General features: G+C 38.3%; 1 protein-coding gene and 2 pseudogenes across 4 annotated transcripts; 1 reads left to right on the top strand and 2 right to left on the bottom strand.

Annotated features, from left to right (window-relative positions):
• Positions 1 to 13,196: 13,196 nt before the first annotated feature.
• On the bottom strand, positions 13,197 to 38,165 carry SLC40A1 (solute carrier family 40 member 1). Of its 3 annotated transcripts, XM_022567238.2 has the most exons (8): positions 37,814 to 38,165; positions 37,256 to 37,323; positions 31,416 to 31,575; positions 29,072 to 29,187; positions 23,535 to 23,661; positions 17,005 to 17,247; positions 15,551 to 16,204; positions 13,197 to 14,393 (listed from the first exon to the last, which is right to left on the bottom strand). In XM_022567238.2, exons 1-8 carry the CDS (start codon positions 37,854 to 37,856, stop codon positions 14,080 to 14,082), a joined length of 1,725 nt encoding a protein of 574 aa, XP_022422946.1. In that variant the 5' UTR covers positions 37,857 to 38,165; the 3' UTR covers positions 13,197 to 14,079. The 3 variants fall into 3 exon arrangements, with proteins under 3 accessions (XP_022422946.1, XP_089772702.1, XP_089772703.1); XM_089916576.1 differs by lacking the exon at positions 31,416 to 31,575; XM_089916577.1 differs by lacking the exons at positions 29,072 to 29,187; positions 31,416 to 31,575.
• Positions 38,166 to 38,298: 133 nt separating this feature from the next.
• Positions 38,299 to 65,385, bottom strand: LOC111172032 (non-histone chromosomal protein HMG-14 pseudogene; annotated as a pseudogene). The gene is made up of 3 exons (XR_004022486.2): positions 65,266 to 65,385; positions 56,818 to 64,157; positions 38,299 to 54,378 (listed from the first exon to the last, which is right to left on the bottom strand). The product of XR_004022486.2 is annotated as a non-histone chromosomal protein HMG-14 pseudogene (transcript).
• A 355-nt stretch (positions 65,386 to 65,740) lies between these two features.
• On the top strand, positions 65,741 to 70,453 carry LOC149748548 (mitotic-spindle organizing protein 1 pseudogene; annotated as a pseudogene).
• Positions 70,454 to 72,089: the final 1,636 nt, after the last annotated feature.

Raw genomic sequence — 72,089 nt, 5'->3', positions numbered from 1 at the left:
GCTTGAACAGGGCACAGAATGTAAATACCTGAGCAGGAAATTAAACCCTAGTGATGGTATTCCAAGGCCATGCTTCTGAAGTTGAGGTGAGATGGGCTGAACATGAGATTAAATGGCAAATGAAGGAAAACTGGAACTACTTCACAAAATTGCCTAGTTCCTGCTCTGTTCAAAATACCCACAAACACACATCAATCCATATTCAAACTCCTTGGTTCATACACACAGATTGAAAGTATATTAGACTTTGGATTTTTTTAAGAGTGAATAGGTTCAGAAGAAGCTGAACACATATGTTGTTGCCAGACGGCAGAAGTTTCTTGGATTAGCTCAGGCAACAGCTGCATAAATATTTATGTTGGCTGCCTGCCCCATTCCACTTCTTTGCAGGAAAGAGCACATTTTTTTCCAGTTCGGTTTATTGCTTGTATCTTATGTGGGTTGACTGAAGAACATTATTTCTAAAACTAGAAGTGTTCCAAGCATAACTATGGCTTCTGGCAGCAAAAGAGTACCAACCAATTTTTCTCCGTTTCTGTCTGGCTATTCCTATTCATCCTTCAAGACTTAGCTCAGAATATTCAGTATCAAAAAATGAAAAGGACCTGTGTGAATAAAACTATAAGTCCTTATTAAATAACACAGAGAAACACTTGAATAAATAGAATGATATACCTATTTAATGGAAAGGAAAATTCAAAATTATGAAGAACTCGATTTTTCCTAATTGGATCTATTCTCTATAATGACAGCCAAAATCTCAGGAAGCTTGTTAGGAATTCTCAATATGACTCAAGTTCATCTAGGAAAAAAAGAAACGCTAGAAGAATCAGGAATATTCTGAAAAAGAATGAGAGAACTTGTCTACGCATAAGGTAAAGCTAGAATTGGTACTGCCCCATGAATTTCTAGACTCTCGTGAGTGTAACAGAATAGTCTAGAAATAATCCCACATAACATGTGAATTTGGTACCCAATAATAGCTACTATTTAGTGAGCTCTTATTATGTGCTATGTATTCTAAACCCTTTAATATACTAATTTGCAGTTCTGACAGCTCCAGGAGGTAAGTACTATTATTATACTCATTTTACATATGAGAAGTCAGGTTCACCCAGTAAGTAAACAGTGAAGCCAGAATTTGGACCCAGGCAGCCTAACTCCAAGACCTATTCTGTTAATCTCTATACTATGCAGTATTTTAAACCAACAAGGGAAAAAGATCATTCAACATAGGCAACTAACAGAAACCCTACTTTACTTTTGATATTACAGCTAATTCTAATTGTATTTGTTTGTTTGTTTGTTTTTGGCCATGCCACAAGGCTTGTGGGATCTCAGAGTTCCCCAACCAGGGATTGAACCCAGGCCACGGCAGTGAAAGCCCAGACTCCTAACCACTAGGCCACCAGAAAACTCCCTTTATAGCTGATTCTAGATGGCTTAAATATTTAAAAATATAAAAGTAACAGAGGAAAATTTGGGCTTTTACAAATGTCAGTGTGGAGAGGTCTTTTTACAGCCCCCACAAAAGTCAAAATCAAAATAGAAAAGATCGATAGACCTGACTCAAATATTTTAAAACCTTAATTAAAGTCAAACGAAGAAGTGAATTAAGGGGGTCAAAGGTAAAAAAAATAATAATAATAATGCCAGCCACAAAGGGTGAGAAAAAAAGAATGTGAATTGAATAAATGTATATATGTCTTTGGAACCTACATGCTTAACACTCTAATATACTGGGAAAAAATTAAGGGGGGGGGAAAGAGGAACTTAAAGTTAAAAAAAAGAAGTGAAATAATAATCATAGTATGCATGACAGGCAAACATTAACATTCCTAGCATACAAAGATCTTTTACAAATCAACTAAATGGTGATAAACATGCCAATGAAAAACATACACAAGTAATTCACAAAATAAGAAAAATAGGTAACAACGTAAAAAGATGTTTAAACTTATTAATGATTGAATAGGTGCACATTAAAAAGAATTTTTAATTTATCAGATTGGCAGAGACATAAGAGATAAAATTCAATGTTGACAAAAGCATAGGAAAACATGGAATTTGAATTGGTACAACTTTTCTGGAGAGGAGTTCAGCATTTGTGAATCAAAATTTCAAATGCGTATAACCTATGATCTAGCAATTCTTCCAGAGACCTATCTGTGGAGATCATTGCCCAAGTACCAAAGCTATATATACAATGGTGCTATGTTCAGCATTATTTAAAACAGCAAAAAGTTGAAAACAACTGTACTTTGATAAGCAACTAGCTAAATAAAGAAATAAAATATATGGAATACCATATAGCCATGAAAATTTGTGATGTAATTTTAAACTCATTGATCTGGAGTAATATGCAGGGCATATTATTGAATGAAAAACAAATAAAAATACTGATTAACAATTGGAATATGGCCACATTTATATAAAATTATGTCTATAAACACACACACACACACACCACATACACATCACACACACACATATATGCCTAGAAGGATACCCACCAAAATGTCAATGGTGATTATCTTACAGTGAAGAGATCTGAAGTGAGTTTTACTCCCTAGTCTATATTTTCATGTATTATTTGGATTTTTTTTTGAATTTTTAAACAAGCCAATAAATACCATTAATCAAAGAAACAGAAGAGACACAAATAAAGCACTACCTTTCCCAGGAAGACTCCAACCCAGGTTGGTCTCAGTGTTGCCCTCTGACCTCTCATAACACCCAATGCACATCTCAACCACAGAAAATCCACTTGACAATACAAAGATATTTATTGGTCTGTGTTACCCCTCCCCACTAAATCATCAGCTCTTGACTATCCCTGATATCCTATTTATGCTGTTCTTCCTGTATTAAGCTCAGAGGTTGGCAAGGGCAGGCACCCAGTTGCTCAACTATTTGGGAACTCAAACAAACACTTTGTAAAGTAATATATTGTTCAGGACAGTACTGTGAACTTTATGAGATTAAGATATGGCTTTTTCCTTTGGTTTTTATGAGATAAATAGATTGTGGAGAAATGCAAATAATGCCCTTTTTTAATGGATCTCTACCTTTGAGCAAGATACAGGGTCTCAATGAATTAACCAACATCCTTCAGAACCCTTCTTGTGAGTACTGCTGTTTAAGTTGTGACAATGCCTGACACTGATTTGCTACTGGGAACTTGTCTACTTTTCTGGAACTCTCGTGTTCTGCATCTGCAAACTGGAAAGGAGGATAATTCACCCAGCAACAGACATCTACCTCCAACGACTGTGGCGATGAGGAATTGCTAACAGTGTCTGCTCGAGGACCCTGCTTCGGGCATGCTTTATTTCAGCTCCAAATTTTCCAGTGAACTCTGTTGCTATTTTGACATTGAAAAACAATGTTTTGGCACTGAGCAACACTCAAAAAAGTTTCACAATAAGCTCCTCTTATCAGCTTGTTGACTTCGTCATGTGAGGTTTTCCTCTAGCCAGATTACAAATACATTCTGGGGTTAGTGCTTTTGAACTATAGTAACAGATATGAATTGCAGGTAGACATAGTCTCTAATAACTATTATCAGATATTAACATGACATTTTAAATACATGAAAAGGGGAGTAGATAACATATCAGATACCCCAAAGGAGCCCTCTAACTGGAATTAAAAACAGAGATTCAAAAAGTCCACATCTGGGCTTCCCTGGTGGCGCAGTGGTTGAGAGTCCGCCTGCCAATGCAGGGGACACGGGTTCGTGCCCCCGTCCGGGAAGATCCCACATGTCGCGGAGCGGCTGGGCCCGTGAGCCGTGGCCTCTGAGCCTGCGCGTCCGGAGCCTGTGCTCCACAACGGCAGAGGCCACAACAGTGAGCCCGCGTACAGCAAAAAAAAAAAAAAAAAAAAGTCCATATCAAAAGTGTTACTGTATTCATGAACATATTCTAGAGGACAGTGTTGGTTTTGGTGCTGATGGTGCTATTGTTGCTTTAAAAAGCAGCAGACAGGACAGAATGGAAGTAAGTAAAAAGTTACAGCTTTAGCCCTCAATACACCAACTAGAGACAATCACTTCACATTATTCTCAGGTGTTCAGGTAGTTACTTCATCATTGGGCTTGTTTTCCTGTGTTTAAGGTGGGTGTGATTTTCACACGCTCCTCCAGCCAATGAAAGTACCAGCTTTTAATGATCACATGAAAACTATGACTCTTATTTTATAAATTGTGACACTGAGGGGTGAGTCAAGGTCTTTCTTAGTGTTTGTTTACTTAATCTTTTGGATATTAAGCTTGGAATTTCAACAACGTGTTATGCACGTGTCATCATTTTAATCTTAATATATTACAGAAAAGTTTATGACTTATGCACTGCTAAGCCTTTATTTACTTAAAATCAATGGTCCAAAAGTTTTAAGAAATGTAAAACATTGGGGAATATGAATGATACACTTCCAGGAAAAAGAAAGAGAGAGGAAAAGTTAAAGAAAGGATGTTTAGAACTAAGAAGAGTGAAAAAGGAATTCACTTTGCTGTACAGGAGAAACTAACACAATATTGTAAAGCAACTATACTCCAAAATTGAAAATGAATGTAAAAAAAAAAGCGTGAAAAAGGAGTACCAGATACAAGTAAACTACAAGCCGTAGTCAACACAATTGTATATGATAATTTATAGCACATTATGGCACATATTTATAGTATAAATACTACAATTAACTTAGATATAGTTCTAAGGTCACACAGTCTTTTCCTTCCACTTTACACAAATATACTTTTCACTTTCAAAAGAAGGCAATCTGTTACATATTCAGTCAAGTCAATAAGCGTTAGCACATCACAACAATAAACTTTTGAAAAAGTCTGCTCATGCCTTCCTAAACTTGTATGTTCAACTCAACAAATTAGTCTCTCGAAAATTCAAACAACGGGCTCATTGGGAATTGTATTCGAGAAGAATGCGTTTATTAATAAATGTGTAGATAAAAGACTTAGGTAACTACTAGAATCTGCTAGAGAGGTTGATGGTAAGCCAGCTACACCTAATTCTCAATAGTGATATATCTCTATTTCTCGATTTCGCAACCTAAGACGCTAACTCTCAAAGACCCACTATGATGGATAAGTAATTCACCTCACATTACTCCCTGCTTTTTCCCTACCCCTTCTCCCAGCTTTTGTTGGTTACTCTGTACTTCTTAGCTCTTTTATTGGTTACATAATTCATATAATAGGAACTATTTTGTAATTTCATATAATTGCAAATAATATAATGCATATAATTTCAAATAATATGCTTAAATTCCCTTTATTGTTCCATTATTTTAGACAGTATCTTAATTCTCTTTCTGTATAATGGGGGAATAAGAACCCTACACTATCCTTTACCTCTTCTTTACCCCCATCTCCCAGCTTTGCCAACTACACCAAGGCTTTCCAATTATAGTATTTAGAGCATTTACATTTACAGCCACCCTGTCCTTGTTTTATAACTTGTATTTAAGATTCTGAGCTTTGTTTAGAGGTTAACTCTAAACATTAACAACCAACAGCCAATAGAACATTATTATTATGTCAATATTATTCATTTCAGAATCAAGTACTGTGTTTGAACCTCAGAAGAAAGAAATGTAAACCTTTGTAAGGAAAACTTTGCCATTCAAAGAAAATGATTGAAGAATCAAAGTAAAATTAATTCACTGGAATCATGCAGAGTTTACTTTGTTTCGTATATGGAAATGACTTTATTGCACAAGTTTTTTTCTGAGGTTTCTAGTTGCCTTTTCTTTCTATTAGATAAGAAACATATGAACCCTTCATCATATTATTAAAGTAATCCAGCTCCTTTTCCTTCTCCTCACTTCTCCTCTCCCATTCATCTCTTCCATTTTTCTGCTACTTCTTACTTGATTTCTTGATAGAAAGATATTTGACATCCTGGATTAATCTTTAAGGTCACCTGTTTTTCTCCCATTCTATATTTTTGTCTCATTGCTCTACTTTTAAATTCATCTTTTTATTGTATTTAGGGGGGCAATATTTTAAATTTCCAATCATTTTCTCCTGTTCTCTTTTTGCATACAACCTTGTACTTTCTTAATAGATATCATCCTTTTTTGAATCTCTCTGAGGATATTAACTAGAATTGAAAAAAATCATTTTCTTACCTGAATTATCACTCTAATTCTTTTTTGGTCCGTCACTTTCTTTATTCATCATTGTTCTATTTTTTGGTGCTGTTGCTTTCCCCCTTGTATCATCAGTGGTTATCTGTTCATACTTACAAAAGGAAGTCTAGGTTGACGAATTCAAGGAGCCTATGTGGATTCCCTTCACTGTTAGTAGGTTGTTTTTCCTCAAAAGATATCACTGACTGAAGATTTCAGGGCAAGTGGGCGTCATGTTGATGGGTAGGCTTCTTTAAGATACTTGGGCAAGAACAATCCAGGTAAGAGCAGGAGGTTTTTTCCTGGAGCCCACACCCCCACTAGGAGCTCTCTCCAGGGCTAATTAGCACTGCATACAAGCTCAGCATTGGTGGGAAGGAGCAGCTGTTTTATATACAATCCTCCTGGCCATTCCCCTCACTGGAAACCCAAGCTCTTCCAGGAAAGGTGGCTTGCACCTGTGCTGCAGCCTTTTGTGCTAGGGCTTATCTGTCAGTACGTTCTCATTTGCTTTCCTTATGTTGGAAATTTACCTTTGATCTGCTAATGATTCCAGCCTAGCCTGTTTTCAAAAGAACAAGCTGAAGTGTTTTGGTACTCTTTTCCTGTCATATCAGTGGTATTTGAGGAGGAAGAATGGATAAATATATGTACTATCCTGTTTACTATCTTTGACTAAAAACCTGTGCTGTGAATTCCTTCCCCACTCTCCCCGACACCCTTCATTCTTTCTCTCCATCCTTCTGTCCATTTTTCCTCTATCTTTTTCTTTTACAGGTAAAAGAAACTTTCCTAGACTTTCCTAGAAGTCTAGGAAATGATATTAGAATTTAAAACAATGATAAGATATATACCCAGGAGTGGAATTGCTGGATCATATGGTAGCTCTACTTTTAGTTTTTTGAGGAACCTCCATACTGTTCTCCATAACGGCTGCACCACTTTACACTCCCACCAACAGTGTATGAGGGTTCCCTTTTCTCCACATCATCACCAACATTTGTTATTTGCTGTCTTTTCGACACTAACCATTCTGACAGGTGTGAGGTGATATCTCATTGTGGTCTTGATTTGCATTTCCCTGATAATTAGCGATGTTATGTGCTTGTTTGGTCATGTGCTTGTTTGGTCATCTTTATGTCTTCTTTGCTTTCATGTGCTTGTTTGGTCATCTTTATGTCTTCTTTGGAAAAATGTCTATTCAGGTCTTCTGCTCATTTTTTAATCAGGTTGTTTGTTTTTTTGATGTTGACTTGTATGAGCTGTTTATGCTCTTGGGTATATATCTGAAGGAAAAGAAAACACTAATTTGAAAAGATACATGCACCCCAGTGTTCACAGCAGCATTATTTACAACAGCCAAGATAGGGAAGCAGCTTAAGGTCCATCAACAGGCGAATGGATAAAGAAGATGTGGTACATCTATACAATGGAATATTAGTCATAAAAAAGAATGGAATTTTGCCATTTGCCACAATGCAGATAGACCTGGAGGGTACTATGCTTAGTGAAATAAGTCAGATAGAGAAAGGCAAATACTGTATGTTTTCACTCACATGTGGAATCTAAAAAATAAAATAAATATATATATAACAAAACAGAAACAGACTCACGGATATAGAAAACAAACTAGTGCTTACCAATGAGGACAGGGATGAGGTGAGGGGCAAGATGGGGTAAAGAATTAAGAGGTACAAACCATTATGAATAAAATAAATAAGATATAAGGATGTATTGTACAACACAGAGAATATATCCGATACATTATAACAACTTTAAATGGAGTTTATTCTATAAAAAAAAATTGAATCACTATATTATATACCTGAAACTAATATTATATTGTAAACCAACTATACTTTAATAAAAATAAAAAGCAGTGATGGGAATTTTCCTTTTTTTTCATAGAGGTTCTTTATAATGTCCACAATAGAAACTTCAGCTATTTTCCAAAGAACTGAAACTAAACTTAATTCAGTGTTTGTTTTTTTTCTCCTAAACAGGTCTCTTTGTACACTCCTACTATCAAAGAGAATATGTCACATTTGAAGAAAAAAATTAACAGGTAAAATTAATTGGTATATTTAACTAAATAGTTCATCCAACATGACATATTTGTATAAGAATAATTCATGTAACAATAAATTATGTCGAAACAGAGAATATCCTTAATTATTCCTCATATGAATTTAAGAAACACTTTGTTTGGGACTATATATTAGGTACTGGGCTAAGAGTGCTAATCCCCTATAAGATAGGTATTAATATTCCCATTATGCAAATGAAGAACAGAAGTTCAGGGAAGTTTAAAAATTTGCCCAGAGCACAGAAGCTAGTAATTAGCAAGGCGAAAATTTGAACCCAGGTCTCACTGCAATTCGTACCCATTACCCTGTTTCACCTCATATAGGTACTAGGAAAGCCCCAAAGTATCGTAAGCGCTGCCAAAGGACCAACCAAGACATTTAAAACAGGTGTGGCAGCTGTGAATATTGGAAAAACTTTAGCTGTCTGTAAACAGAATCAGAAATTTTCATGTTCAGTCAGTCAGTTAACAGAGTTATACCCACTTCACTATGTAAGTTAAAATCTGTTTGCCATAAACAAATAGACCCCCTTAAGGATGTTAAGGATTTTCTGACCTTTCCCATTAGGAAAAAAAAAAAAAAGCTTGTGCTAGGGTTGTGTGGTATGGAGGAAAGAAGACAGCCTTTGGAGACAGACAGAAATGGTTCTAGATTCTATTCTGACACTTACTAGCTATGTAGGTGCATGACACATCCTAAGACTCAGTTTCCTCATCTATAAAACAGATAATAATATCTTCTTCACTGAGTTATGGTGAGGATTAAATGAATAAAACGCTGACAAATAACAGATGTTTAAATATTATTTCTTTTCATCATAGTGTCTTTCACTTAAATGCCTTAGAATTAATAAATAAGAAGATATGTATATATTTGGTCAAGACATAGTACTAAATAAAAAGTAAATCTATCATAGGACAACCCTTCTTTCTAGAATACATATGTACATTAAGCTCAAATATTCCTTTATGTATGATTTACTATGTGACTATGTTCTGTTTATTAGGGATCATTTATCATAAGGTCTATAGTTCTTCAAAACATATATTTCTCCTGAAGTGTTTTAGTCACTATGAAACATATTTATCCTCTTGCAACTTCAATCTGTTTAATTAGATTACTTTTGTATTATCATCACTACAACTGCATACATATTAAGGACAACCACTCTCTAAGACAATTTTGAAAATAACTACTTCAGGAACTTTGCAGTGCACTTTTATCCCAGTAAAATGCAATAAGGAAAATGTTCAAATAGGAGAATATGTAATAACTTACATAGAGCTCAGGGTGAAGAACCTGGAAAAAAGTACTTGAACTTTGATCTCTCATTTGCCCATTCTTTAGATAAAATACTTGCTCCCTTTTGGACTTGGAAAATGTAAACAAGTATCCATAAAAGGGTTAAAAGTCGTTTAACTTTCAAAGTGTGCCTAAATGCAGCCAGTTCAGACTTGTTTGTGATAAAAGTATATGTGTTGTCACAAGGTTCTTCTAACGTTTCAACTCTATTCTTGAATTGCTATCTTGTAAAACAAAAATGTTCTGGTAGCAAAGATTACTCTGAATGGTGGATCAAGAGAAGAAAAAGGAGACATTATAAAAGGAGAAGCAATGTTTAAATGAACTAATAAAGAGTTTCAAGTAAGTGTCATTTGGGGAGAAAAAGGTAAAACTCCGCGGTCTTTTGTCTTGGCTGAAAGAAATATCAGATAAATTTACTTCTCAATCACAATAAAATTAGACTGTAATTTGTATACCTATGTCACTGTTTTTAAAGTTTTTAATTACTATGTCAACAGCCTTAATGCAAACATGATTTTAATATAACCCTCTGAACTTGGGGGAAAAATATACATTGATTGATCAATCAACAGATATAGACAGATAATGATATAATCTTGGTGAACATACCAAATGATGATATAAGAAGGTATTTTTGAAAATTTCATTAAAAAATTATATGGAAGTATACACTAAACTGTTCACAGTGGGCACTGAGGATTTGGGGAGTGGGGTAGGAAGAGGGGACTTAAACAATTTAAAATTCTGTGCTTTTTCTTTTTTTAAAATAGGAGCACATTATGTTTATACTTCAGACAAACTTTAAGAGTGGCTTTTAATTAAATTGTCATTATCCTTTAACCCAACTGTATAAACAACACATGGAATAAGGAACTATGGGGCAGAATTCTCACTGACATCAATATGGCAGGTAATAAATGCATAGGTTATTTGATCTTAAATGATCAATAAAAGATGCCTAATCGCCTAATGTTTTTCACCATAAATGTTTGCTGAGTTCTCTCTTGTTCTCTGTACTCCGTCACTTTTGTATATACACCTCCTTTTATCTACACTTTTTCAAATACCATTTTCTTCCTCACAAACTATCCTCTTAGAGAAAAACTTTAAAAAATGGCAGCCCATGGGTGGCTTATAGGTAGACCACAGATGTACTTGGTTTGGCTAGAAAAATGTTTTCAGCATTTTTAAATTAGTTGCCAGTTTTGTGTGACGTCAATTTTGTCACACAAAATTCCAGATTCCCAGCTTCTCTTGAAAGATAAAAGATATGACAAGATAGACCCACATTCCAAGTTGCTTAGCTGTTCCTTTGGCCTGGGTGTGTGCTCTCCAGCTCGCATACCCTGTGACCTCCCCAACAGCACGTCCAGGGATTTGGCTCACCTCTTGCATTGTTTTTTCGTCTTATGGTGAACAGGAAAATTATTTCTTACTTATACCCTTCTTTTTCTTTTATTTTTTTAAGTTGGGGGGTGGGCAATGAAAGAAACATCAAGGAAGCCAGATGTTTCAAGGGAAAATGAAATGGGAGAAGGCATATTTCTTTATGGAAATGAATACAGCTTTAGGGCTTCCCTGGTGGCACAGCGGTTAAGAATCCACCTGCCAATGCAGGGGACACGGGTTCGAGCCCTGGTCCGGGAAGATCCCACATGCCGCGGAGCAACTAAGCCCGTGAGCCACAACCACCGAGCCTGCACTCTAGAGTCCGCGAGCCACAACTGCTGAGCCTGCATGCCACAATTACTGAAGCCCACGTGGCTAGAGCCCGTGCTCTACAACAAGAGAAGCCACCTTAATGAGAGGCCTGTGCACCACAACGAAGAGTAGCCCCCGCTCGCTGCAACTAAAAAGAAAGCTCGCATGCAGCAACGAAGACCCAACACAGCCAAAAAATTAATTATTTTTTAAAAAAAATGAATACAGCTTTTCCTGTGCAGACAAAGGATGTCTATGTGGAAAGAGTCAACTTTAATAACCACAAGAAACCTGCACAGGAATAGAGAAGAACACGAAAAAATGTAATAATTTGTTTTTAAGTGGGAAAAAATAAGTGATACTTTTGTGAAATGCAATTACACATTAAATGAAAGACTGTTTTCCTACATCTATTCACTTCACTCATTTGTTTTACCTATTGACCCTGTAGGTATTTGAGTTTGTTTCCCCATTTAGAAACACACCCAGACAGACGCACATCATCTACCCAGCCCTACGATGCCCTGGGGCAGTACACAGCAAAGGCTGTCCAGTCCAGCAGTGATTTTCCCCCCATCTCCCTCCTCCTCCTGCTCTGAACCGCACTTTGCAAAGATAAGGGGAGCGCCTGTAAAAATTTCTATTAACTAACTCCATTTTCTTTCCTTCCTTCCACACAGGGCCTCTCTCAGTAGCCCCCCAGTTTGGCAAAACATCCACATTAAGAGCTGAGACCTTCCTTTGCTAAGATGGTTCTACTCATTTTACAAGGTCACAGGCCTTCAATTATAGCTGCAAACACTCAGGGCAGATCTCCAACCCTAGCTCGACCCCTGTGGGAGGAAGCGGATGACCTGTTCAGGACAGCAGCCAGACCTAACAGAGGCACCTACTGTCTGCTCAAAAGTCAGCAGCAGTTAAGTAGCTACAGGGTGATGCCACAAGTTCTCAAGCTCTCACATTTGGGGGTAAAGAAAACGAGCCTCTGATCAACCGTGTTTGAGTCAAATCTGCATCCCCAAGACCAATCAGTTTGGGACACAGATCAAGTGTTCAGCAAACATTTGCTGAACACAGAATGTGGCTCTACTCTTTCTGGCCGATCATGAGGAACCTATCTTTAACTCCCTGTCATTAGTTAGATCCAACTTCTAGTAATACTACAACTTTGTCTTATAGCCCACAAAGTGCTTCTACAAGAATTATCTCACTTGACTCAATCAGGGAAGTTGGGAGGTAGGTAGGGTTGGTTTTATAATATCATCTCCAATTTACAGAAGAGAAAACAACTCAAGAGAGCTTAAAGTGACTTCTTCAAAGTCAAAGAATGAGTCCTGGGCCTCGTGTTTACTATACTTTTATCCAAGCCACCATAAACTAGACATATAAGCAGGGAGACAAATCTAAAACTGTGAATTATTATGAAACTGTAGGCCTTTAGAGAGAAACAGACGTTACCCAAAACAGATGTTCTGTAACAAAAGCAATATTAAACAAATGGGGAATGCAATTAAGGAAAAAGAAATCAAGATTTTTTAAAATGTTTTTATACAGAAATATTTTACAAAGATTTTACAACATAGCAAATCATTATGTCATACTATAGAAAGGAGAAAAAGATTAAACCTCAAGGATAAAGAAAGTGCTCAGAGCAACATATTGCAGTCTCCATGAAAGTGCATGAACAGTTAAGGCAAAGTACCCCACTGGTACTGGCATGTTGCAAAATGACTTGTAAAACAGTTTTTACTTGTAAAATATATATACAAAAGGGGTTTTTTTCCTCCATTTTTCTCAAAGATGTTTGAAAGGGATACATTTATGAACAGTCTTGCTCTACAACTAGGTAAAAATAACTCCTGGGTACAAAACAGTAAAAGTAAAAATGCTCTACCAAGCATGTTAAAAGTAAATCAAATGATTTATAAAACAAAACCTTTCCAAGTTTGGGCTTGCTTTCTACATTTAACTTGCCAGGCTGAAGGCTAATTCCCTCATATTCCACGACAGAGATCATTAAGGATAGCAACGTGAGTTAAATCCAGAACTTGCCCTTCGTGTGACTTTTAACTTCTAGTTTCTATGGCCGAACCACTGGCGTGTTTGAAGTCCTCATGCATTCACTGTGTTATAAATCTACTCTACAGCTTTGCTTCTATCTTCAGCTTACACAATAGCCATTTTATGAAGTGTTACATATGCTTAATACAATATTTTGCCCTAGCTGATAAGAAAAATACAAAGGTGGTCTCTAAAGTTAAACCATAAACCCTATTAGAGACTTCTAGTTAAGTATTTCATTTTTCCACATAGAGGTAAATCCCTTAACATCAATCGGATCAATAAGGATAATACTGGTTATCAAATTTTAATCTTCAACCTTGGAAGAGAATTTGTTTTTATAATATAACTGAGAATAAGATTTTTTTAAAAAGTAAATTAGCTAGACTTGAACAAGAGTGTTAGGGAAAACTGACATACCTGAATTCTAGGACAGATAATAAAAATCTGCCAAAGAATAACTTAATTCACATGACTAATCACTCTTTTATATAAAATTTTACCTACTCATGAGAAATAGGGAAAATCAGTGTTACTATTTTAGTCTCCATATTTAAACAGTTTTTCTTTCTCTATTTTTTTTCCACCCTTAAATATAAGGGAAATTAACCAGCTCATTTCTGCTGGCTCAAGTTTCCTAACTAGCTTTTAGCCCTCAAGGTATAGCTGTGGTAAAACCAGAGAGAGACACCGAGCCATTTATTGGAATTCTGAAGTACAAAATAGGCACATGTGCTCTACATAACCTAGTAACAGGGATAGCAACAGTTAAGCTGTCTTACACATCCGATGTATTAGTTTGATTTGCATCTGTAACTTCTTTATCACTATGACCACAGACAAAAAGTTGGGAGCCCAGACTTTTCTGGGCAAATCGGAAATACATGATGTGGCCCATTGCCACAAAGGAGACTGAAATCAATACGAGCAAGCCAAAAGCTTCAGGATTTGGAGCCAGGATGACCATGATGAAATGCAGAAGATCAAGAAGATAGTTCATGGAGTTCTGTACACCATTTATAATGCCTCTCTCAGATTCGACTACATTTTCTTGCAGCAACTGTGTCACAGTTAAATCAAAGGACCAAAGACCTATAATAAAAGATAGTTTTTAGAGACTTAATTTTAACTTATAGCTGTACATTTCAGATTTACAGATTAAAAATCTGTTGACATGTGCAAAATACATACTTAACCCTATTACCTTCAAGTCACCATATGTATATTTATCATAGCCTAGCCTTAGAGAATTATTTTTCATTAATAAACACTGAGTTAAATTGTTTCAAGAAATTGTTTTTACAGCCACAAGACAAAAATAAGTCTAATCTACAAACTTCTTAATTCTGTTTTTCTGTGATTATTCATACTATGAAAGCAAAACTCTGAAATCAGAGACATAATAAATCCTATTAAAATTACTAGTATTTTTAAAGTTTAAAATGAGTAGACCTAATATATTGTTATCGTTGAAGTGTAAGGAAACTTTAAACCATTAATACATTTACTGTTTGGGTTCTAAAGCCCCTACAATAAAGCTGTCTTGCTTAAATATTAATGTCTTTGATAAATTAATGAACTGCTTTGTATCACAGGAGAAATATGGTTTCATTTCAAGAACGATTTCAGGCAGAGATAATTCATCAGTACTCTATTAATGATTCCTTAAATTTTACTTTGTAAGAGGTCTTTACATTATGTTTCCTTCCAGAGCTATAAAATCCATTTGTTTGGCAAAGTACACAATAAACAAATGTCAGCTAGAGGAGACCTTTGAAGGATTTTTTTTTCCCTAACTACTGTCTTATTTGTTTTTTAATTTAAACCCCAACCCCTTTTTTTTACCTTGTCCCATTGACATATTTGTTAAATTACAGTCCTTTTGGTAAAGTTATAGCAATATAAAGACTCTAAATTACTAAAAGTATAATTATTATTGATAATATCTTTTGAAAAATTAAGTAAACTACATTAAAAGAGTAAGATATCCATTTAGTAAAAATTTTCAAGGCCTAACCATGTTTTAAGAAGGTATACATACATACACACACACACACACAAATATAGATTTTTTAAACTATAAAATAAAAATTTCATAATAAGTGACTGGATTATACATAAGGATAAATAGTGGATCTTGCTTAAATTAACATTCAGGGAATATTTTAGACCACTTACTGCTGAATTATCTGAAACCACACTGCAAAAAGACACTTTAGTTCATTAATATACAAAAAGAGATTTCTTACCGATTCTAGCAGCAATGACGCCTGCAAACAGCAGACTGACAGAGATTATAGGCACAGATTTAGGACTCATCTCTGGGACAATATTAGCAGGATCAGATCCGTTTGACATGTGCATATCAGTTGTAGAGATGATTTCAGATATTTTTGTAGGTGTAATTGAAAGTGGTTCTGTTTGAATGAACCTAGAACGGATATCTTCAAAAGGAGAAACAGACAAGTCCAAGGGGCTTCCAGGCATGAACACGGAGATCACACACAAGATCAAACAGGAAAGCTGTGCAAATCCTGAGATCAGACCAGTCTGAACCAGGCCACATTTGTGACGTAGCCATGTAAAAGCCACAGTTCCCATTATTCCAGTTACGGCTGACGCTCCCATCAAAATACTGAGGATGGACCCGCTCAGCCCCTGAGTGTAGGCGTACCCTGTAGTGATGCAATCAAAGCCCAGGACAGTCATATAGAGGAAAGCAAGACCCATGCCCGCCAGAAACACCGGCTGATTGTAATAGGAGACCCATCCATCTCGGAAGGTGCGGAAGGGCTCAGCCATCTGGGAGGCACAACTTAGCTCTTGCTCATGTTCAAGTTCATGGATGTCAGGGTCTTTCTCACCCATTAGATGAGTTCCCTCCAGGGATTTTGGCTCAGTTTCTGTTAATAAAAGACATTATTATTTGAGGGAGGGGACATGGGGGAAAAAGCCAACTATCTTAGTATTTTTTCTTCTCCCCTCTCCCTCACCCATGGAGGGTATCACCCTTGGATACTACAATATAAAATGTATTTTCTTTTACTCATCTAAGAATTCCAGCTGAGGAACAATCTACAAGTATTTATGTTAAAGAAACAAAATACTATTGATACTTCTCCCCTCCTCTCTTCCCCTCTCTCTCAGAAATTATAATCCCACCAAAGTAAACAGCAGGAAAACAGATCAGATAACATATAATAATTGTCTGGGGAAACACAGAATCTTATTTTCTGGGACCCTTTTAAGGTTACATTTGTTCAGAAGACCAACTTCCTCTTCTCTTCTTGAAAAATGCCCACCTCATGTCCTCACTCCCTTCCACTGTCTTACAAATGGCGTGTTAACTCCCTTCTTTATAGACTCCTAGGAATTCTCTTGTTCTCTTTCTCCCACTGTTCTTCCCATTCCTATGGCTCAATTTTGCCCAGCCCTCCCTGAATGAATTGCCCCTCTGTGTTTGCTGTTCCTGTTAAGGAAAAGGGTCAGGGGTCCCATTCCAACTCCTTGAGGTTCAACCCAGAGTTGCTCCTCGGACCCTCAAGAGCCTGGGTTCTGACTTACTACCACATTGATATATTTAACCTCATGCAGGCCTTCAGTGGCAACTAAACCTGATATAAATTCAAAATTATTTCGGCCTTAACCAACATTTAAGGTCTGAAAATAAGAATAAAGGGATTAAACATTTTGTTGAGTTTACCTTTGTATACATTCAGCTGTTTCAACTCAGTTTCCTCTTTAGGAGCAGCTTTCACAGCTAGAGCAGGGGTTTTCTGATAAACTTTCCAGAGGAGAAAGTACTCCACACACATGGATACCAAATTCCATCCCGAAATGAAACCACAGCCAATGACTGGGGAGCCAAATGTCATAATCTGGCCTACAGCCATGGGGGCCAAGATGTTGGTTAACTGGTCAATCCTTCGTATTGTAGCATTCATATCTACAGAGGTAGGCGAAAGGGGCAGATAAGTATGCAATTCTATCAAAGACAGACTGCCCACTTACATAATACAACTCATAAACTAAGAGTGTAGACTCCTAAGATGTAAACTTCTAAAAGCATTCTGCAAGCAAACCATTTTGTTAGAAAATCATTTGTTGTTTGGATCAAGTCATATTAAATTTGCCTCAAAAATCGTGATTCCCCTGGGATTATATAAATGAGCCTGACATCAGCTTTTAAGAAATGAATTCGATAGTAACTCTACATTCATTTATTTCAAAAAGCATTTATTAAATGCCTATTATGAGCTAGGCACCATTCCGGCACCATAACAAAAAACGAAGAATATCCTTCCCTGTCTTCATGAAGTTTACACTCCCAAGGGAAAACAAAAATAATAAATCAACAAGCATGTAAATATAGAGCATGTCAGATGTTCATGAAATACTGTAGTGAAAAATACAGCAGAAAAAAAAGGGCATAGAGAGTGCTCAGGGGAAGGGGGAAATTTCAGTTTTATATATGGCAAGGTCAGGGAAGAACTCACTGAAAAAAAAGAGAGCATCACAGCAGAGGCGTGAAGCAGCAGGAGGCAAAAGAGTGAGTCATCCGGATATCAGGGAAAAGACAATTCCAGACCAAGGGAAGTGCAAAAGTCCTGGGGCAGGAGGAGTTTGCCCAGAGGAACAGCGAGGAGGCCAGTAGGGCTGGAGCAGAGTGAGGGAGGGAGAGGATAGGAAGAGAGGCGGTCAGAGAGGAGAGAAGATTGGCCCAATCATGTAAGGTCTTAGTCTATTACTCAAACTTCAGTTTCTACACTGAATGACTCAGGAAGCCTTTGGAAGTTAAGGTACAGAGAGGTGGTATCACAGGACATATTTTTAAAGGTTTATTTTGGCTGCTGTGATGAGAAAACAGTGTAAAGTAAGTGTGTGGGGGGGTGTGTGTAGACAAGCACAGAGGCAGGGAGACAGGCGGGAGATGACGTGGCATGGAGCAGGACAGTAGCAATGGAAGTGGAGAAGTAGATACTGGATGTACTTTAAAGTAGAATCAAGAAGCCTTGAAAACAGATTAGGTATGCTATGTGACAGAAAGAGAAGTATTAAAGTTTTTACCCTGAGCAACTATTGGAAGGACAGAGTTTCCACTTACTGAGAAAGACAAGACTTCAGAAGAATCAGGTTTTGGACAAAAGAATAAGCATCTGGTTCTAGAGACGTTGATACATCTCTAGAGGCCCCGTCAAGCAGACAGTTAGTCGTACAGGTCTGGGGTCTAGGGAAGAAGCATGTGCCAGATTTGGGAGTCATCGGCAGCTTGAGTTTTGAAGCAATGACACTGGATGAGATCACCAGGGGAGTGAGGGTAGATGAGAAGAGACAAGGTCTGAGGACTGAGTCCTGGGCATGCCAATGTTCAGAGGTCAGGAAGATGAGGAGGAATCAGCAAAAGAGGAGAAAAAACAAGAGAGCAGGGTGTCCTAGAAGCCAAGAGGTAAGAGTGTTTCAAAGAGAGGGGAATAATCAACTGGCAAGTGACGCTGGTAAGTCAACGAAGATGAGCACTGACAATCAGCTCTAGATAGGTCACACGGAAGGTACTGAGGACCTCAAAAAGAATAGTTCTGGTGGAGCAGTAAGGGCAAATGCCTGATTGAAGTTGGTTTAAGAGATTGGTGCCAACTCCAGGGGACACCATTTCTATTATATTTTAAGTGAGTGGCACCCCCTGGATTCACAGTGTGAATGCTGCCCCCCTGGCATTATGGAAAGCAAGGCCCTGACCAAGCAAAGAATTTGGAAAGAGTGAGCACAGATATTTCTTTTTGTTAAGTTTTGTTCAAAAGAAGGACAAAGAAATGGGGTGACAGAGGGGTAAAGACAGGGATTTTTAAGATGAGAAAAGTTATAGCATGTTTATATGCTGATGCAAATGATACAGTAGATGAGAAGGGATGGAATCTGAATCTACTGCACAAGTGGCAGAGCTGTTCTTAGGAACGCAAGCAATTCAACAGTGTAGGTCACGTAAACGGTCTCAGGTACAAGTAGGAAGAGTGATGTGAAGGTGGGAGCACACGGAAGTTCTCTCCTCATTTTTCCATTTTCTCAGTAGAATACAAAGCAAGGTCATCAGTGAAAGTGAGGATGGGAGAGGAGGTACTGAATGTATGAGGAGAAAGGAGAAAGTGAGAAATAGTCCTTTAGGAAAGTGGGAGAAAGAAGGGACCAAAGAAAATAGTATGATCATCTGGCAGCATGAGAGGGCCAACTTGAACCCAATGGTCATGAGCTTTAAGAGAGAGCAAAGTTGTACGTTTTTTACCAGCCATGTGCTACTGTGGAGAGCTGGATTTAAGCAAGGTCTTATGAAAGGAAAGTGACAAAAGGAGAGGAGGCCAAGTGAGCTGAGGGTATACACTAGGAGGCATTCATATGGGTGGAACAACTGATCTTGGAATTTAAGCTGGGTAAGGAGGAGAGACAAGAAAGGTCATGAGCAGTAAAAAGGTAGTGGAATTAATGGCTTGTAGGTGCCAATCAGGTTGGAGCATGGCTGGGGTACCAGGAGGAGTGAGCTGGAAAGACAGGAGGTATAGCTCAAGTCTTGGATGCTGGAGATTGAGATTATGAAAAGGGAGGGTTTAGTGGTGATACCAAGGTCTAGGGTATGACCATGGGAATGTAGCTGAGTCAGAGTAGAGGACAAGATGAATAAAGGAGAGGAAGTCAAGAAAATAACCTACTTTCTCATTCTCTATCTCACGGAGTAGAGTGAAAATTATTGAGACAAGTTCTCATCAATCATGTGGGGCGCTTTAAGGGAAAAGCAGTATGTGACTAATAAGTACATTAATAGAAAACTGCCATTATTCTCTCTCTAGTTCTTCCTGGTCCTCAACTGCCTTCCAATTAGTCCTATGTGTGCAGAATGCTTATATGATAACAGGAGAACTTTGACATATTTCACCTTTCGCTTGAGAGGCAAAGGCGGTTTTCATTGATCTTACACACAGCCATTTTTTGCCATGGCCTCATTAACTTCCATCTGCCCCTACTAATAAGTTCCTAACAGGGAAGTGTAGAATTGATCCAAATAACTCAATAATCTGAATCCAAAAATCAAGTACTAATGAAAATATACTCTTGGATCTGAAGGCCCCAGAACAAAAACAAAATTTAGTTAAAATGATTTGTTAATCTTTCACTACCTCCATTTTCAAGTGCTCATGAACCTTCCTAATGCCACAAATTTCTATCTTTTATTTAGAATTTAGAAATTTCTATCTCAGGAAGCTAATAATGTTTAGATGTAATGTAGTGTCAGAAAACAGATTTTATTTTTCTGAAGCAGAATGAATGAAATAATAATTTTGAAAAAGAATCATTTTACTGTTAACAGGCTAGAGAAGAATTGGTCCTCTGAATGTGCAAACATATTCTTTTTGCAGGTTTGTATTTATTCTTACACAAACACACAAATCTGTGCTCATTTAATTCCAATTTAACTGTTTTCAGCTACAGCTGTGGCACAGAGCATGACATTCAGTAACTACTTACTATTATAAAAGGTATGTTACATCTCACAGAATAATAATAAAAAACAGATTTGCTGAGCAAATAGTAGCTAGCAGGTTTGTCTACCTCAAATATGAAATCAATTTTCAGTCAATAGAGTTCAAATAAGAAAGTTATCTTTCGTACTTGATCAAGCCAACCAGTAGATGTTTCATTAGAATGGTGGACAAGAAAAACCTCAGAAGCTATTAATAAAAAGTGATTAACAAAGGAAATGAAAAAGAAAATAAAACAACAGATGGAATAAAAACTCAGGCAAAGGAAATGAGTTTCAGAAAGGTTTGACAGGTTAAGGGTCATGGCTCCAAAGAATGTTTTAATAAAACACTAAATCAAGTACCTAGACAAATTAGTTAACAGATTAATTAACAGTATTCATGTAGGAAACGAGCATCTTTCCTGGAGCTGTTTAAATTAGATGGTAACAGCTATATTTTGACCTGATGCCACTGGAGTTATAAAACTTTTCAACCTTCCAGGGAAAATTTCTCTTGTTTTTTACCCTCGGTGATACAACTTCCAATTTTAAAAACTACTCTGAAATCAAGAAACATTGGGATGAGGAAATGGGGGCAATTAGCATCCAGCTCACAACCTTCCCTCTTTATGGGCACACCCCTCCCCCATCACACACACACACACACACACACACACACACACACACACGCACACACACACACGCACACCGGTTCAGCCAGCCCTGCCCCATCTCCTGCTTGGTTTCTAACAGTCTTTGCTGGCAACCTCAAAAATTTCTCTTCTACTTTTCCTTTACCCTCCTCCTTTTTTTCTGTTCTGTAACTCTGCCTTCTAGCAGGAATGGTACCAAAAACCCATGGTTAGAGCCTTGCTGACCCTCGGGATGGAAGAAGTTTCTGTTTCCTGTTTTGAAGCATGGTTTTTAATTAATTTTAAAACAAACATGGAGGTCAAAACCTGAGGAAAAACAACATGGAGGTTTTCCTTCATTAGGCTACTGACCCGTTCTAGGGGCTGGATTTGAAACAGCACCGCTTCCTAAGCTAATTCGCAGTGGACAAGAGTTCAACAGGCAGCTTACTTCCTTTCTTAAATTTGAGAAACTCCAGAAGGTTAGAAAATAGACTGGTTAGCCTTCATTTTTCCACTCTGTAATAATTCCTCAAATAAAGGACAGCTGAGAAATGGCCAGTCATATTTTTGTTATTTTTCTGGAATATCACTTTGTAGTCAGAAAGATCCCAGAAAGTTATGTGAGAAAGAAAATCATCTTAAAAGCCACTTTTCCCCCAAATACATTTCAACAGATATATATGTGATCTGTTTTCAAAATATATCTTTTTTGTGCCCTTCGAATTTTAAAACATGGACATGTATTACATCTGTAAAATTGCACACTAAAAGAGAACATAAATAACAGGGAAAAAACACCAAAAAAAAAAAAGGACAAAGTCTTATCTTTTAATTCCACGTGACAAAAAAGAGAGATGGAATTATTTCCTATTAGTAAATGATCACAGGAAGAAAAATCAGTGAGAATCACTACTTTAGCTCCAGAGAGAATTTCCTGCAATCCAGACTCACATGTGTTAATAAATTCATCTTCCACACTCACCATCCTCTAAAATCACTGTGGTATTTCTATCTGGAGCAGTATTATTACTGCTACCACAAAGTGACTACTTTTAAGCAAATCCTTCATTTTCTTCATTTAGACCTTCCACAGATTTTGTACCCTTTCTCTCAACCTCCTTTCTACCTTTCTTTTTTTTTTGGAAACCACGTGTCTAGTCAAAGTTGCTTGCTGACCCCCGTACTCAATCTTGCCTCTGTGTCCTGATAAGCCACTGAAGTCATCAGGAATGGTTTCCTTGTCAGTCAGGATGGTTGGGAAATGTGTTTGTGATACCCATTATCTCAATGACCAGCAGAGTTGACTCAGCTGACCTGATCGGTAGATAGGTGTAGCCTTCCTCCTTTACTCTGTGTAATTTCAATCCAAGTTGTGTCTGGGTGCTGTATTGGGGGGCAGGTGGGGAATATCGAGTGAGGTAGGTCATTCTGAGCCCAAGTAATCTTGAGGTAATGAACGTGTTGCTTTGTAAGCACTCTTCAGACTTTCTTTGCTCCTCTTGTATATGTTTCCAAGGGACAACTAAGATGCAAGCTTTGTAAGAACCCATGTTCTATCCTGTATTTCTTTAGTATTCATAATAGCAGTTACATAACACCATACATAATGTAACAAAAGTTACCAATTATGGCTTTAAAGTTGAAGGAATTAACTTCTAGAGTCTCTCCTAGAATTAAGTTGTTTCCATTTGTTTGGATAAACACAATATCCATAGTATAACCAGTAAGTACTGGTAATAATATCCACAGTATGACTGTTAAAATCACAAGTCAGATTTTCACTGTTCTAAGTATTAAGAAAACATTTAGAAACAGTTAACAGAATTTGAAAGAAAGAGCTCAAAAGAAATGTTCTCCTATTTGCCAGGTTTGCATAGAATAAAAGAGAAGGTCACTATCCTATAAATTAGCTTCATAACAGTGAGGTACATCTTTGCACTGAGACAGATAATGCTGTAAGAAAAAGACTATGACTTCAATTTATTATTCTTAAGAAATACTCGGAGAAAAAGGCTTAAGCTTCATTTACTACCACTGATTTAAAGGGAATCCTGATAAAACCCATTCGGTAGAAAGAGAAAAGCAAATTACCTGCTAGTTTGCTTCTGTCGTCTCCTGCAACAACAACAATCCAATCCCTTTGGATTGTGATTGCAGTAGCAGTACTGGCCAGGTTTGCAATATTTGCAATAGTGATGATCAGGATATAGCATGAAGTCTAAGGAATTACAGGAAAAAATTATTAAAATGTCAGTTTTACCATACTGTACCTACCTCACTGTACAATATAGTTTAAAATGGTCTTTGGTAACATAATAATAAAATTTCTATTTTAATTTCATTTCATAAAATCATAAGAAATCATTCTACTTTGTACGCATGAAACAATAAACACCAGTGGTCAAGTTAAAGGGCATAATGTCTTTCTAATCTGTATCATCTGTGGTACGCATAATACAAAAAATTTTAATAGTCATATGCACATTTATGTCACATAGTTATCATAAAGTGTTAACATAGGGGTGGTTTTTAATTTTCCCCACAAATATGTCCTTTGGAAAAAACAGTGACGGGGAAGTGAGAAGACTTGAATTTAAATCAGAGTTCTGACACTTTCCAGTTGCATGACAATGGGCAATCAGCTAACATCACTTTGTCTTACTTTTTTCATCAACAAAATGAAGGCAATAGACTAGAAGATTTCTTGTCCTACCTGGCTGTGAAACTCTACAATATCAATCCAGATATACCTAAGCAGATTAAATAGGAACATCAAATTCACTGCTTTCCACTACACCCATCTCTCTCCTCTTTTCCATCAAGCTATCATGAAATCAGAGTGTGGGAAGTTATCTAGTCCATGTCCTCAAACAGAAATACCACTTATTATTAGAAGAACACCATCATGCCTGATTTATATACCTATATATATACCATTTCTTAAATGGTGTGAAAAAATTACAGGTTAATACTACTGAGCTTAAAACTAGCAACTGATTTATGTAACAAACTTAGAACTGCCATTAAAAAACAAACAGGAAGGGGCTTCCCTGGTGGCTCAGTGGTTAAGAAACTGCCTGCCAATGCAGGGGACATGGGTTCAAGCTCTGGTCCGGAAAGATCCCACATGCCGCAGAGCAACTAAGCCCATGCGCCACAACTACTGAGCCTGCGCTCTAGAGCCCATGAACGACAACTACTGAGCCCATGTGCCACAGCTACTGAGCCTGCGCTCTAGAGCCTATACTCTGCAACAAGAGAAGCCACCGCAATGAGAAGCCCGCGCACCACAACAAACAGTAGCCCCCGCTCTCCGCAACTAGAGAAAGCCCACACACAGCAACAAAGACCCAATGCAGCCAAAAATAAATAAAAAAATAAAACAAAACAAACAGGAAAACAACCAATAGAATGAAATTTAAATTCAAACAATACTTAATGAAAGCCTGTTAAGGGCCAAAAGACAAAAATAGTAGGGGATATTAAAATAGACACAGAGATCAAAATTAACAGGCCCTAATTCTTAGAAAGGTATAACCTTACAAGACTGAACCAGGAAGAAACAGAAAATATGAACAGACCAATCACAAGTAATGAAATTGAAACTGTGCTTAAAGATCTTCCAACAAACAAAATCCAGGACCAGGTGGCTTCACCAGACAGGTGAATTCTATCAAACATTTAGAGACGAGCTAACACCTATCCTTCCCAAACTCTTCCAAAAAACTGCCGAAGAAGGAACACTCCCAAACTCATTCTCTGAGGCCACCATCACCCTGATACCAAAACCAGACAAAGATACTACAAAAAAAGAAAATTACAGACCAATATCACTGATGAATATAGATTCAAAACTCCTCAACAAAATACTAACAAACAGAATCCAACAACACATTAAAAGGATCATACACCATGATCAAGTAGGATTTATCCCAGGGATGCAAGGATTCTTAAATATATGCAAATCAATCAATGTGATACAACATATTAACATATTGAAGAAGAAAAAGCATATGAACATCTCAATAGATGAAGAAAAAGCTTTTGACAAAATTCAACATCCATTTATGATAAAAACTCTCCAGAAAGTGGGCATAGAGGGAACCTACCTCAACATAATAAAGGCCATATACGACAAACCCACAGCAAACATCATTCTCAATGGTGAAAAACTGAAAGCATTTCCTCTAAGATCAGGAAAAAGACAAGGATGTCCACCCTCACCACTATTATTCAACATAGTTTTGAAAGTCGTAGTCACAGCAATCAGAGAAGAAAAAGAAATAAAAGGAATACAAATTGGAAAAGAAGTAAAACTGTCACTGTTTGCAGATGACATGATACTATACACAGAGAATCCTAAAGATGCTAACAGAAAACTACTAGAGCTAATCAATGAATTTGGTAAAGTTGCAGGATACAAAATTAATGCACAGAAATCTCTTGCATTCCTATACACTAATGATGAAAAATCTGAAAGGGAAATTAAGGAAACACTCCCATTTACCATTGCAACAAAAAGAATAAAATACCTAGGAATAAACCTACCTAGGGAGACAAAAGACCTGTATGCAGAAACCTATAAGACACTGATGAAAGAAATTAAAGATGATACCAACAGATGGAGAGATATTCCATGTTCTTGGATTGGAAGAATCAATACTGTGAAAATGACTACACTACCCAAAGCAATCTACAGATTCAATGCAATCCCTATCAAATTACCAGTGGCATTTTTTACAGAACTATAACAAAAAAATCTTAAAATTTGTATGGAAACACTAAAGACCCCAAATAGCCAAAGCGGTCTTGAGGGAAAAAAACAGAGCTGGAGGAATCAGATTCCCTGACTTCAGACTATACTACAAAGCTACAGTAATCAAGACAATATGGTACTGGCACAAAAACAGAAATATAGATCAATGGAACAAGATAGAAAGCCCAGAGATAAACCCACGTACCTATGGTCAACTAATCTATGACAAAGGAGGCAAGGATATACAATGAAGAAAAGATAGTCTCTTCAATAAGTGTTGCTGGAAAAACTGGACAGCTACATGTAAAAGAATGAAATTAGAACACTCCCTAACACCATACACAAAAATAAACTCAAAATGCATTAGAGACCTAAATGTAAGACCAGACACTATAAAAGTCTTAGAGGAAAACTTAGGAAGAACACTCTTTGACATAAATCACAGCAAGATCTTTTTTGATCCACCTCCCAGAGTAATGAAAATAAAAACAAAAATAAACAAATGGGACCTAATGAAACTTACAAGCTTTTGCAAAGCAAAGGAAACTACAAACAAGGCAAAAACACAACCCTCAGAATGGGAGAAAGTATTTGCAAACGAATCAACGGACAAAGGATTAATCTCCAAAATATATAAACAGCTCATGCAGCTCAATATTAAAGAAACAAACAACCCAATCCAAAAATGGGCAGAACACCTAAATAGACATTTCTCCAAAGAAGACATACAGATGGCAAAGAAGCACATGAAAAGCTGCTCAACATCACTAATTATTAGAGAAATGCAAATCAAAACTACAATGAGGGGCTTCCCTGGTGGCGCAGTGGTTGAGAGTCTGCCTGCCAATGCAGGGGACACGGGGTCATGCCCCGGTCCAGGAAGATCCCACATGCCGCGGAGCGGCTGGGCCCGTGAGCCATGGCCGCTGAGCCTGTGCGTCCGGAGCCTGTGCTCCGCAACGGGAGAGGCCACAACAGTGAGAGCCCCACGTACCAAAAAAAAAAAAAAAAAACTACAATGAGGTATCACCTCACACCAGTTAGAATGGGCATCATCAGAAAATCTACAAGCAACAAATGCTGGAGAGGGTGTGGAGAAAAGCGAACCCTCTTGCACTGTTGGTGGGAATGTAAATTGATACAGCTACTATGGAGAGCAGTACGGAGGTTCCTTAGAAAACTAAAAACATAATTGCCATATGACCCAGCAATCCCACTACTGGGCATATACCCAGAGAAAACCATAAATCAAACAGTGCATTGCAGCACTATTTACAATAGCCAGGTCATGGAAGCAACTTAAATGTTCATCGACAAACGAATGGATAAAGAAGATGTGGTACATATATACAATGGAATATTACTCAGCCATAAAAAGGAATGAAATTGGGTCATTTGTAGAGACATGGATGAATCTAGAGACTGTCATACAGAGTGAAGTAAGTCAGAAAGAGAAAAACAAATATCATATATTAATACAGATATGTGGAACCTAGAAAATGGTACAGATGAACCGGTTTGCAGGGCGGAAACTGAGACACAGATGTAGAGAACAAATGTGGACACCAAGGAGGGAAAGCGGTGGCGGCAGGGGTTGGTGGTTGTGGTGTGATGAATTGGGAGATTGGGATTGACATGTATACACTAATATGTATAAAATGGATAACTAATAAGAACCTGCTGTTAGAAAAAAAAAAAGAACAAACCAAGCAAAAATCTAAACATCTTATAAATGTATACTAGTTGCATTAAGTCAATTATGTAATCTGTTCCCTGCATTACCAAATTCTGTATATCAGTTTTAAATCAAGTGCAGCACATTGTCTTTACGCTGCATTCCATGCTCTATTTTACACATGAACATGTTTCTGAGAAATTGCATTTAAAAAATGAAAAATGTAATACTATTTTCATAATTTCTTATATTACAAAAACAAACATACACTCTCATAGAGAAACTTGGTCTATAGCACAATATTATTTTCATAATGTATATAAAGTCCAAGTTCAGTCTGACAATAGAAACTCTCCTTCCTACACTTTTCAAACCTTCTCTGTGTGTTGCATACATCCATCACTCAGAGAAACTGTGCTTCCCCTATTTTCATGCCTTTATGAATGCCAGTCCATCATTCCAAAAATAAATTTTAAAAACGAAGAGGGATTGATGGGAAGATGGATGTGCCAATGGATAAATATATGATAAAGCAAGTATAATAAAATGGCAGAAGTAGAAACTAAGTGGTACGTATATGGGTGTTCAGTGGAGAATTCGTCTAACTTTGCTGAATGTTTGAAATATTTCATAATGAAATCTTGGGAGAATAACATCCTATTTTCAAGGCCCACCTAAATGGCCAACCCAGAACTCCATTTTTCTCGAAGGCACTTAATCATGCTACCATGTATCATAGTTATTATGTATCACATCTAATCTCCCTACAGGATCCACACTTGAATCATTTTTCTATCATTCAAATGCATCTAATACAACTTACACACAATAATCATTCAACAAAGGGGAAGGAAATACTTTGACTACAGACTGAAAATAATCACTGTTCTTTAGTAATACTACTAATAAAATTATCTTCAAATATTACAAAAAAAAAAGAAGTATCCTACTGGTTTTGACATGCTATGTTTAAATTTTAAAAATTATCTTTCCATTCTGAATATGTTCTAATTTCCATGCTGGTTTTTTCTCTGACGTCCATGTATTTCTGGTATCTTTAAATTTGTAAATATACAGTTATTAAAAAAAAAATTAACAGGCCCTATTTGTGAAAAGACACTCCCTTAAAGAGTTTTCATCTTTTACCAATAACAGACATTCAATTTTCTACCATCAAGAATCTTGTTGAGAACTTACAAGAACCCATCCATGGTACATGGTCAGAAGGTCTTTTTTATGTAAGAAAACCATCATCAGGATGATTCCACACAGGATGACCGAAACATTCTGGATCACCAGTGAAGTCTGGGCCACTATACAGAGAGAGAAACAAAGTGTTCATACACCAAAACATCTCAAAGGAGATGTTTTTATCCATACATCACTGTTCTACTGTATTAATGCATATGCAAATTACTACAAGAAATAAAAATATTCCTGAAGTAAATTCTGCCTCAACTATTTCCAGTAGGGCCCAGCATACCACATCAGACCAGTAAAACTTGCAGACAGAATAAAGAACTACCCCTCATTTTTCCTGTTAGTTGAAGCCATTCATAATGACCACATTTTCATTTTCACAGTTTATTCACTTTAAAGTTTACTGTCATAAACAGAACTATATTAACTACATAAAAAAGATCCACCTTTCGGGGCTTTGTAGCTTAGGCAAAAATAAGAACATGTAGGAGGTTATGGAGGAGGTTAAGTAAGAGGTCATGGAATCCATAACCTAGATGGCAGGCTGAACTTGGTAAGATCGTATGGATAAACAGGAAGGACATATAAAAAATTGCCAAGAATAAAGCAGCAGTGTGTTCCTTTTACTAAAGTTATTTGCATTGTTATGAAATTCTAAACTACACCTTTTCTCACAGAAAATGCCAACTTTCTGAGACTGAGGCACCCATGTAGATAAAGGACTGGCATAAGGACAGGTTAGGATACCAGGTAAGGACACCTTGTAGTCTTTTCTCTGCCACTAACGAGGGAAGATGATCTAGGGAAGAATACTTAATATCTCTTATGTCTGCGTCTATAAGGCGAGGATATAATACATACCTGCCTTCCTTACTTTACGGGGTCATTTTGATGCTCAAATAAAATACTTTGAAAGCACTTTGAAAAATACAGAGGGTTGTATATGTAAGGTATAATTACAGCTCTTGCCTTTAAGGACAGTAAAGCTCATTCTGGCTTGGAACATTATATCAAAGCCTTGAGACAAAACAAACTGCTTTCTGAAATTAATTTGAAATAAAATCCCAACATATAACTCATTCATTCATTGCACAAGGCTATTAAATATCAACTGAATGAGGTTCTTGGCTTTCAGGACCCCACAGACCAGAGGAAAGGTAGACATGTGAAAGGATAATTATAAGTGCATAAGTGCAATAGCAGAGGTATTAACAAAGCTTCATGGGAGTGCAGGAAAAAAAAGTGTCTCTGGTTAACTCAGCCTAGAGACATCAAAGAAGATTTTCATGGAGGTTGTCACGTGAGTTGATTACATAGGATAAGTGCAAGATTGCTATCCCACCACACTCTTCTTCATCCAACTCAACATTCTATCCTAAACTACAATTTCAGTGCTCAACAGTCATAAGGTTAAAGGTCTCTATGTATAACATTCCCACGTTCCTATGTATAATGATGTAAAGAAGTAGAAATTGTTTTTCCAGGATACAAAACCTTTTTCTATATGTGTTTTGGTCTATCGATTCTCAAAATAGAAAAATGTCCATCTTGGCCATTTTACTAATAGCATCCAGTCCTGGAATTTGATAATCCAGTTGCTCTCTATCCGGGGGCAGTTATCCTGCACTGAAAGAAACAGATACCTCAGTCTTTCCCCAGTGTCTAGGATAGACATGGCCAGGTCTTAGCATTATCAACTGAGGAACTAAGGAAAATTTTGCCCTGAATTATTATCCAAATTGCCCTTATATTCTGAATAATTAAACTGTTCATTCACTTTCTCTCTTTCCTATACAATACTTAATGATTTCAGTATTAATGCTCTAGAATAAATGTTAATATATTATCACTTCTTTTTTCTTCAAAAATGTATAATTCAGCTCTCTGTGATCCAGACTCAGGTATTCTTTTCTGAATCCATTGTTTTCACTTCCCCTACATACCTGCCTATATAAAACACAGTAACCCAGAGGATAGATGTTAAAGCTGTCCCAGGAACGTCACATTAAACGAACTCCAGTGCAAGTCATGGTTAAAGGATGCCAGAGTTAGGTAAACTCTTAATGTTTAACATGGTTCGCAGAAAAGTGCCACAGTGTTAATCATTAACATTTGTAATTTACGAACAGCCAAAAAAGATACCCCACAAAATCTATAAACTCAGTATCCTGGCATCCCAACTTTGGGCAGGAGCCCCAGGACCCTCCATGCAGAGGTGCTGCCACTGAGCACCCCATCACTCAGGTGGCGGCTGCAGACGCAAAGTGGGTTAGTCACAGAGGTTTCTCTCTAGCTCAGGCACTAGTCCCACAAACACAAAGGCTTTTATAACACCACTCACCTTTAAGTCTGGCATTCTTATCCACCCAATCACCAATGATGGCTCCTAGGACCAGAACAGACCCTGCCACCACCAGCCCGTAGACTGCAGTCAAGAGAAGGCTGTTTCCATAGAGCTCTACCAGAAACACAGACACTGCAAAGTGCCACATCCGATCCCCCTTGAATAAGAGAAGATAAAAGGTTCTGATAAAATGTTGTACGTTGCTAGTCAATTATACTCAAGAAGTTGCTTCCTTAACAAAAGGGCACTTTCTAGCTACATTACAAGATTCTCAAAGTCAACAATTCCTCTATGGATTGAATGTAGTCAGGTGTTAAAACTGTTTGTCCTGGCACAATGGAAAATATTCTTGCCCAGATACTAAGTAAACCCGAAAAAAGCATGATGTTAATGAAACAAACGTACTCCCTATCATTCTAGAAAAAAATACAGTTTCCAAGCCCAAGGAGGTTTTTTTGAGATAAAACCTGTTCCTTTTTGTATCAGGTTTCTAGCCAGGCCTGGGATTTACCTATCCTGATTTGAAAGGCATAAAGGAGTTTGCTATTGAACCAGAATGAAACAAGTATAGTTTACAAATATCAGTTATGCCTTGAATGTCAAGAAAGAGCCAGTTTCCCAATTTGTAAAATGGTAAGAATGGACTATATGACCTCTCAAGTTTCTTTTATCTCTAACATTCTAAAATCTATGTTCTATTTTCATAAATAAATTTCAAAGTCATAAAACAGCAGAACAATCAGAAAGATGAAGTTAATATGTGCAAATTCTGGCACCATATGAATGAAGATGTTAGAAATCAATACGTAAGTAGTTATTTAGTTATTTTCGACGCAGTAGTTATTTTCGACACAGACGAGTTTTGAAAGGGGAAAAAAAACTATTTCTTCACTCCAGAGTATATAGGGAATTTTGGAATTCATTGCTGCAAAATGTGGAATAACAGAAGCTTTTAAATGAGTCAGGCAAATTAATGTGTGAGAAATCTATAATGGACCTTGCTATGAGCTTTTAGGCTCCATCCCTGACTTGTTAGGTTAACCTAAAACAGGACAACAATGTTCTATCATAACCTATCCCTAAGAAATCACTACAGGAAACTAAATTCCCAGGCTAGGCTCCTTATGGATTGGAAGAAGTACTACACTCCTATTTCTTTCCAATGTCTCTTAACATCCTCCTGAAAAATTTAATGTATAAGGAGCAAAGTATTATCCTAGTATGGCAAATGCTTTTAAGCATTTAATAAAGGCAAGACAACAATCTCATGCATCCAAAGTTAAACTGATGCGCATATTCTGTAGCAATCATTTACAATAAACTTCATGTACACCAGTATTTCTCAAGTGGGGGGTGATTTTACCCTCTAGGGATCACTAAGCAATGTCTGGCGCTATTTTGGGTTGTCACATCTGCGAGGATAGATTTACTACTGGCATCTACAGTCCCCCACAACAAAAAATTATCCAACCCAAGATGTCAATAGTGCCAAGGTACAGAAACTTTGGTGTAGAGGATTATGAACATTGTTTAGAACCACAATTTAAAATTAACATAAGATTAGGGCCTTGAGGGATAGGGTGAACATGGCCAAGTAAACGTTAAAACAGACACTGGAAGCCAGTGGAAATACCATACTTGAAAGACTGATTCTCACTCGATGGTCTGGAATGTGAGCTCTAGAACCTTCTGCGCTCTCAACCCTCAGCACAGTGCACAGCCCAGAGTAGAAACACAACAAATAACTGCGGAATCAACAAAGGAGTGGATATGCAGTGGATCCCGGCTGTAAATGAGTACAGAATAAGACTTATCTATGAACTATATTGTTCTGCTACGTTAGATTTGCTCCATGAATGTTCAAGAAGTTTGACGCTTAATCAGTACCATAATTCATATTTCTGGGACAGTTTTTTAAAGTTTGCTTTGAAAATAGAAATCTTTTCCATTTACGTTGGAATTACATTTCAAATACCCTTGTACTAAATGACTAAAAATATATTTACACATACAATTTGTAACCAACAAAAAGACAAGTTCACACATTAAGATAAAAATGTCAATAAGAATTGGGGCTTCCCTGGTGGCGCAGTGGTTGACAGTCCGCCTGCCAATGCAGGGGACAAGGGTTCGTGCCCCGGTCTGGGAAGATCCCACGTGCCGCGGAGCGGCTGGGCCCGTGAGCCATGGCCGCTGAGCCTGCGCGTCCGGAGCCTGTGCTCCGCAACGGGAGAGGCCACAACAGTGAGAGGCCCACGTACCGCAAAAAAAAAAAAAAAAAATGTCAGTAAGAATAACAAATTAAGCTATTTTCTTAATCTTTAACATGAGAAACAAATTTAGATTTGATTAGAATAAAATAGCATGAGGTGAGGGGAGGTACTTTATCCTAATCTCTATTCCTCTGAAAAGACAAAAACATATGAATGCCTCAAATGATAGGTTGCCTCCCTGAGTGAATTTCCTCTTTCTTAACATAAAGAATAAGAAATATTATCCCACTACTATTGCTTCTTCCTTTTTGAAAAAAATTTATTTTTATTGAAGTATAGTTGATTTACAATGTTGTGTTAGTTTCTGGTGTACAGCAAAGTGATACAGTTATGTGCTCTTTTCCATATTCTTTTCCATTATGGTTTATCACAGGATATTGAATATAGTTCCCTGTGCTATACAGTAGGTGCTTCTTTCTTTCTTTGTTGTTTTGTTTTTTCGCTTTAAAGCAGGACTTGAAACAAGTGCTACGAAATGAAAGTTTTCTCTCTTGCTTATGCCTGTATGGCATGCCTCCTCCTTGATGGACAGGAATAAAACTGCTCCACTTGGGACTTCCCTGGTGGCTCAGTGGTTAAGAATCCAACTGCCAATGCAGGGGACAGAGGTTTGAGCCCTGGTCCGGGAAGATCCCACATGCCACAGAGCAACTAAGCCTGTGTTCCCACAAGCCACTACTACTGAGTCCACGTGCCACAACTACTGAAGCCTGCGCACCTAGAGCCTGTGTTCTGCAACAAGAGAAGCCACTGCAATGAGAAGCCTGAGCATCGCTACAAAGAGTAGCCCCCCCTCGCCGCAACTAGAGAAAGCCCGTGCACAGCAACAAAGACCCAGTGCAGCCAAAAATAAAATAAATTAATTAAAAAACAAACAAACAAAAACTGCTCCACTTGCCCCAATTTCCAAAGTGTTTAGGCTTTAAGAAGTAACAGACTCTACACTCACAAAGCCCAAGAATCAGGTAAACTCTCTGTAAAGGTTGACTAAGTGCAATCTCAGGCCCACCCAGCCATTCCTTCCTAACATCCATTTCCTGCCCACCCACAAGCTCTCATCATACTTTGAAGATTTGTTTACATGTTCATCTACCTCCAGTGCACTGAGAGCCAAAGGCCAAATGAATGTCTGTGAATGAATGATCACAGTCATTAATGCACTGAATACTTTTTGAGAGGCTACTATGTACTCAACAATACTGCAGGCACTAGAGATTCAGCAGTGCGCAAAAATCAAGATTCATGCTTTCATGCTGCTTGCATCCCAGTGAACAGAGACCCAGTGAAAACAAATCTAGAATAGGTCAGGTGGTATAAATGCTATGAGGAAAAATGCAGTAGGGTGGGGCAGGAAGGTGGCATTTTGCATGAAGTAGTTAAAGACCTATGAGAGAAACCCAAGGAAGTAAGATCTGGCACCATGCAGACATATGGCATATAAATGGAGACAGTCCATAGCATAACGCATAAGATATCAGCACTGGCCACCCTTTTTCACTGCCTTACACTGTTAGTTATTCTTTTGTAATTAGATATATTTTTTTAAAGCCCAACCTGAATTATATTATAAGCTCCTTGATGACAGGATCCACTTCTTACCATACTTTGTATTCCAGTAGTATAGAGTAAAATATATTGATCCACTGGCAGAAAGAAATGAAGTCAGAAATAAAAAGTATTCAACCTCACACAAACCTAATGCAATATAACCTTCTACCCTAACACCTCTATACTCAAGTGTATAGGAAACCATGGATCGGCAGAGTCAGTAGGGTAATGCATAGATAGGCATGCATATGTATGTATATACATATATAATAAATAAGCAGACATCTTTTGTTGTAATAAAATCAGGCAAAGTGTCAAACAGGAGACAAAACTCAAAAGATTGAATTAGAGAGCATTCCTCTTTTACACTCCTCTACAATAACTGAAAATCCACTACAACTTACACGACTACAATTGCTGTGTTTTGTTTTGTTTTGTTTTAATCCAAGTTTCCCACAAGAACTCCTTTTGCTCAATTTACTGTAAGACTGGAGTAAGCATCTGTCACTTTTCTTGTGTTTTCCATTCATGACAAAAAAGATCCTCCTGGAGCAACCACAGTTCCACTCCTTTGGCAAATCTGACCTGCCAACCTAATAACAAAAGGTCGCATAAACCTTAAACTTAGTCAGTGTTTGGAAGTTAGGCACCTTCTTCCCCTAAGAGATAGGTCCAGACCACAAGGTGAGAATTTCAGATACTATCTCCATCACTTACTGGGTTTTTTAAAATACTTAATACTTACTGAATTAAATTGGAAGAACAATTTAATTGGATTTAAATTAATTAAGGGTAGTTTCACTCAATTTCTATTCAGAATCATCAGTTATTGGAAATGAAACTCACGCCAAGTCCACATTGTTTACATGTATTTGCAGAGTCATCCCTGTCTAAGCCTCTGGGGAGAAAGAAGCTGGCCTTTCTAAAAAAGCCATCTTTGAACTGCTATTTCTTAAAGAGCTGATAACTTAGCTTAATAATTTCCCAAGGGCATGGGTACAGGTTTCCTCATACAATAGTTTGCATTCATGTCTTAAGAACGATCCAAAAGAAGTTTCCAGTTTAAAAAGAAAATAACATTCACAAAATTTACTCTCAAAATTCTTTCCCCTTACTTACGGTTCTTTTAAATTAAATATCACACATGAGGCATGAATAGAATTTACACAGGTTTATTGCTTTTAAACAGTAAGACCAATTGTTTAATTTAAAAGATTCTAATCATCATTAATTAAATACACATCTAGCATCCCTTGGGGATTATTCTTTTGGGTTGAGGAGTGTTGATGGAGGAATCCAGGCCCACAGAAACACTGGGACTCTTCCAAGACCATGGAAGAAGTCAGAGGGAGACTTATGAGTCAGTTGCTGATTTTCGTTGGATGATGGTTTTTAAGATAGACTGAGATGCCCCACACATATCTAGCTACAGATAACATTTTAAAAGACCAGAATTTTCACCACTCAGATATTTGTTCTTGGGGTCAATTATATTTAAATTAACCTTAGAATGCTATTTTTAGCCTAACTCAGTCACTCCACTATTCTACTGTATTTTCATAGCGCAGTTGGCTGGAACTTATAATTTTAACAAAAGAAGAAAACAGAGAAATATCTTAAAATGTGAAAAAATAGAAGGTCCATGAGACATCCATCCATTCTTAGTAGCAGATATTACCATTTATTAACCCTTGTAATGCAAAATACAATTTACAAACAATGCAAATAGTCCTGTCCTTGTTAATCCTGTTTTTGGATAGCTGCCAGTCTACATAAAGTATGATAGCTCAATAATTAATAGTAAATTAAATAGTAAATAGTAAATTAATTTACTAACACCTATGGGAAAATATCTTTGGTGAAAATAACTTTTTTGTTAGAGCATGTATGTTTGGTTGATTTATTTCTTTAGCTGCATGACAAAACTGCAAGATGGCTTAATACAACTGGCCCAAACGAGAGGCAACAAGAAATTGTGCAAGCATGTTGTAAGAATTACTGTAGATTTTCACTTACCCATGTAGATAGAGAATGACCAAGGTAGAGAAGGAATTTTGCAGAGATCAGGTAGTTTGCTAAGGATCCTGCAAAGACACACAGTAGGCAGATAAAAAGCGTATTTAGTCACCTGAGTGAGCTGAGATTGGAATGCTTACTCATTTGTCCTTATTCGACATAATTATTAAAAACTACTTTGTGGGGCAAACCATGTACATTTCATCAAGTCATCTAGAAATTGATGGGTCGATGAAAAATTCAGCACGACCTCTTGGTCAATAACTGCATAACTTCACATACAGTGAAAAAAGCTCTTGTTTCAACATTCTTTAACTCCATTTTATTTTTGACAAGATAATCCAAACTACCCAGTCTACTTCTCCATCCTTGCCTGTGTGCACGCCCCTTTTCCCATACCTTGAAATGCCTTTCTTCCTTAACCCCCAACAAAATATGAGTCGAACGAGCTACTAATCACACTGGTTAACAGCTGAGCCACATTCCTCCAAAACCTGCGTGGAGGTGCCGGTCTCCACTGCGCAACCTGTTTCTACCACATGCGTTCGGTCCACTCACCACAGCATCTTCCCAGGCGGTTTTGCTCTCTTGCCCTGGTCATGACACCAGGCGCCCCCCGCTTGCTCTTCTGCTGCTACGGCTGCCGCTCCTGCTGAGGTGCTTGTTAAGAGGAGTGCAAGGAACTGAAGAGAGCACCGTTGAAAACACAACAGCTCTGTGCAAAAAGCCTCCGACGACGACTATACCAAAAAAACACAAAAAAAACAAAAGGAAAACGGCCCGGGGGTCTTCTTTTGGTCTTCCTTCCAAACTTAGCCAACACTGTAGCTGAAGTTGGAAAGGCAAAGCCTTATGGAAGCGGGTGGGAAGGCTCAACAGGCCGGCCGAGCTGCGTCGGGTGCCCTGTGTGTGCTGCCGCCGCCGCCGCAGGCCCGGCTCAGGCCGGCCCTTATACGAGGCCTGGGGCGGAGCTCCGGCCGCCGCCGCTCGGGCCGCCCCTCCTTCTCAGGGCCATCTGGGCGTCCCCGCAGCGCGAGGCCAGGGGCCCTGCCGCCCTCCACGCCCTTGCCAGGAGTCGCCGCCCGCCCGCGGCGCAAGGGTCCGACTGGCCGCGAGCAACCCGCGAGCCTGCGGGGACCGTCGCCGGACGAACTCTGCTCGCCGGGTTTTCCGCCCTCCGGGAGGCCGCGAGAAGAGATCGGGGAGGTCGGGCGGCCGGGAAGGGCAGGACCGCGCGCCCAGCCGGCGGGGCGGCGGGGAGAGGCGAGCGGCAAGGCCGGGGCCGAGCCGCGCTTCTTTGCACCAGCTGCCTGGCCAGTCGGGGAGAGGGCGGCTGCCAACGGTCGTCGTGCAAAGCGCCAGCCCAGGCTTGGGGGTGGGGGAACATCCTTTTTTTTGTTTTGTTAACGAAAATCATTTTTAATATAGGTATCTAAATAAATATAATCCGTGTCACAGTGGCCTCTTTCCTGGCCTTCCCATTCCGGCCCACCTGCGGCAGAGAATGTCTTTTCTTCCCAGGACTGCATAGCGGGGCTTCCCTCAAAGAGCCAGAATCAAAGGGCAGGAAGGGGCGCAAAGATCAGAGTACAGCCCTCTTCAGAGGAGTAAACGGAGCCTTGGAAAGGTTAAGTCCCGCAGCGACTCAGGCACCCAGCTCTAGCCCAGAGCTAGGGTCTCCAAATCCTTCCTGAAGATGCAACCAGGAGGAAGCAGCCCAAGCGGTTCCTTTACCAACCTTCCTTCTCTCTCAGCGCCCTCTGGCCCTCGCCCGCACCCACGCGTCCCTTCCCCACCTCTCCTCCAAGTGGCTTAGTATAGCACAGGCAGTTACCAGGAATACCGGTTATCCCAGTTGTGTCCCTGTCCAGATAAAGCCATTCGGTGGCCTCCTGGAGGGGCCAGTGAATGACTCTGAAGAGCACCAGACTTGAACCTTCCTTGACTCTTCCACCTCCACCCCTACCACCTCTGTGCCAGAACCCCTGGAGTCCCTATAGCCCCCTGGTTACCTTACCCTTCTCAATCTCCTCAAAACCGGGGGACTGGATCCTACACATTGAAACTCCAACGAGATTCCACACCCTGAGCACAGGCCGGACTGACACCCAGTAGTGAAAGGAGACACACGGGAATATATGCCCTGTTATCTAGACTGGCAATTAGGAGCCGCAGAGTTCGAGGGGTGGGGTGCAGCTGGATTCAGTTGGGATGTGGTCTGGAGGTCAGAGATAGGGGATTTACAGTTTAGGTACTGCTGTTAACTGCCTTTGTCCTTTTCAAGCCTTCTTTTTTTTTCCTTTCTTTCAAAACACTTTCAAGTCCTTTCTCTTCTCTCCTGGAGAAGTTTGGTTTGTTGTCTGAAGTTGGAGAACAGGGTCATATATCCACAAGTCCTTGAGAAGTAAACCAAGGCACACTCATATGAGCCACCTGCAGAAGGAGGGAACAGAGGAATCAAACCCCTCCACATTATGGCAACCTCTTACTGGAGATGAATTTTGTGGACAGGTCCTCAAGCAAGGCACAAAAGATAATATTTGCCACAGAATATCTCAGCAACAAGGACCTCCAAGTGCTTTACATTAATTTTTACTTGCCATAAGGGGAGTGCTGTGCTGCCCCCAACTTCCAGGTAGCTTAAAGGAGATTCAGTTCGTTAAAAAAAAATTTCTTCCGGTCCACACTGTCTGAGAAATGTTTGTGGGAATAGTAGCTAAGTCATGTATATCTCGAAATGTACTGTGGAGACTCTGTTTTCCATTGTCACCAAGGAGTCCTCAGAAGCCAAAACTGAGAGAATGGCGGCAAAAAGAACAGGTGGCAGACTATAGTGAAGCTTGTGGAAAAGAAAATTTGGAAAGAAAACAAGCAAGATCCATAACACCAAACCTAGTAATGTGTTTGTGCTTTGGCAGGGGAATCCTAAGTCCTTATTAATGGGAAAAGTCAAGATATATTAGTTGGGGCTTATAAAATGGAAAGGAATTGAAAATGAAAATGGAATAAAAAATCCTCAAAATACACACAAAATGCAAAATGACAGTAATCTCCTGGCCTTGACAGTCGAGATTACAAAGCACCACTTAAATCACAAGACCCAACTGGCTATTCCTCCTTCTGAGGAATGACTTGGCTGGCTGAAAATTAAGATTACTTTCAAAAGTCATATGTATTTTTTCCAGAACTCAGACAACACAACCTTCCCGTCAATGTAATCATAACTAAGGAAGCCATGCAAGTTTTAAATCAGTTTACAAAAAAAAAACAGATGCCCTAAAAACCATTTTCTAGTTCATTCTCCAAGTTTTTAAGTTAAATAGGTTAACTAACTTTTTAAAAATTACAGCCAGAATAAAATGTGCATTTTAATTTAAAATTAATAAGTATTTATGGTTGCAAAATAAAAGAGGTTTACTATTTCATTTTTAAGTTGCTTTTTCACTTACCCATCAGGCATCCTAAGTTTCCTCTGCTGTATCTGATGTGCTCACCAGGACAAATAAATGCGGATTAAGCAATGGGCACCACTACACTGCTCTAAAGAAAAATAATAGGGTTATCATCAGCTATTACAGGAAGAGCTCAGATCCAGGACAGAGCTTCTGTTGGGTCTGAAACTTTTTAGCCTAACATAGGAGTGATAAAGCCACGTTGCCATTCAAAAGCCTTTCTCAATGCTGCAGGCATATCTCAAGAACTGTTTGACGATTCTCCAACCTGTAATTTACTGGATCCTTGAGAAATTTACCTTCAGACATCTAATTTAAGTTATGGACATCTAATTGAAAAATAAGTATCCTTCTACGTTTGCATTTTGTTTGAATATTTCAAATAGATTTGACCTTGCAAAGGTTCTCATGAATGCTGACCTCTCATCTCTCTCTCCGTCTCTCTCCCTTTCTCTCCATTTCCCTCTCTCTCTCTGTCTCTCTCATACACACACAGAGATACACTCAGTAGTCTGCAGCCTCTAGTTGTAAAATTAAATGCAGAATTCAGAAGATTCCAAAAGAAATATATTCCTAAGGCAAATCCATAGAGACAGAAAGCATGAGTGGTTGTCAGGCGCTGGGGTTTGGGGAAGAGGAGAATGGGTAGAGACTGCTTAATGGGTGTGGGGTTTCCTTCTGGTGTGATGAAAATGTTCTGGAACTAGGTAGTGGTGATGGTTGTACAACATTGTGCATGTACTAAAAATTACTGAAATGTATACTTTCAAATGGTGAATTTTATGTTATGTGAAGTTTACCTCAATTTCTTAAAAAAATAAATGTATTCATATATGGAAAGTTTGCCATTTTTCAGTAGTAGTATTCATTGGGATAAATGTATATAGAAAATCTTAAAAAAAAGAAAGGATTTGGAAAGAGGAAAAGAGATATCTTGTCCATCACACTCATTGAAAACTCAAAAATCATGGCACAAAATTTACTGTTTAGTTTCTCCACGTGCAGCCAGAAAATACCAACAAATTTCATTTAATAAATGTTTCAGTCTCTCAACTTTTGCCATATGTAGTTTCTTTTGCTGTCTAATCTAATTCTCTCATGTTACAATGTAAGGCCCATTCTCTTGTATGCTGTCTTTAGAAACAGAAGGCGACACTTAGCATCACCACAATATTACCTTCACATTCTCCAAACCTTGATTGGCCTTACCCAGCCTTGCCTTCCTCAGGCTAAAAAAACAGGGATGGATTTATCAAGATTTTACTTGATCTTCTTGGAGCCCGTTTCCATTGCACCATTTGCTTGCAAGCCCCTCACAGCACAGAGGGCCTCACCCATCTGAGCAGAGTTCCCGGGTCACACACGCTCATATCCTTAATCATCTGTGTCAGACACTCCACACTGCATCCCTGTTTCTAAGCAGCACCTTGAAGATGATTCCCACTAAGCTGGCCATACACTTATGCATGACGCTTGCATTCTGGACTCTTAGCAAAAATTTCAGAGTTCCTGAATGTTCCCTTTGTGACACAGTCCATGTGTCCAGTGCAAGAGTCCCTGTTTTCCAGCCCCCTCCTCACTCCAATCTTTTACTGATGTGATCGTTGTCCTGCTCTTCTATTTTGTTTGTTTGTTTTTGTTTCAGCAAATACTACTTCCATGCTGTTAATTTGTTCCTTAAGAGTTTCGTAAGATGCCCAATTGTTAGAACATGTCAATTATGAGTGCAGCATAGTAAAAGATAATGGTGTCTCACAGCCATAAAATCCTGACTAATGGTATCCCTCATCTTGGGTCCCTTGAATTTGTGCACACACAGACCCCGTAATAAGGAAGACCCTAATATGATAAAGAAGACCTTTATCATGCGCCCTGGACACAGCCCTCTTCTTTGATGCAATTAGAAAATACTGACTAGAGTTATTATTTCATCATTTAAGGATAATTTAAAATACAGGGGCTTCCCCGGTGGCGCAGTGGTTGAGAGTCCGCCTGCCGATGCAGGGGACACGGGTTCGAGCCCTGGTCTGGGAAGATCCCACATGCCACGGAGCAACTAAGCCCATGTGCCACAACTACTGAGCCTGTGTTCTAGAGCCCGCGAGCCACAACTACTGAGCCCACGTGCCACAACTACTGAAGCCCGTGTGCCTAGAGCCCGTGCTCTGCAACAAGAGAAGCCACCACAATGAGAAGCCCGTGCACCGCAACAAAGAGTAGCCTCTGCTTGCCACAACTAGAGAAAGCCCGCGCACAGCCGCGAAGACCCAACACAGCCAAAAATAAATAAAATAAATTTATTTTTAAAAATAAATAAATAAATAAAAAATAAAATACAATAAGAAGGTCCTCCCAAGGATGTCTGCCAGAAAAGTTTCACTGCGTTGTTATCTGCATTGAGCTGCATGTATAACAAAAGGCACCATGTATGTGGAGCACCATGGCAGATATTAAACAAGGGGCTTATGAGATATTATCTTGTCTCATCTTCACAACACCCCTATGAAGTAATACTATTGTTATTCCCATCGTACACATAAAGAAACTGGAGACTCGGAGAGGTTAAATAACTCACCTAAGGTCACTCAGTTAGAGAGGGGTAGAGCTAGGGTTCAAGCCTAGACTTGACTGATTGCAAAGCCCTTGCTCTTTCCACTTTGTTATTCTTCCTGTCACCCCCTAATAAGCTTGGGACAACACAGGTGATGCCAATAAGCATAAATAGGCCTTTTTCTTCCTGTTGGCTCCCTTAGAGATGATGGGGACTCAGGCACCAGTAGGGACTTAGAACTAAGCATTGATGGTGGAGGCCACTGTAAAACTGTGTGTGTGTGGGGGGGGTGGTGTGAATTGGGGGTAATTCCATCTCTTTGGTGGGGTGTGAACCGCCTAATACCAGGAGCTGTTGGATTCCTTTCGCATGGTGCCCACTGCCCAAGTCCAGCTGATAGTACAGCCCCCCTTTCAGAGCACTGTGTGGCTATAAGATGGATAAAATAACATTAAATAGGTTGGTGAAAAGCTCAGTTTTATACTTTTAGGTATGAAAAGGGGAGACTAAAATAAAAATAAAATATTTGGGGGGTTTCCGTTTTTATTTTTAGACTGCATACTGCTGAATTTTGTAATCAGTATTGAAAGTCAGGGCTTTATAAAAATGTTTTGTTATTTCAAAAATAGTCTAAAGGAGTTTCTTGGAACTGTAAAGGGAAATAGAATTTTAAAAGGGGGCTTAATCAGTATAGATTTTACATGATTAAAGAGGTTATTTTTAAGCTACTTGGAAAGCAACATAGATACAGATTCAGTATCAGGTATAGGAGATTGGGGTTTTTCTATAGTGTCAGAAGAAATGCATTTTTGAGAATAATTTTTCATATTTAGAAAATGTTCTACCTAGGAGAATAATAATTAATATTTGCATAGGTCTCTTTAGTCTACAATGTGCTTTAATGTTTTCTTACTTAATCCTCTAATAACTGCAGAAGGTTTTTGATCCCAGTGATCATGGACGTCATACATCAAGTCAATCCCAGAAGTCCATTGCCTATGTACACACACACACACACACACACACACACACACACTGTACATGTCCCTCTGGAAGTAGGAAAAGTTTTGAGTGATGGGGGCTTGTAATGAAGGATATCATGGGTTTGGAAAGGGGACTGGGTTAAGGAGAACTTAAGGGGCTGAAGATAAAAGTGAACAAAGGGAGGAAGAGAGTGGGCAGCATGGTACATCAGAAACAAGGTTCAGATTAGACATCAGAAGACAAAGTTGCTAATAAGCAGCTTTGTGTCCTCGGGCAACTTACTTTACCTCTATCTAAGGTCTGTTTTCTTATTTGTAAATGAGTGCTTTAATTGATCTCTGAGATCAAATTCATCAAAACTGTCTGTGATTCAGTAACAGTAGTTAGCTTTAGTGATTTTTATTTTCCTCTCAATAATTTTCCATATAATGAGCATGTAATTACTTACATACTTTTATAATGAGCATGTATTTCCTATATATCCAGAAACAAAAAGATTAAACTTTCTGTGGTTTAATTCCTTCAACCACAGGAAGGTTTCCTTTTATCAGTTTATGCCTCTTCAACCTTTGAACAGGACTAACTGTAAATTATCTTCAAGGACAATGATCCATAAAATACTAATTAACAAAGCTTTTAAAAACTCTTGAGTTGCAATAATGCATTTAAAATAAATCTCAATAAATTTTTCTGCCACATATATGGTATTATTCTTTAAGAGGAAAATGGATGATAGTTTTCCTTTTTTTTTTTTTTTGCGGTACGCGGGCCTCTCACTGTTGTGGCCTCTTCCGTTGTGGAGCACAGGCTCCTGACGCGCAGGCTCAGCGGCCATGGCTCACAGGCCCAGCCGCTCCGCGCCATGTGGGGTCTTCCCGGACCGGGCACGAACCGCGTCTCCTGCATCGGCAGGCGGACTCTCAACCACTGCGCCACCAGGGAAGCCCTAGTTTTCTATCTTTGATATTTCACTTGAATTGATTTCATTATCATACCTCTGGGGAATTTTGAGGTATTCATTAAAGGAACATATGATCCATGTTTATTTGTAGACTACTTTATTTATCTACTAGGTCCAAATATTCATAAGCTAGAAATAATATCAGCAAGTAAGAGACCTTAGTTTGGTAACTCTTTTGGTGCTCTTCACTTAATTAATTAATTTTTTTGAATTGTTTAGTCCATCAGCTATCTGAAATGTAACAATGGGTATTTGAAGTTTTGCTTCCTGGGGAACATTGCATTTACATGTGAAGATTGGTTTTCAAAAATATATAAAATATGCTGCTAGAACTGGTGGACAAAAATATTTTCAAGGCTATCACTCTCAAAGAATGTGTCCTTGAACTTTTAGTTTTCATTTGATTTTGGAAGTCCGGCTTAGGCTGACTTCAGCTTCTTCAAGGATTTTTTTCTTAGTTTCACCTGACCCTCCATCAACACTGACTGTGAGTCTTCCCTTTTCCATCCCCACCCTTTCCTTCTGATAGACATTAATGGCCAATTACTGTGCTGTGGCAAGCTCAGCATCCCATTTCTTGTGGTCACAAGGTACGTACTTTTAGTAATTTACTTTGTGTTCTTAGCATTAAGATGCATCCCTAAGAAGTCACATTAGAAGACATTAATGTTTTGACTAATTTGAAACTGCAAATGAAAAACACCTAGGCCACAATTATCAGTTTATGAGGATCTAGGTATCATTAAATGAGTTTAGTTGTTTCTTCTTAGTATCGATTACTTAGACATGCCTAATTTGTTTTTCTTTGTATGAGCAATCGATTGCCCTTTAAGGTAAAGTGGACTGATGTAGAATGATGATTAATTGTGTCAACTCTTCATAGGGTGGACCATCTACACTAAAGTCGAACAATAAGGATAAAATGGTTTAGGAAAGGTTCAAATTTGTGTCATAGGAATCTCTTCAGTCTACTGAAAAAAAAAGTCTCATTAAGTAGTTGACCAGCTCAAACAAGACTGTAATCATAGCAAATTAAGTGTATTCATTTACCTATTGTGAGCTTATACTAAGCTGATGAATAAATACTTAGGAACTAATTCCTCACTGAAATCTCATGAATTATATTACATTGGTATTTATCTTTATTTGATTGTGCTATATGGCCCCAGGGAAAATCTGGCATATTTTCTCTTTCAAACTGTTGACACTTTTTAAAGTAAAAGTATTGGGTGGGCCAAAAGGTTCATTTGTTTTTTTTCTGTAAGATGGATAAAGTAGCACTTAATTGTCGTTAACTTCATTCGAAACAATTTTGTTAGATTGTATGTGACAGCTGTCATATCAGTGTGCATTTTAAAAAAAGACTTATCAAAATTGGTGAATTTTTGTGTAGCCATTTTAATACTGAAGATGAAAGAAAAAAAGCAACATTTTCGGCATATTATGCTTTATTGTTTCAAGAAAGATAAAAACACAACTGAAATGCAAAAAAAGATTTGTGCAGTGTATGGAGAAGGTGCTGTGACTGACGGAATGTGTCAAAAGTGGTCTGTGAAGTTTCGTGCTGGAGATTTCTCGCTGGACGATGCTCCACAGTTGGGTAGACAAGCTGAAGTTGATAGCCATCAAATCGAGACATTAATTGAGAACAATCAATGTTATACCAACGGGAGATAGCTGACATACTCAGAACATCCAAATCAAGCTTTGAAAGTCATTTGCCCCAGCTTGGTTACGTGAATCGCTTTGATGTTTGGGTTCCACATAAGTTAAGCAAGAGAAAACTTCTTGACCGTATTTCCGCATGTGATTCTCTACTTAAACGTAATGAAAACATTCCATTTTAAAAACAAATTGTGATGGGAGATGAAAAGTGGATACTGTACAATAATGTGGAACGGAAGAGATCATGGGGCAAGCAAAATGAACCACCACCAACCACACCAAAGGCCGGTTTTCATCCTAAGAAGGTGATGTTGTGTATATGGTGGGATTGGACGGGAGTCCTTTATTATGGGCTCCTTCTGGAAAACGAAACGTTTAATTCCAACAAGTACTGCTCCCAATTAGACCAACTGAAAGTGGCACTCGATGAAAAGCAACCAGAATTACTCAACAGAAAACACATAATCTTCTATCAGGATAACACAACACCGCATGTTTCTTTGATGACCAGGCAAAAACCGTCACAGCTTGGCTGGGAAGTTCTGATTCATCCGCCGCATTCACCAGACATTGCACCTTCGCATTTCCATTTATTTCTGTCTTTACAAAATTCTCTTAATGAAAACAATTTCAATTCCCTGGAAGACTGCAAAAGGCACCTGGAACAGTTCTTTGCTCAAAATGATAAAAAGTTTTGGGAAGATGGAATAATGAAGTTGCCTGAAAAACGGCAGAAGGTAGTGGAACAAAAGGGTGAATACGTTGTTAAATAAAGTTCTCGGTGAAAATGAAAAATGTGTCTTTTATTTTTACTTAAAAAAACCGAAGGCACTTTTTGGCCAACCCAATATATGACAACTCTCCTGATTTCTCCTGTTCACTATTTCAGAGACTGCTTGGCTCATCAATGTCATTTGTTCCAAACTGCTTTGCAAACCATAATAGTATATAAAGACCCCATGGGACAAAAGTCCCAGAAGTTCCCTAACTATGCCTTTTGGTCAAATTAAGTAGCTATTATCTTCATGTAGAAAAAGATCAAAATAGTTGTTTTGATACTTCCAGTTCAAAATACTTTCATGTCTGTAAAAAGACAGTTAGGCTTACACAACTAAACCTGAAAGTCTAGCCTTATATATAAACTGATGGCTCAACAAACAAAAGAGTGGGTAACCATTTCTGGGGTGTTTATAAGGATTACTGGTCAAAACATCTCTCTGATAAATTTCCCTTTGTCTATATATGTCCAGGTCAACTCTGGGTATAAATACTGTTCAACTTATCCCTGTATTAACTATCACCTCCTCAAGGGAAAGGAAACATCTCTACTGAAATCCATTTATTTTGAAATTAAAAGAGGAAAGAAGATCCTTCTGATATTTAGTCCAGATCTTTGAACTTAAATTTTAATTGCTGGCTCTGCTGTTAAGAAGTTAGACACTGTTTTTAAAACTATTCCCAAGAACAAGACTCTAAATGCCAGATGGAATTAACCTAATGGTCCATGGATCCAAGATTCAGTCTCCAACTTTGGGACAAAAGGATAATTTGTAGAAGATGATAGTGGCTTGCCTCTTTGTCTTTAAGGAAGTAGTAAGGCATAGCAGGAGGACACGCTGTTCCACACTAGACAAACCTGAGTTCAATCAACTCTACTTCTTATTAACTATGTGATGGGGTTACCTAACTCTCTGGGCCTCAGCTTCCTTTTTGGTAAAATGGAGACAGTAATGTCTCTTTCCACAGTCAACGTAGGGCATAAATGAGATGCAACAGACATACTGCCTGGTACATGGTGAGCCTCAAATGTCAATTACTTCATCAGAACTTAGAGACAGACACCTTAGAAACCTGTTAGAGCCATCTCTTCACTGATCTCCACATTTCCTCAATCTGTGTTTTGATTTTGTAACATGAATTTATCATCACTCCCTATCTGAAAAAATACTCCATTTGTTTACACTCAGTATTTTATTTGCTTTAAAAGTTCATTTTCAAACTTTCAGAAAAGAACCCTGATTAGAGTCCCCAAAAGTTCTTAAGTTCATGCTCACTTGATCTCCATGCTCTACAATTTCATTGTCTTCAATCATTCCTCCTTTAAATCTTCATGTTTACATATTAAAGTCCTAATTTAGGGGTTAGAAATTGTTGAAAAATTTTGGACCAAGCTTCCTCCTGATCTTTTAAGGAACTGGGTAGTGCTGACTGGCCAAACTTCCTGTATAACTTCACAAACAGGAACTGGGGTGTAAAACACATACACACAACCTGTCCTAAAAGCAGGGGTGAGAAGGGCAGTTTATACGTTAGCCACTGAGTTGAATAACTCATGCCATTTCACCCAAACTGCAGGAAGACGTGTCTGTCTTGCTTAACATTGTGTTTCTGGTGTCTAGCACAGTGATTATCACATGGCAGCTGCTTAAGAAATGTTTGTTGATGGAATGAATGAATGAATGGGCAAATGGATGCCATTAAGAATCCCATGTGAAAAAACAAAAAAGAATCCCACGTGTATGCTTTGGTAATGTACTATATGTTACAAATGCCTGGTTATATCAGTTAGTAATTCTTTCAGCTGCCAAGTCAAAATACTCAGAATACTACCCAATATTGGCTTAAATAAATGAGGTATTTTCCCCCCTACAGTTTGGAGAAAAGTTGTTGCAGGTATGTTGGCTCAGCGGCCCTATGATGTCAGGTTTAGAGTCTCTGAGAGTCTCTTGGACTTTTCTGGCTGGCAAGATTGTTGGAGGAGTCCCAAGCATCATGTCCTCCCATGACCATGTTCAAGAACAGATGTAGCTAGTGGTACAGGGCAGAGAGCTTCTCTGAGTACCCTGTCTCTTATCAGAGAGGAAAATAGTCCACAGGAGACCCCTAGGGAATTGCCCCTTATACTCCATTGGTCAGAACTGGGTTTCCTGCTCACTCCTAGGCCAGAAACTAGAACCACTTTCCCTGAGATCATTGGATCTCCAACTAATATCTAAATAGGGATTCTGTGAGCAAGGAAAAAGAAATAGGATGAAAATGGCTTTTGCTATCCTCAAAATTACTGTAGTATCAGAACCATTTTCAGGGCTTGTTAAAACTCAGTGTTTTGTTGATATTCCTTGGCTATAAGTAGACATAAAATTGGTGCTTTTAGTTACCACTGATAGAGCTGAATGGAAAATTAAGGCAATTTAAATTAATTTGTTAATGTTAATTACATAATTTAATTAAAATGCTGTGTATAATTCAAAGAAAAGGACTAATAACCCTTCAGATTTTTCATCAGTACCTGTGATGTTGCTAGCATTTCTGAAGAAGTGTATTTCAATGGCTTTTTGCCTTCATAAAGGGAATGAAATCTATTCCAACAAATAGAAATAAATTAAGATCTGAACTGATTCTGAAAATTTGTCTTTTATTGTGAGCATAAGAATATCTTGAGTTTGTGTTTGCCCTACTAATCAGTGACCACGAGAATAAAATCATGAATCAAAAGGTGAAAAATTCAAACAGTTTTCTAGTATCGTAGAAGCCTTAGATACTATATCTAGTATACAGTATCATAGAAGCCCTCAAAAAAGTGGAACCCAACCTTTTGAAATTTAATTTAGTTAAACTGTTTATGAAAATACAAGCTTGGTCTCAAAATACTGTTTTCAGTTTAAACCAAAAAGTACAGAGTTTTAGAAATTAGTAGTCCATGTAGTAGCTATGACTTAATAGGGTTTTACTGCTTTGTGAGATTCTCCAGACTATTATTACTAGTGAGAAAAATGTTGCATAGTTTTCAGATATACTGTTTTAGGTGATAGGTATCAAACATCAAAAATACTAAAAATTGCCTGTGTTATAGTAAGATGTCTCAGAGTAAGATGTCTCCTCAGGAAAAAAAAAGGACCTGTTTCCAGTAATTTTTAATGAGTGTTAAAGATTATAAATTGGATAAAAGGATAAAAAACTTAATTTGTTAATTTCCCATTATAACTGTGCTTCCAAATGTATCTGTATTTAAATTTTATTAAAAACAGACATATATCAGAGTAAGCCTGGCTATCGAACCAAAACACTCATCTCATCTCTACCTTTTAAAAAAAATAGCCAATTAAAGGTTATTTACTTTTAAATGTTATATGCTGTAAAAGGCAACTACTAAAAATATCTTCAGTTATTCATCAGTAGACCTTCCACACTTTTTACACTATGTGCCAGGCAAAAAAGAGGTAGTAATATAAGTCATCATCAACCATTAACTTGTTTTACCACTCCAGTACATACTAAGCATGTACTAGATATGAAAGTTAACAGAAACTTTTCAGATATGAAAGTTAAGTTTACAGAATATAAGATTTTCATGGATGGGCTTCCTTGGTGGCGCAGTGGTTGGGAGTCTGCCTGCCGATGCAGGGGACACGGGTTCGTGCCCCAGTCCGGGAGGATCCCACATGCCGCGGAGCGTGAGCCATGGCCGCTCAGCCTGCGTGTCCGGAGCCTGTGCTCCACAACGGGAGAGGCCACAGCAGTGAGAGGCCCGCATACCGCAAAAAAAAAAAAAAAAAGATTTTTGTGGTAAGACTGGAACAATTCCACAGAATACAGGATGGGTGGCACTCCTATAGTTTCCTAGCAAGTAGATTATATAAAATCTGAAATTTTTCAAATTTGGTTCTTTTCTCTTTTATCTGTTTACTCATTCTTTTCTTAGAACTTATTTTTCACACTACAACTTACTGGGTGTTAGATCCTTGTAAGAATGTAAGAGAATGTCATTTCTGAACCTGTGCTTATAAAATGAAGTCTATCTCAATCAACTTGTCAACTGAGCTTTAAAATCCCTGGCTGGCAGTGGGTGGGTTCATTTGTTTATTTTTGGTTGGTGAATTTTTCTTTATATATTTTTTAAGTAAGGCATAAACCCAAGGAACAGGTCCCACTGCATGTGAGCATTTATAAATGGGATCTGAGGATCATGATTGCTATGGGTTGAACTGTCATCCTCCCCCACACCACCCCCCCTGCAAAATTCCTATGTTGAAGTCCTAATCCCCAGTACCTCAAAATGAGACCTTTTTTGGAACAGGGTTATTGCAAATGTAATTAAGATGAGGTCATACTGGAGTAGAGTAGACCCTTAATCCAATATAACTGGTATCCTTATAAAAAGGGTAAATTTGGACATAGACACACAAGAAGAAGAATGCCACCTGAAGATGAAGGCAGAGATCTACAAACCAAGGAACACCAAAGATTGCTAGCAAACCACCAGAAGCTGGGACAGAGGCATGGAACAGAGTCTCCTTCACAGCCTTCAGAAGGCCGCAACCCTGTTGACATTTTGATTTCAGACTTCTAACCTCCAGAACTGTGAGACAAATTTCTGCTGTTCTAAGCTACCCAGTTTGTGGTATTTTGCTACAGCAATCCTAGCAAGCGAATACAATACTTAATCATAATTAATTAGAAACATCTGAGGCTGTCTTAGGGGCAGAAAGGCTGTTGAGGGAGATTACACCCTCCTTGGAAAGGAGTTGCCCCTACTCAGGGGAGGAAGGAAGGAAGGAAGGAAGGAAGGAAGGAAGGGAGGGAGGGAGGGAGGGAGGGAAGGAGGGAAGGAAGGAGGGAAGGAGGGAAGGAAGGAAGGAAGGAAGGGAGGGAGGGAGGGAGGGAGGGAAGAAGGGAAGGAAGGAGGGAAGGAGGGGAGGAAGGAAGGAGGGAAGGAGGGGAGGAAGGAAGGAAGGAAGGAAGGAAGGAAAAGAGAGATTGATTGTCAGCACCATCTAAGGAAAAGAGAACGACCTGACTGGTAGCCTGAGAAAGATCACAATAGTAGATATGAGAATCATTTGCCTTTGCCACATTTACTCAAAAAATTCTTTAAAGCCATCCAATTCACTTTCCTTTCACTTAATTCTCACCACATAATCTAGAATTTACTAATTTAATATCACAGATCACATAGTGCTGGACAGAGGGAGTAACAGGGAGTATTCTTTTCCCTAGAAAGGATATGCCTCTCTGCAATTTAAAACAGTGGTAGAAACCAGCATCTCTTGAGTTTAGCAAATATAACCTACTTATAATAATAAACAATAATAATACGTAACACTGAGCACTTGCTATGTACCTGACACTCCTCTAAATACTTTACATATACTAATTCATTTAATTCTCACAGTAAACTGTGAAGTAAGCATGATTATTATACCCATCTTACAGACAAGGAGTTTAGATCTCTTGGGGAGCATTTTACTAAATTTCTAGACCTGAGTGCTAAGAAACTAAACGCTTGACCAGTAATGATCCCCTAATATGCTCTACCTTCTTATACCTGGCTTGAAATAGACATTCTCACCAATCATATCACCACACAGGTAGTACCTGCACAATCTCAGCAACTCTGTACACAGTGCAGTTCTCTCTTGAGAATTAAGATAGCAAAAAAGAAATGCAGGGCTTCCCTGGTGGCGCAGTGGTTGAGAGTCCGCCTGCCGATGCAGGGGACACGGGTTCGTGCCCCGGTCCGGGAGGATCCCACATGCCGCGGAGCGGCTAGGCCTGTGAGCTATGACCACTGAGCCTGTGTGTCCGGAGCCTGTGCTCTGCAACAGGAGAGGCCACAATAGTGAGAGGCCCACGTACCGCAAAAAAAAAAAAAGAAATGCAAACAGAATCTATTATATCTTCTCAGATCACCTATGGGTGAGTGATTCTCCAAGCTGTCATCTACCTAGCATCCACAGAGTACAGATAGTATGAAATAGCTTAACTATTCAGGGTGCACAGATTGTGTGCAATTTTGTGCTCACACTATTATATTACTGGGTTAGAAGCAGTGTTGTATACCCAAGATATCAGCTTTGTAAGGGTGAATTTCTTTTGCAAGTACTACATATTTGGATTGCAAGTAATTAAAACTCACCACACAGTGTAATAAGAGTTTTCATGCATCCCTTGGAACCACTGTAATTCCACAGAATGTATGACTAAAAGTTAAATTAGAGGTGCCTGCTTCTCTTTTATAATCCTCCTGATCTTTAATAGATGAACTGAAAATAAACACCAACAAAGTGTAAGCACAGAACAATTCCCTATGGTTAACTTTTATCTTTGACCAACAAGACATTTAAATTTTGTTACTCCAGTCAGAAGAAGATTTTTTAGGAGCTAAGACTACGGAATGGGGCCTCGAGTATTCCATTATATTATCAATGTTAAAGAAATAAACATAAATTAATCAAAACAGAGAGCAATGAAACAAGAGGTAAACTGAGGAAAAACGTGAGGCATGGCTTGCCAATCTCACTATAAAGAGTAGTTTTTACCTCGTAAACCTTGAGGCAACCAAAGAACCTAGGAGAAGAAAGAAGAGGACCTGGTGCTTACACTGAGGTGGGGCGGAGGGGAGTGGAGAGCTGCTTCCACAGGTCCTGAGCAGCGCTGCGGAGGGCCATCCTTGCCGCCTGTGGACACGCACTTAGGCAGCTCCTACTTGATGGCAGGCATTCTCCAGGTTCTGAAATACAGAAGTGAATAGAATAGACAAGCTCTACACCCCCATGAAGCTTACATCCACTATGACAAACTCAGGGTTTGGGATGTTGATCCCTTATACTTCCGGAGAAGAAAAGTATGGAGGGGTGGATACAGATAGAGAACTAACATCTACTGAGCACACACTACGTATGAGGCTCTGGACTGTACCCTTAGTCCAGAAAAATCCTGATCTCCTGCCTACTTTGGATCCTAAATAGAAAAGACTACACAATGGACTATAATCAGTAGTCTATTTAATTAACAATCATAGAAATACTTAGAATCTTCAAACTGAGGCAGTCTGAGCACATGGAAGACATTCAATACTTTTTTTTTTTTGCGGTACGCGGGCCTCTCACTGTTGTGGCCTCTTCCGTTGCGGAGCACAGGCTCCGGACGCGCAGGCTCAGCGACCATGGCTCACGGGCCCAGCCGCTCCGCGGCATGTGGGATCTTCCCAGACCGGGGCACAAACCCGCGTCTCCTGCATCAGCAGGCGGACTCTCAACCATTGCGCCACCAGGGAAGCCCTCAATAAATACTTTTAGAATGAATGCATGATTAATCATAATTTTTAAAACTGTCAAATACTCAGCTTCGTTATTTACCATTGATATTTATTGTATGACATGAAGTGATCTGAAACTGTATAGAAGACACTGTCTTTCCCTCTTAAAGGGAACAATACCTAGATATTGCCTAAATAAAGAAAACACTTAGAGAATTTAAAGTAGTCCAAGGGGCTATTTTAAGCAAACACTTCAGTTTCTTACATCCGTGAGAATTCCTTATAAACAAACAACATGAAGTCACAAGAGGTCCTTCATCTGAGCAGCATCAGTTATCACAGCATAGATTCCAGGGGTGGCTAGCTGCCCCTTATCTTCAAAACGAATGATGTTGAGAATCTAAGAAATAAACAATGGGGATTGTTCTCCTTTCTGAACTCAAAGGATATACACTTTGAAGAGACATAAAGGGGAAGAATTTCATTTGCTTAGTGAAAACAAATGAAATTGTCCAGTGTATTTATTTGCCTTCTCACGGGAATAAGTGAGCCGTGTCTAGACAGGCACAGTATAGAGAAAAGTTTGTTGACTGGTTAGATAATTTCAATGGAAGAAATTTAATACTGAGGAAAAGGGCTTCCCTGGTGGCGCAGTTGTTGGGAGTTTGCCTGCCGATGCAGGGGACACAGGTTCGTGCCCCTATCTGGGAGGATCCCACATGCTGCGGAGCGTCTGGGCCCGTGAGCCATGGCCGCTCAGCCTGTGCGTCCGGAGCCTGTGCTCCACAACGGGAGAGGCCACAACAGTGAGAGGCCCGCGTATTGCCAAAAAAAAAAAAAAAAATATTGAGGAAAAGAAATATAGTTGCAAAATCCTCTGTTCAAACATGAAGAATACTCAAATATAGCATAAATTTGTGATTAAAGAATATGAATAAATGTTAACTGTTCCTATTTTTGATAGCAGTACACATTTTTTCTTTCCACAGCGTCATGATACTATATTCCTGCTTAATTGCTTCCTCAGTAGTCTTCTTTACAGCCTACCAAAAACTAAGGGAAAAAATTTTAATTACCACTATTTAGAGTAAAAATTTTAATTAACCTTCCTAACAAACATGGAAGGGGGAACCAACAGCAAGTCATCTGGATGGGAGTGGAGGAAATCATCTCTGCTTAGGCTGATGTTTCTTTAGACCAAGTCAAGATGTTGGTCATCCTGAACATGAGGTAGAAAGCAAGGAAATAAGCAAAAGCCCATGTCATGAAAAGTGGGCAATTTCTGTATTTTAGGAGTCATAGCTTCATGGTAAAGCTTTATTATTTTATCTGAATTGTTGTAGATTTTCAGCAAGAAATATTCACAATAAAATATAAGTTCAAAACACATTCCAGAGACATGTGTAACTAATCATCTCTCTTAATTATCCCTGCTAATAGGAAACAAAGTGATAAAGATCACCCCAAATATCTTTGTTTGAACACTACTTTTCTGTGGATTTAATGGGGTTTGAGGTATAACTGACATACATTTTACTAGTTTCAGGTGTACAACATAATGATTTGATATTTGTATATATTGTGAAATGATCACCACAATAAATCTATTTAACATCCATCACCATATATACTTACAGAATTTTTTTCTTGAGGAGATAACTTTTAAGATCTACTCTCTTCAGAACTTTTAAATATGCAGTAGAGTATTATTAACTACAGCCACCATGCTGTATATTATGACTTACTTATTTTATAACTGGAAGTTTGTATACTTTGATTCCCTTCACCCCTGCCTGTAGCAGCTACCAATCTATTCCAAATATCTCTTTAAAAACCATATTAATTGGGCTATGAATATAGTATAGTATCAACATATAATATGAAAAGTTGATGAGCAATAAGAATTACTACCTTGGGATTGTTGCTTGTTGCTGTTTCTCTCATTCTTTTGAGAAGTTTATGCCCAGTGTGAATGGAAACTAAAGAGATATAATGCATCCTTAGGAATAAATTTGGGTCTGAGGGAATATGAAAGTTGAGAAGTTTCCATTTCTAGGGTCTCTTTCACTTTCAACATTTAGGAATCTGTGTCTGGAAGACAAAGAAGTTAACAGGTGATAACTGGATTACTTATTACACAGAAAAGCGAAAAGAAGTTTTCTAAGAACCTTTGATCTTCAAAGTCAGAAGCAAACATAAAATAAATTTATGAGAGGAAGCCAACCGGGGGAGCACACCAGTGGCAAGTACAAACTGGCTTAGAACTAACTGGCTCAAGAGCAGAGGAACATTTGTATTTCAATGAAAAGAAGAAAAGAAAGTTTAAAAGAAAGGTGATAGTATATTTGATCTGCCAATAATTTAATATTTGAAAACTTCCAAAAGGGCATTTCTACATATTCACATCAAAAAAAGTCATGGTCTCACCCAAATATCCATGCACAATTGTATTTTTATGTACAATACACAAATAGTCTAAGCAAGTCTAGCTCTAAAACATATTTCTCGGGTATATTTCATGACAAATTCCCAGGCTGAAGGCCAGGGTAAAACCGAGGAGGCCACTGCCCCTTCCATGATAATCATGTGAGTGGCTGCAAGATGATCAGGTGAACACAGAACGTCTATGAACTTCTTGTAGGCAGAACTAGATATTACTCACCTTTAGAAACTCAGCACCTACTACAGTGCTTGATACACAGTCACTACTGGATCAATGTTGGCTGATTAATTAATAAATGCATACCTTATAGGTGAACAATCATAGGCAGCTATCTGGATTGGGAATAAGTCACCGACTGAAATTCAAATTATGTTGGCAACTTGTTCTGTGAACTTTCATGAGTCAGCTTCTCTCCATTCAGTTATCTAGGAAAGAGGCTGCCTGTTGGAATGTTTAATGTATCGAATATGCATTGAAGTCTTCATATAAAAGTACCAAATTACTCTTTATTAACTAACGAACTCATTCTTTGTACTTACCAAAGTGCTTTTAATCTTGAAAGCACTTCCAGTAATGGCAAATTACTCCTTTTTCTAAAACCTTGACACATTTTAAGGACTAAAAATATATCTATAGCTCTTATTTGGAATTATTACTTTACCCAGTTCCAGATGGCTTCACTGTAATAATTTTTAAAGCCTTTCTCTGGTCTCTTACCTTTTTCAGAATTAATAAAATATTTTCATCAAAAGGACTTCTAGATAAAAAGGAATAATGTAGAGGCCCTTACACTCACTATTAAGTTCAAGGTCAATAAGACTTTAACTCTGTTCATTGTATCCAGATTCAGATAAATTTGAAGAAACCTTTTGCCATTATCCAGAGATTCTCAGTCTCTGGACCATTACTAGCCCTGGGGACATAGGTCAATTCTAGTACTTAGGTGGCTCAGAATCACCAGGGGACATCCACACTCAATGAAAGAAACCTGAGTCCTCGGGAACCACTGAACTCATTCAGTTCTTCTAGCACCTGAGAAGTCAGGGGGGTCCATCAACAGGACACACTCAAGGACCCCTTGTACTTCTGCTGCTCAAATACAGGCCAGTCTTGGCTACTGGTACTTCAGCCATTTCCAGGCATCCCGCTGAGGGTCATTTGTTACGATAGCACACTGAGGTCCAGTTTCACAACTGGTGCAAATCTACCTGTCTTCAGTGCTGAAAAGAGGAAAAATGTTAAGAGAAAACCAAAACAAGCAGAAAGCAGGAACCAATAACAGATTCAAAAAATGGTTATGTCTAACAGGCCCTTTACATGTAAATATATTAGTATTGTCTTCCCAGCTCTGTATTTAACATAAAACAATGATCATTTTGAAAATGAAACACCTATATTTAAAGCATATAACATGAGGACATTAGTTGGAAAAGAAAAAAGTTGACAGGAACTTTTGTTGGAAATTTGAAAAGGACTAAATACAGATCTTCATAACTGTTGTAAAAATATTTAAAATTGTATGATTGACAAAAACAAAAATCAACCTCTCTTTTCCTTCTCTCTGTCTCATACATCAAAATTAATAAATTCCCCCAAAGTATAAATTATTTCAAAATACAGACTATTTGTAAATTTGTATTTACAAATAAAATACTGAATACATGTTTTGTTATGTTGTTCATTGTTTATTGATTAAAATGCACTTTGCTGGATTAAAATTTTATTTTGTTACACATACATTAATTTAGGGAAAAAAGAGATGAATGCTTTACCTCCTCTAATTATTGCTTCTTCTTTCTTAGCCTTCCAAAGGAGGGAAACATAAAGAATGAAACTTAACAAGATCAAATGCAAAAATAGCCTGTACTTCATCAAAATCGCTTATGAATACCACATTTATGAATATTTATGTGAATGTTCATAGGAAGCTATGTCTTCCTTGTGATTCCTTAGAACATTGCCAGAACTATTTTTTGTTTTATAGATATTCAATTAATAATGATTAAATACCTTCAATCAACATAATACGAATTTTTCCTAAACTTTGATTAACTTATCCCAAATAAATTAATAAACTTTAAAGTGTTTTTGAAAAGTACATGGTTCTTATACAAAAATAATTTACCTCAATAAATAACAGTGGAGTGACGTCTATAGGTAGGATATGTATCAGCAATACAGAGACAACAAGAGCGACTAAACACAGATTACCATCCATGACAGTTATTCTTGGTTCCCAACCCCCTTATTCTTTACCACAAAGACAAAAAAAGCTAAAGACTCACTTTCCCAAAGTCCCTTACAAGGAGATGTAGCCATGTGACACAGTTCTGGCCAATGAAATGTAAGGAGTCTGTAGGGTGTGTTTAGGAAATTATTCCTTTTCTAATATAAGGAAAGCCAGATATGGCTAGCAGCTGCCCTTCCCCTCCTTCCTGCACTGAAAGCTGAAGTAATGGCTGGAGCTGTGGCAGCCATCTTGGAATCAAATGGGAAAGAATAAGAGAATCACAGTGATGCTGGTGCTGACATCACTGAGATGCTGACATATTGCCCTCAGCCACCTCCTCCCAGATTTTGTGTCATGTGAGAGAAATAAAACCCTATCTTTTTAAGCCACTATCAGAGTCTCTGTTGCTTAAAATTGAAAGCCTTTGTAACTGATAAAGCATTAATAAAAGTATTTTTTAAGTACACAAATAACGACTAGAGGTTCAAAGAAGGAAATTACATAAAGTAGAAAGATATAGGAAAGGCCTTGAAAAAGACTTGGCATTTGTTAAAAGCATAAGAGGCTGGGATATGAAAGTAGGGTGAATTTCAGGTAAAAATTATGCTATGGGCAAAAGATTTGAGGAAAATGTAAAAATTATTCTTCTTTTATTAAGCCATCTGTTCACAAGGTCATTTTGCTTAGTTTTATTTAAGGCTGAAGATTGATTTATATATTTAATGCAGCCAAATATTAACACATTCTCAATAATACTTGCAATATCACAAAAATAACTGATTTATTTTGGCAATTTGGTGAAAAAATGTCCCCAAAAGTATAAATAATGAAGCATTTTGCAATTTTAAACTCCACATGAACTATTTTAAATGCTTTTTGAGTAACTTATACTTATTAGAGTTTATTTTACATTTATTTTGTTTTTCTTTCTTTACTGTGTTTTTATAAACTAGGGAAACAACATCCTAATCCCATTTAATCATGATAAATTATTATTTATTACAAAAAGAAACTATCAGTAGCCAATGAATCACTGCATTCTTCATAAACCTGATTATTACATATACATTCTAAAAATAAATACAATAATGAGCTCCTTGCCTCTGCATAGATATGGGCCTCATAATTATAAAACTGTGCAGGCTTCAGGTCAAAGCAGTAGGTCAAAGCTCTGATCCTAACCAACCCAGGACAAAGCTGCTGATTAAAAGAAAAAATTAAATAACAACAAAAATCCTATCCCGGTGCAAGGGAATGCACTTGACAAATTGTTTATTAGATTCAAATGTCTTTGCTCAGCATGGGCAAGTTCATTAAAAGATGAAAATGAAAGCCCGATGAGCTTGTAAAAATGAGAGCTCTCCAAATTTAGTTCAAGGTTGAGGATGATCAATTTGGTTATTTGTTCAGTGTGTAAGAACACTAGATAATTGGTGTTAGAGGGAAAGATTGGTTTTTATTCTCTGAAACAATCTCTATATACATAATTTTGGCATTACTCCAATTTGTACATTGTCATGTTTCTGGAAGTATGCTTAATTATGCAATAGTAATAACTATGGGTGCTTTGTGTGAAGACATCAAGACCAAAAAGTCTGTTGTGTATCAGTCTTCCCAAGCAAATTAAATAATCTTAATAAGTTATTTTAGTACAAGTTAAATAATAAGATGAGTTATATAAGACAAATAAACTGACGCATAATGGCCTCTAAGACAGATATGTATTTTTTAAATTCTGAAGAGTTCAAAACAGAGATGACATTAAACATGCTAACATAAACTCCTTGTGCAGAGTAAAGCTGCAAAATGTTATGTGAAATTATTTTTAATAAATCAAACTATTTTTATACTGAAGTACTAAAAGGGTACCTGCTGGAAAGATGCTCAATTTTACTATGTTAACTAATGGGAATATAAAATAATTTAAACAAGAAAATAGCTACGTATTGGTCATTTTAATTCATATTTATTTTAAAATCCTTAATCCTGGAACATATACAGGTGTGTATATATGTGTGTATGCACATATGTATGTGTGTATGCATGTATTGGTTTTATTGTCCATTCATAGCTTCAGAGACCTGATCTATTTGCAGCTAAAACACATTGGTCTTGGGATCTGACTCTCAATAGTATCCTAGGGTCAAAGACTAACTTATTTTACTATTAAAACATGTTTAAGCTTCTGAAGATTATCAGTATTTGCTTGTGTCAGTTACATATTGAATCTTATTCAGCAAACACTGCACAGCTGAGAAAAAGGTTCTAGCCCAGACATACAGGACATACATATCGTTCTCAAACCTCCCTGACTGCCAAACTTAACTACCACCAGAAGCACCCTATTTTTAACAAAACCAAGGAATCACAGTTTGTTTCTTTCAAAATTTCTTTACCAACAAAAACAAATGGTCCATGTTCTGGAGTGAAGCTGGCAAACCTCCCAACAAGGCAGCCAGCAAAAAGAGAGTATCCTGTCCCCATGAAAGAAGCAGGGGGTTTTCTGTCTACCCCAGGCTGACAGGTATGGGGGAGGCCAGGCAGAGCCAGACAGAGCAGATCCAAAATCTATGCATGCCCATCTCTCTCTCTCTCTCTCCCTTTCTCCCATTCTTTCTTTTCTAGGTGGCCATCTATCTTTAGTAATCTGGACCATGAGGTAAAACTGGTTTCAGTATACATGAGGGAAAACCTAGTAAATTAATGAATTCTATTTTGATACCTAAAGAGTTTACCCAGACATTTCTAAGCTTTCCTCATCAACTGCAAACATTACTTTTCTGTTTTATTTCTCTCAACCTAAGGATGCTAATCTTTCACATACCATCACTTTTGGCGGGGATGGGGAGATTTCCATTATCACTGCCTCCTTGGCGAGAAGTCCACACTCTGAAGTCCAGCCTTCTTCTTTCCTTTCTTTTCAGTAGACTTTATTTTTGAGAGCAGTTTTAGGTTCACAGCAAAATTAAGCAGAAGGTATAAAGATTTCCCATATACCTCCTGCCCTCACACATGCATAGTGGTCCCCATTATCTACATTCCCCACCACAGTGGTACATTTGTTATAACTGATGAACCTACATTAATACATTATCACCTAAAGTCCATAGTTTATATTAGGGTTCACTCTCAGTGTTGTACATTCTATGGATTTGGACAAATGTATAATGACATTTTAATCCTCAGAAACTGTACAAGTTATTCTCCATTACAGAGGGAAATTTTTATAAATATATATATATTTTAAGAACTAATTCTTAAAGCCAAGTTATCATAATCAAATTGCTTCAACTCTTGGTGGATTCACAAAAATTCACATTGCTGTTGCCAATAACCTGTTTTCTTTCTTTTCTTTTCTTTCATAATTGAGATTTTATTGGTTGTTTTGAGGATCAGTACACAGACATTTCAATTTGTACACAATTCTCAACATACGTACCAAAAATCTAAAAAATCACGCAGTTGTGATTCTTTTCTGAACAGTTATTCCAGTGACTTTCCAGCTTAAAATTTAGGGGCAAATTTTCCTTCACAGGATATCAAGTACCGATATCTTCAAATATTGATATGCTGTTACATCGTAAGTTCCACTAATTCACAATTTAATATCATATACACTACATACTCAAATTGTCAATCGTTCACAGCACATTAACAGTTACTAGAAGAACTGGACTACCACGACCAAAGATGTTACAGAGTGCACAAAATTCTGCCCAGGAGAGCCAAGATCAAGGGGTGAGTGGTTTGCTTTAGGAAACAATTCTACCAAAAACCACATCGGAAGAGAAGTAATTTAAAGTGTTTAAGACATTAAATGCTCAACTGACTCCAAACTGCCATTTAGTATGCTTTGTATTATAGGATATAAAAGCTACCCTCCATCTGTGGAATGTTAAGCTGACACCCAAGACAATCAAAGCCTCCCATATTCAATATCGCACTATTTTCTGGTTGTACCAAAAAATAAACAACCAGCAAATGATTTCACCTCTTAAAAAAAAGCATTTACGCTTAAAAAAATGGAATGAGGTGGGATTCCCTCCTTTTAAAAAATGTTTCTAGAGCTACTAAAAAACCTGCATTTACAAAAGAGTTGATAAAAATATTCCTCTGGATTGTACAAGAAGGGAGACAGGGGCCCCTGATAGGACCAGGTGTGTGATATTAATCAGACTTGGCTTCTTTCTCTCCTGCTTCGTCAGAAGCTGGGCTCTCCTCATTTTTAGTCTCTCCATTTTCTGCAGGTAAGTCTTCTTTAGTCTCTTGGTTAGCCACTTCAGCCTGTTTTCCCTTTGCTCCCCTTTTCCCTTTTATTTGCACTTTTTTGTCGGAAGATTTATCCTTTCCTGCCGCCTTTTTTGGCTTAGTTTCCACTTTTGCAGGAGCCGGTGTAGCTGACAACCTCGCCGACCTCCTCTTGGGCTCCTCCTTCGCCGTCCCCTCGGCGCAGCTGACCTTCCTCTTGGGCGTCGTGGCGGCGGGGCGGGCGCGTGCCCGGTGCCTGGGGGCCGCGGCGCGCCGAGAGCCTTCGCGAAGCTGGGGGGCTTGGCCGCTGCCGCCCCAATAATCTGTTTTCTAATGCCTCAAATTTTTTTGACAGAGTTAACTGGAAGGCTTAGTATTTGTTTGGGATTTTGGTTTTGTTTTGGCTTATTTTGTTTACATTTTTTTAAGCAACAGAATAAAATAGCCGAATTGAAATAATATTCTACTAAATTAATCATTTGTTTGGTTGAACTAATTGACCAATTTTAATCATGACAGTGTTATTAAATACAGTATAAAGTGCACTGACTGAAAATTAAACTTGCTCGAAATATGGAAATTTAGAAAATGTAATTATATGCATTACCTGTATACAGCAAAATTTGCATATCATTAATATACCCTCATCAGACAAGAAGGTAATACCATGCGGGCCATTTAAGTAACCTGACAATACAGTGCCCTTTTAAAAGCTTTGAATACATGGAACTATACAGAATAATATTTATGTTACTAAACAGTGTGTAACGATGCGTGGCTCTTGAGTGCCACATCAATTGTTATTTAGGTTTTTAGCTTGTTCAGACATCTACCATTTCTTACAAGGATCAGGAAAGAAGCCAGACGGAGATCATGTTAGGCTGATGCTTGTCCCGGCAGATGGTCAAGTACTTTGTGTTGGTTTTCAGAGCCCCCTTCCCTTTGCCTGAACTTCCCTAGGTGTATTCCCCATATGTGCCTCCCTAGTGCCTCCCACCATACAACTTCTCTCACTATCAAAGCAGCCTCCCACCCCTCACCTAAACCTGCTCCAGGAAATGATGGCATAGACTCACTTTCATGTATAAATAGCTGACAAAGCTTCACTTGTTATCATTCCTGAGTTATATAAATTTTAGGTAAACAACAAATAAGCAAAGAGCATATTTGCAAAGATAAGCAAATAAGCATATTTAATTCTTAAATTTCAGGGTCCTGGCAAGTGAAAAAAGGATTTTTGCAGGATGGTGTGGGAACAGGGTGGGCAAGGGGTGGGTGTCTTCTCAGCGAAAAGGATAGGGGAAGCTTAGTAATCTCAAATTATTTTCAGAATTGCAGTAAATATTCCTATGTACTTAGGTCAGGTGAAACATTTCCCCATAAAATGTGACTGCTGGTATTTGCTTATATCAAATAGCTGAACAAGAGTCTGACCTACAGCTTCATAACTTAAACCATAATTAGTTACAAGCCTCATTTTATCCTGAGTCACACCACCCCCCAAATTACGGTAATCTAGAGATAAATATTTGGTTGTCCACTGCACGTCGATGTTCATCTGTCATCTTTCACTCTATCCCTGTTGCCTATTTTACCCTGTCAACCCGATGCCTTGGCTCATACACGAAAGAAAAGAATTCCATTTTCTCATCCTAGCATTAAAAGAACGAAAATAGTAACTTTGTACTAGGCCAAGCAAGGAACAGGTCGAGAGACAAAGGGCCGGAAAATATGTGAGAATTAAGAGAATTGCCAAGAAAGTGCTGAAGTCTCCTGATATGATGAGGCTGTTTGCTAAATCCTTCCAATGCTTCATGAACTATATAAAGAAAGAGCAACTTCCAGAGCAGCATTAGCCAAAATTCCAGTTCCTGTCTCTTGTCTCTGGCAATGGACCCAGAAAACAGTGTAAGATGCATCCACCAGGTTTGACAGCAGCTGTACAGCTAATGAGAGATGTTCACTATGTTTAATCATATATGTTCAATTGTGAGCACCAAGGGTCACTGGCATTTTAGGCTGCATTCCTCCCATGTAGTTTCCTTCCTCCCTCCCTCCCTTCCCCCCTCACTCCCTTCCTCCCTCCCTCCCTTCCCCCCTCACTCCCTTCCTCCCTCCCTCCCTTCCCTTCCTTCCTTCTTTCCTTCTATTTTAAAAATATTTTCTATTTTCTTGTTTTCTATCACTTCAACCCAGTGGCCGTTCAGTGACCCCTACTGTGGTTCTGTTTTCCAGGAAAGGCCACATAAACAGGGCAAGAGCTCCCAAGAATTTATGGGAAAAGAGGAGCATTGCCTTAAATGGGTAGGAAGTTTTAAAATAAGCTGTGTCTGGGAGAGTCTAAAGGGTTCTCTCTAACCCAATGCCACTTCATTTCCATGATGGAGGCTACCACAGGTTGCAGGTTAAGAATTCAGATGAACCACACATGGGCAGACCTCCTGGATGAGGTAAAGAAAGACATCTTTTTTTCTGACAAGCCTCAATAAACCAGAATAAAGTTGTAGGATGTCCTTCACACAGACTAACAGAAACAAACGAAAACAACGTTTAATAGAAAGCAGCGTAGTGCAGCAGGAAAAGCAGTTGCTGCGGAAACAGGAGGTGGGATTCTAATTGCTAGTGAGCTGTATAGCCTCAGATGTGTTGCTTACTCTGTGGCCCTGTTTCACCAACTGCAAATCAAGTGAGCTGTGTTCAGGGATCATGGCCTTTTTATTGTTTAAACACTTCATGATACTAAGACTAGAAAAGTTGATTTAAACATCCTATGTGTATTACATTCCTATTGCTGTGTAACAAATTACCACAAATTTAGCAGCTTAACACAACATACATTTAATATCTCATAGTTTCCACGGGTCAGGAGTCAGGACTCAGCAAGGCTCTACAGGGCTGCAGTTTAGGTATGGACTGGGGCTCAATTCTCATCTAGAAGCTTAGTTCTCATATGGAAGCTCAGCTGGTGATCTGCTTCCAAGCTCATGAGGTTGTTGGCAACATTCAGTTCCTGTGGTTGTAGGACTGAGGGTCCTGACTTCTAGCTGGATGTCAGCTGGAGGCCACTGTCAGTATCTAGAAGCCAGCTACAGTTCTTTGCCAAAGGGCTTTCTCCAGAGGCCCTCTGATAGCATGGCAGCTTGCTTTTTCAAAGCTAGCAAGGGAGAAAGAGAGAGAGCCTACTAGCCAGATGGAGTCTTATATGATGTAATCACAGAAGTAACATCCCATCACCTTTGCCACGTTCTGTTGGTTAAAAGTTAGTCACAGGTCCCAGCCACACTCAAAGGGAGGGGATTAAGCAAGCACATGAACACCAGAACGCAGTGGTCAGGGGGACCACCTTAAAGTCTGTCAGCCACACTTCTGTATTTTTCCCACACTCTGTCCTTCAGCAGATCCTGTCAGTTCAACATTCAAGACATACTCCAAATGTGCCACTTTTCATCGCCTCCATTTCCAACCCAGCCTCCCTAGTCTACGTCATCATTTTCTGTCATTAACATTACTGCTAAAATCTCTTAAATTGTTTCCCTCTCTCTTGCCCTATTAGCTTAAAACCTTCCAGTGGACTTCCTGTTATATGTGGAATAAAATCCAAATGCCTTACTTGCATGACCTGGCCCCTGACCACTTCTGTGATCTCATCTGCTTCTGTTCACCTTTTCTCACTCCACGTCTGCTACCACCAAGCCCATTCCCACCTCAGGACCTTTGCACATGCTTTCTCCTGACAGAAATATTCTTCCTTTAGATCTTTACTTGGTGGTTCCTTCTCTTCATCCATTCCTCACTCAAATGCCACTTCCTCACAGACCTTCCTAACCACTCTACATGAGTTAACCAACCCTTGCCCTATTCCAGGCATTCTCTGTCCTGATACTCTGATTTATTTTCTGCATAGAACTTACTGGTATGTGAAATATGTGTTTTATTGTTCAAAATTTGTGTCCTCCACTTAGAATGTAATGTCCATGAGGACAAGTCACTGTATCTCCAACAGTGCCCAGTATCACAAATACTGAATGAAGAAAACATAGAAAAACCAAACTCAAATTTTTAAAATTAATTGAATAATATTGGTTATCTGGAAGTTTACTATATTGTCCTTAATTTTTTCAGTTTGCCATGGACCAATGACAGGTTTATCAGTAACTACCACCTATTTCTGCCCAGCTTTTTGAAGACCATTACCTTATTTTATCAACTCCATAGCAATCGTTTCCATGAGGAAGCCCCTGTACTGAGTCTCAATAGCTGGTGAGTGCTTGGGAAATAGATATCTTGAGTGACGGACTCACAAGCTTTCGATCAAGACGTACAGGAGGCGAGCGCGAGGGGAGGAGCCTGCCCGGCGAGCGCGGAGAATGCGCGGTGTGAGTGCCCAGGAGAAAGGAAGGCGCTCGAGTTCCGGGTCAGGCCCTTCGCCCTCCTCCCTCGCCCTCTGGCCTCCGGCAGGGCGAGTAGCAGCGGCGCCGTGGCGGCGGCGGCGAATCTGAATGCGGTGAGGGAGACCATGGAGAAATCTCTGCTTGAGATTTCAAGAATTTTGAATACTGGATTAGATATGGGCACTCTGTCTATATGTGTACGGCTCTGTGAACAAGGAATTAACCCAGAAGCTTTATCATCAGTCATTAAGGAATTTCTCAAGGCCGCTGCAGCATTAAAGGCTGCTGAAAATACGACGAGCTGACTTTCTGAAGAAATCCTGATGAGATATGTCAAGCTCTGCAGGAGGACTGAAGATTGCATTGTAGTTAAGAATGTACAATGAAATCACTGCATGTAGCAATGTGGAAACATTGTCCTTTTTAAAAGAATGATAAAACCATAGCTTTATAAATCAGTGGAAAGTGGCTTACGGAGAAAACTATCAGTTGTGTTTACACCACATCTTATTTTCTTTTAACAGTTCTAATGCTTTGGCCCTGCTGTGTTCATATTCATGTGTTCCTTATTTATAGCTGATAGCTTTAATTTTCTAAGCAGTCTGTCTATCAGATGCGCACATCAGCTGTGCCTGGTTGAAGTATAGTGAAACCCATCCATAGTAATGTTGTAGTTATGACTTGTTGACACTTCCATTATAAACTTTAATTTTGAATTGTTTATGCAAAATAACTGGATTTATGTTGTATTAGGCTGAAAGTTGACAATTTCAGCTACCGTTGTGGATTTTGACTTAGATTCAGTATGCATATCAGAATCTTGTTTTTTATAAGAGTATGGAAAAACATTTGTAAACTGCACTTTAACAAAGAATATTTAGTTTTTTTAAACATAAAGTTTGACTGGCAGTTAATAGTATGAAGCAGATCATATTTGTATTAATTGGAAAATGAAACTTAGAAACTTAGATTTTAAAAGTAATAACAGTGCTTAGCTTACCATTATCATTTGAATCATTTAAATTTAGGGAGAATATTGAGAATGTTTTTCTTTCTAATTTTTATACTCTGTAAATAACGGCCTTAAAAATAATAATGCATAATGAAACAATTCCAACATGAAACGTCTTTTTTACTTTCGTTACATAAAGATAATTTGAGCGCTAACTTAATATACCTTGAGTGGTTATCTAGTAAATCACTAAATAGATGGTGTCACTCAACGAAGAATGTTATTATTTTCTGAAGGAATAAAGGTTTCCAGTAATTAAACAAAAACTAAATAATCAAGTGTTCTGTATCAGGAATTCTAAATGTGCCTTTCTAAGATCATTTTTATGTGTCATTATTTTTACCCTTAAAGTTTTAACAAATCGAAGTGATGGTTCAAAATAAATTTTAGAAAACTTAGCATGGATTCTGTTCCTATAACAGAATCTCAGTGGAATATTTTTCCCAAGACTAATACAAATTTAATCTGATTTTTTAAGACTTTGTTAGCTTCCATTTAAATGATAGTATAGGGACTTCCCCGGAAATCCAGTCCAGTGTTTAAGACTCCACCTTCCAATGTAGGGGGTGCGGGTTTGATCCCTGGTCAGGGAACTAAGATCCCACGTGCCGTGGGGTGCAGCCAAAAATTAAAAAAGAAAAAAATGATAGCACAAGCATATACTCTTTGGTAGCATTTTTTGTTCTTCAGACAAACCAAAGTGATTTTAATAAGGCTTAGTAATATTTAATGGCAACCTTCTGTTCTATTTAAAATATCTAGTCTTTTGACCACTTTGACTTTTTAAATACATGACATCTTTACCAAATGCACTGAAGGTCTATTATAGGGAGAACTGGTTGGGAGACAATAAAAGTTTTGATTGTAAGTCATTCGTTTAATTTAAAAAACATTGCAAATACTGCATGTTGTTATTTATATAAAATCAGAAAAAGGACATTCTTGTCAAGTTCCAAAATTTGTATATACTTTTAGGTCATAAGAGTTAATAGTTTCATTTATGACTTTGTGGATTATGTTATTTATGTGTGAAACAAAGCAGGAAAATATACTGAAAAGGAGTTATGTTTGTAGAGGACTTTTTTAATGTGTTACATTTCTTAAATGTAAACATATATTTCTAATGCGTACTTAAGTAATGTTTAAGGAAACCAAAGAAATGCATTGTTGTGCATGTTGGCAGTGTCAAAAATAAAACCATTTTGGTGGTAAAAAAAAAAAAAGACGTACAGGAGGCAATGACCCAGGCATTAGGAAGAGACACCTCTTCCTCATTTAGGAGAAACTCCTAAAATCAGTCATTTCTATCTTTAGTGAGCAACTGATATGCAAAGGAGGTAGGATGATATGGTGAAAAGAACACTGGTCCAGGAGCCAGGAGACCTGAATTCTAGACCTGATTCTGTAGCAACAAAAAGCAATTTAGCATGTCACGTATTTGCCCTGAGCCTCATTTTCCTCATCTATAAAAAGACAGAGTTCAGCTAGATGACTTCTAAGATCCTCTCGAATATTAAAATATTTTTTGAAATCTATGAGTTCCACCAATCTATAAGATTCTATAAAAGGGCAGCTGCTGAGTTGAGTTACTGAGCAAAAGTCTGACCAACTAATTACAGCACCTGTAGAAAGGAAGAAAAATGACCAACAATGACAACAGTAACAGCAACAGCAAAGATGGTTCATCCTGTTCCTCAGAAATTAGTCACACTGCCTTTCCATTAACAGTCCTGTTATAGGTGCTGACACTTGTCTTTCAGCCTAGTCATATGTTACCATCTCAACAATAAACACCTGAGCCAAAGGACTAGTAGTTGCTTCAGTTATCCATATCATATTCTAAAAGCTCCTTATACTCCAGCTACCCAGTTTGGAATTCTGGCAGCACAGAGGAAAACCTTCTTTTATCTAGTCCACAGAAATAATGTATTAAGACAGAAAACAGATTTACCAGTTTGAGGGCCAACAAACTAGTTGGATGACGTAGACATGGCTTTCTAGAAAGCTTTGGGAATCTTAATTTTCTAGTAATGATATGTGGCCTATATACATAACACTTCAAAGTGATTCCACATGCCATGTCATTTCTGTCTTTCCTTTCATAAAATTGCACTATTTAAGCTCATATGCAGTCCACACTAACACATTGCATGATACTCTAATTAAAGCAATAGTAAAAGGTTAAAGTTACTTAAGAGGAAATTCATCTCTTTTTTTTTTTTTTGGCTGTTTTGGGTTTTTGTTGCTGTGCACGGGCTTTCTCTAGTTGTGGTGAGCTGGGGCTACTCTTCGTTGCGGAGCATGGGCTCTAGGTGCGCAGGCTTCAGTAGTTGTGGCTTGTGGGCTCTAGAGCTCAGGCTCAGTAGTTGTGGTGCATGCGCTTAGTTGCTCCACGGCATGTGGGATCTTCCCGGGCCAGGGCTCGGAGCCATGTCCCTTGCATTGGCAGGCAGATTGTTAACCACTGTGCTACCAGGGAAGCCCTGTGTTTTAGTTTTTATGGGTTGCCTAGTATCCATGTGAATTAAACAAATGCTCTCCTAAAGAAATTAACCTTCAATTTGATTATGCTTAATTTGCTTGAGGTTAGACCAGTTATAAAGACAGCCTAGGGTAGGTTCCTCAAAGATAAAACTATCAAATTTGGCCTTCTACTTTAGATAGCACTGTGGTTTGACATAAATAATGGACCTGAGAAAAACACACAGGAGCAACTGACACAAAAAGACTTACAAAATCTGGCAGACAATGCAAAAATAATGCTTCTTGGAAAAATAAACTTGCTTTTTAAAAAGCCCTTGAAATCAATTCTGAAATAAGAAACAAAAAGGCAAATATTTTATTTCACAATCTTCAAAT

Source organism: Delphinapterus leucas, chromosome 8, assembly GCF_059928025.1.
Source record: "Delphinapterus leucas isolate spDelLeu-1000000601 "Yukka" chromosome 8, BTC_Dleu_Yukka2, whole genome shotgun sequence".
Classification (NCBI taxonomy): domain Eukaryota; kingdom Metazoa; phylum Chordata; class Mammalia; order Artiodactyla; family Monodontidae; genus Delphinapterus; species Delphinapterus leucas.
Note: the sequence above shows the minus strand (reverse complement) of the source record. Positions and strands in the feature narration are given on the sequence as shown.

What these genes read in the sequence shown, in the direction of transcription:
- SLC40A1 (XM_022567238.2), bottom strand. Translation starts at nt 37,856, where the DNA reads ATGACCAGGGCAAGAGAGCAAAACCGCCTGGGAAGATGCTGTG. An exon ending in CGACAGAAGCAAACTAGCAG is followed by an intron (nt 17,248 to 23,534) that starts GTAATTTGCTTT and finishes CTACCTCTGTAG; the next exon opens with ATATGAATGCTACAATACGA. An exon ending in ACAGCTGAATGTATACAAAG is followed by an intron (nt 16,205 to 17,004) that starts GTAAACTCAACA and finishes TTTTATTAACAG; the next exon opens with AAACTGAGCCAAAATCCCTG.